The sequence below is a fragment of the Pantherophis guttatus genome, chromosome 16 (genome assembly GCF_059756535.1).
Source record: "Pantherophis guttatus breed Tessera chromosome 16, ASM5975653v1, whole genome shotgun sequence".
Classification (NCBI taxonomy): Eukaryota; Metazoa; Chordata; class Lepidosauria; order Squamata; family Colubridae; genus Pantherophis; species Pantherophis guttatus.
In genome coordinates this window covers 10657688-10727566 of record NC_142078.1, presented here as the reverse complement: position 1 = coordinate 10727566, position 69879 = coordinate 10657688, and the positions used below count along the sequence as shown (strand labels likewise).

The window sequence follows — 69879 nt, the reverse complement described above, 5'->3', positions numbered from 1 at the left end:
TTAGGGCAGAGAATTGGTTGTTAAATTATTTGAATCCCACCACTGGTGTTCTCTTGTCCGGGGTGAAGAATAGGTTGGCTTGATGGAGATAACTTTTTTAAAAAATGGAGGATACATGCAGGAAACCGATTCACCGAGAACAGTTCGTCCTTCTCGGGTGGACGCTGCGTTATCTTTTTTCTTTCTAAAAAAAAATACGATTCTTTAAAAAATGCAACAAAATAAAACTAGGGCTATGCAACGATAGCGGTACTTTTTTTTCATAACTCCAGTCGAAGAATGGGAGCGAAATCCATCAAGCCATACAAGACCATCATGTTATTTTACAACTTAACCAAGTTGACGTTTTCCTTTCCTTCTTCCAAGCAAAAGCATGACTGTGACCAAATCTTTTCTACCTTTTACCAATAGGAAGGCACAAATACTTTCTTGGGGAAAACCATTTAAAAAAAACACACAAAATAAGAATAATAAAAAAGGAAGGGGAGTTGTTTTAGAAAAAAAAAAATCCAAGATACGGAGAACAAACTCGCCGGGAAAAATCTGTTTTCTCCCAATTTTGTGCATGGGGTTGGTTGGTTGGTTTTATTCTGTAACCGCTGTCCTGCGTTCCCGTTTTTCTTATTAAACCAGTATGATGCAACCACCCTGTCCAATTGTAAGTGGCATTCGCAGCTGCTAAATTACAAGTTTGGATAATTGATTGACGATATTTGGGAGGTGATGTCTCTGGGAGATGTTGGGGTGGGGGGAAGGATGATCACAAATATTGCCACTGTTGAAATGCGTGTAGTAGTGGCTTTTGGTAACTGGCTTTCCACTGGTTTGGAGAATCCACCCAGCTCTCTTTTCGAGGCACATGTTGTCTCAAATCGAGCTCATCGCAAATGAGGTTCCCTTCTAGAGATGGTGGTGACCCTGAAGGGAGGACTTTCAAAGACTTGGGACCACTTGAGACCAAACGAGCAGGCACTTCCCCCAAAGTGGGTTTATCAAGTGTTGAAGGAAGGCACAGACTACAGTCACCAAGGGAGAGTGGAGATTGCTGAGAATTCACATGCTAAGTGGGAGAATTGCATCATTGAGCAAAGTTGGGTCATCAACCTGCCTTTCACCAGGCAATTTTTACTTGAGGTAGTCTTCAGTCTTTCCTTTAGGTTACCCTTGAGATCGTCTTTGGTCTTTCCTTGAAGGTTGACCTTGAGATTGTCTTTGGTCTTTCCTTGAAGGTTGACCTTGAGATCGTCTTTGGTCCTTCCTTGAAGGTTGACCTTGAGATCGTCTTTGGTCTTTCCTTGAAGGTTGACCTTGAGATAATCTTCAGACTTTCCTTGAGGTTGCCCTTGAGATAGTCTTCACCCTTACATAGAGGTCATTCTTAAGCAAATGGCAATACTTAGCCAACCTTAGAGGATGTCGGGAAAAAAAAATTGTAATCCAAGTGGGAGCTGGTTAGTATTTGCACAAGCGAGCACCAGAAAAATCCAGGGTTGTGCAAGCCACACAAAAAAAATTGAAGGCCAGCTCAAAAGAAGTCAACAGTAAACCCCTTCTGAACTGTTCAGATAATACCACAGGCAGGTCAACGAAGACACCAGAAGTTCAGGGCTCAGAGGTTTCCCTAAATTCTTCTAGCGAGTTGCCAAAACATAAAATGCACCCATCATTTTTCTTTTTTGCATCCAAAATCAGTCTAGTGGTGGCTATACTTTGAATAAGTAACGTTTGCATGTAAAATATATACATAAAATATAAATATATACCAACCTCTATATATATATAGCACAGACTATATATATATATAAGGTGCATGGAGGAAAATGTTTATCTTCGTACTTTTTTGATACAATGTATTCACCTGTTGTTAATTTTTAATTATATTTGATATCAATCGGGGGTTTGTTGCAAAAAGTTTATATTAAAAAAAAAGCAGTGTTAAAAAAAAAAACCCACAGAAAAGTTCCAAAATGCAACATAAATGGAACTTTTAAGAAGGGGGCTGGGAAAATTAAAAAAAAAAAATCTGTGATTGAATGACTTGCTGCCTGAATCATATTTATCAGCCAAACTTTGGATTCTGCCATTGTTTCTACAATTACATTTTGTATGAAGCAAAGTCCTTGAATTTAAATAAACCCTTAGGAAAAAAAAAAAAGAAAGAGAGAGAGAGATTTAATTAATCGGGTGTGAACTCAACAGCAAATTTATTGTGTGGCACGCAAGGTTTAAGAATGAGAGGTAAGTAAATGAAGAATATGTGAAAATTATTGTCAGCGTTCCAAGTAATACACTCATTGAAAGGAGAACTCCGAAGCAGGTAGATTCCTCAAAGAACAAATTACTGGATACATCATATTGGCACAACTGGTGAAAACCGATTCTGAAAGTTCCTGCGATTTTCACCTAATTAAAAAGCAAAAGTTCCCACTTCCTCCCAGGTCATCGGTCACATTGTCCAACAGTGGTGCTGGTAGGTTGCCTGGTTACTCCACTCCTCCTCTTCTCAGTCACCTGTTGGAATGACCTTGGTTCCCACAAGAAAAACTGTGTATTTTGACGGCAAAGCCGAGCAATCTAATTTTTCCCCTCCCTTTCTCCACAGTCTGCCTTGTGGCAACCATGAAGCCTCAAAGATGTTTGCTCCAGGGTTGACAATTATTATATTGGTGGAAGAAATGTACTTGAAGTTCAGATTTATTCATAACAGAATTACAAACAAAATTAGAGGCTACATTTTTTTTTGTGTTCAATATGGCCTTTATTAGACGGGGGAGAGGGGAATAGCACAGTGAAATTATAATGACCGCAGGAAGAGAAACTATAAATCCTAAAAAAAGAAAGGTATTAGAAGATAGATTCACCTTCCAAGCTGATGAATGGAAAACAGATAAAAGAAAACAGAATAACACAGCTGGAAGGGATCTTAGAGGTCTTCTAGTCCAACCCCCTGCTCAGGCAGGAAACCCTATATCATTCCAAACTGTTGTTTAATCTCTTCTTAAAAATTTCCAGTATTGGAGCATTCACAACTTCTGCAGACAAGTTGTTGCACTGATTAATTGTTCTAACTGTCAGGAAATTTCTCCTTAGTTCTAAGTTGCTTCTCTCCTTGGTTAGTTTCCACCCGTTGCTTCTTGTCCTGCCTTCAGGTGCTTTGGAGAATAGCTTGACCCCCTTCCCTCTTTGTGGCAGCCTCTCAAATATTGGAAGACTGCTGTCGTGTCACCCCTGGTCCTTCATTTCACTAAACAAGGCAGTGGTGAAATCCAAATTTTTTTACTACCGGTTCTGTGGGCGTGGCTTGGTGGGCATGGCAGGGGAAGGATACTGCAAAATCCCCATTCTCTCCCCACTCCAGGGGAAGGATATTGCAAAATCCCCATTCCCACCCCACTCTGGGGCCAGCCAGAGGTGGTATTTGCCAGTTCTCCGAACTACTCAAAATTTCCGCTACCGGTTCTCCAGAACCTGTCAGAACCTGCTGGATTTCACTCCCAATTCCTTCAATCATTCTTCATATATTTTAGTTTCTAAGCTCCTGATCAACCAACCAACATCATGAGGGTAAGTTTCCATGGTGAAGGCCTCTGTGAAGAACACTTTCAGGCTGGTCACTCCACAGGTGCAGTTCACGGCCCTTGCACAGATGCCAAATCCATAGCTTAGTGAAGCTATAGCTAAGTATGCAGGATTGTTAAATTTACTTTATTGTCATTGCACCTCGTCCAACGAAATTAGATGCCATCTTCAGTGTACGTTATAACTATCAAAATAAAACACAAGCACACATCCTTCACATTCTATACGATTGACTGGAAAACCCGATATTGCATTATTGCAACGAAAAGCGTGCAAGAGATGGCGATGAGCAAAATCTGGGAAGTGTAGCATGGCTGGCTGGGCGTGCGCAGAGCAGTGTTTTACTGGTTCACAAGTAACCAACATGTGAGAATATTTATTGTACATTCTTTGCTGGAGTGAGTGAGTCCACCTGAATGATGAAACAATTAAGTAGGGATGTGAATGGGATAAGAACAATCTGAGAATGCACTGATGGTGTTACCTACTTGGGTCATGAAACGTCTGGAAGAAACAACCCAAGTTCAGAGAGCACCAAGGACCCCACAGTTCAGCCCTGAGCTACAAACATGCTCTTATCGGAAGTAAGTCTATAATTTAGCATATTGCATCAACAGCCCAATCAATTGTGGCTTATTCCATCAACCATCGTGGGAAGAACACAATGCTTGCTCCATAGTCCTGCGAAACTGATCACATCTAGCATCCCCAGTTGATCCTAAAAATGGATCACATCTATCGTCGGTTGATCCTGATACATTGATCACAATTGCATCCAACATCACCTTGGTTAAAACCTAGTGTGACTTCATCTATGGTATTCCCAGTGTCTGCTGAGTCCACCCATTGTGGTTTATTTAAACCAGGATTAAGCAGCAACTGAGCCTGATTTCTCCCCCCATTCCCTTCTTCTCGTCCCAGACATTGGGGGAGCTAGCTGCCTTTCTGTCAACCAGAGGCGCAGCTCCTTGTCTCACGTTCACCTTAAGCACATGGTCGGTGCCCACTCCCCAATAAGAAGGCGGGGGGAGCAGCCCCCATTAACCTTTTCTGCGCCTGCCCGAGCTCATACTGCAAGGCGCGCAACAGCTGCCTGCAGCAGGCGCCAGACCTACTCCCACTTCAGTCCGCGCAAAGCCGGCAATGTTGCTGGCACTCCTGTCCCCTCTCCTCCTTTTGGGGTCCCGGGACATGTGGATGCAGCTGGATGGAGAGAACCGGGACGCAAATTCCCCGCTGCCCGCAGGTGAGGTGGTGGGCGTGGGGGTGCATGAACATCAGAATAACAGAGTTGGAAGGGACTTTGGAGGTCTTCTAGTCCAACCCTCTGCTTAGGCGAGAGACCTTATATCCCATTTCAGACAAATGGCTGTCCAATCTCTTCTTATAAATCTCCCATGTTTTTAACAGAATAACAGAGTTGGAAGAGACCTTGGAGGTCTCCTAGTCCAACCCTCTGCTCAAACATGGTTCGATTCTTGAAGGGCAAAGCATGGGGTTTTTTTTCCCCCTATGACTTCTTGCCCTGCAATTCTCTTGAGAGATTCAACCTGGAAATAATTTTCTGACAGTGAGAGAGCAATCAACCCATGGAACAGAAGTTGCCTTCGGAAGTTGTGGGAGCTTCATCCCTGGAAGCTTTCAAGAAGAGACTGGACTGCCATCCATCAGAAATGGTGTAGGGTCTCCTGCTTGGGTGGGGATTGGACCAGGGGTGAAATCCAGCAGGTTCTGACAGGTTCTGGAGAACCGGTAGCAGAAATTTTGAGTAATTCGGAGAACTGGCAAATGCCACCTCTGGCTGGCCCCAGAGTGGGGAGAGAGTGAAGATTTTGCAATATCCTTCCCCCAGGAATGGGGAGGGAATGGGAAGTTTGCAATATCCTTCCCCTGGAGTGCAGTGGGAATGGAGATTTTGCAGTATCCTTCCCCTGCCATACCACGCCCACCAAGCCACGCCCACAGAACCAGTAGTAAAAAAAAATTGGATTTTACCACTGGGGGGCTTTTTATCAGGTCCGCCTGATACGCCAGTTGCGCCCCTTTCTAGATCGGGACTCCCTACGCACAGTCACTCAGGCACTCGTCACTTCCCGCCTGGACTACTGCAACGCTCTCTACATGGGGCTCCCCCTGGGGTGCACCCGGAGGCTCCAGCTGGTCCAGAATGCGGCCGCGCGGGGGATTTTGGGGGCGACGAGGCGCTCCCACGTGACACCTCTCCTGCGCGAGCTGCACTGGCTCCCGGTGGTCTTCCGGGTGCGCTTCAAGGTGTTGGTGACCACCTTTAAAGCGCTCCATGGCTTAGGGCCGGGGTACTTACGAGACCGCCTTCTGCCACCAATAGCCTCCCACCGGCCAGTACGCTCCCACAGAGTGGGCCTCCTCAGGGTGCCGTCCGCCAGACAATGTCGGCTGGCGACCCCCAGGGGGAGAGCCTTCTCTGTGGCGGCGCCCACCCTCTGGAACAACCTCCCCCCAGAGCTACGTACAATAACAGACCTCCGGATTTTTCGTCGGGCCCTAAAAACCCATTTATTTCAACTAGCTGGGCTGGCTTGAGTCAAATTTTAAACGGATTTTAAATTGGAATGTTTTAATTACGGCCAAAATTATTTAATTATTTTAAACAGATTTTAGATTTTGTATGTTTTGTATGTATGTCTTGTTTTTACTTTGGCTGTTCACCGCCCTGAGTCCTACATTGGAGAAGGGCGGTATAGAAATTTAAACAAATAAATAAATAAATAAATAAATGCCCTACGATGTCCCTTCCAACTCTGTTAATCTGTTAAACTCTCCTTTCTTTTCTTTTCTTTTCTTTTCTTTTCTTTTCTTTCTTTCTTTCTTTCTTTCTTTCTTTCTTTCTTTCTTTCTTTCTTTCTTTCTTTCTTCCTTCCTTCCTTCCTTTCTTTCTTTCTTTCTTTCTTTCTTTCTTTCTTCCCATCCCTTCCACCTTTCTAGATAAACTAGCTTTATCCTATCGGGATTCTGGTGGACTTTCTTTTGGCCAGGATGGAGTCAACTGCAGCCTTTTGAAAGTTGGCTGCTTGGCCACCAAGGGACTATTCCTTGCCAACTTTGACGTCATCTTGCGCCTCGTGATTTCAGTAAGCACATATTTTTTTTAAAAAAAAAGTATGTATATTTTTAGATACTTTCTGTTGGTTTTTGCAGAGTAAGACATGAACTGTGGATGCCCCTGTTTTTCCCTGCCTCCTTAGGCTCCTGTTCTTCCCTATTCTGCTTTTAATTTGGAGCTTCTTGAAAATGATACTACGGTTTCTTCCTTCCTTCCTTTCTTCCTCCTTTCTTTCTTTCTTTTTTTTTTTTTAAATAGCCACAGTGGTAAGAAATTTGTTCCGAATCAGAGGGGAGGTTACTGTCTCTGGACTTGTGGAATTAACGAGAAGCGGCTTTTCATGCCCAGCAGGCTCCCGATCTGGTTTTTAAAACTTATTATTTTATTTCTGGTTTGGTTTGGTAAGGTTCGTCATTTCAATTTCCATGCAGAAAAGCAAAAGAAATAAAAAATAAAATAGGTTTTAGGTTAGTCTGTGTTCCTAATGAAATTCATCTCCCTTTGTATGATAAAGGGGAGGGGATTAGGATTAGGGTTTCAAAATTGCAGAAGGATAAGAGTTGGAAGGGATCTTGGAGGTCTTCTAGCCCACCCCACCCCCCGATGCCCCCACCCCGCTCAGGTTGGATCGCTTTGCAGTCCAAGGGACTCGCAGGAGTTTTCTCCAGCACCAGAGTTCAAAGGCCTCCATTCTTTGGCGCTCAACCTTCCTTATGGTCCAACTTTCAGAGCCATCCATTGCAACTGGGAACACCATAGCCTTGACTATATGCACTTTTGTTGGCAGGGTGATGTCTCTGCATTTTAGTATGCTGTCTAGATTTGCCATAGCTTTCCTCCCCAGGAGCAAGCGTCTTTTAATTTCTTGGCTGCAGTTCCCATCTGCAGTGATTTGGAGCCCAGGGAAATAAAATCTGTCACTCCCTCCATTTCTTCCCCATCTATTTGCCAGGAATTGAGAGGGCCGGATGCCATGATCTTAGTTGTACTGGAATACTTGAATACATGACAACATGTCAATCTCTTTATCCCTGCCTCACTCATCAGCAGGTCCTAGAAAAGAGAGTATGCCTATTGTGGTCCGACAGCAGCCTGCGGAGCTGGCAGCGGAATCAGACAGTGAGGAGGCTGGGGAGGACAACGGGCCAGTCCTAGAGTCAGGGGAAGGCCTGGACGAGGGCTCTGCATCGGAGGCAAAGATGGGGCCAGGGCCATCTGGGAGTGATGCGCGGACTCCGGAGCCCCCAGAGTCGGACAGCAGAGAGGCAGAGGAACAGGAGGAGCCTGTTCCTAGTGCAGGCATGCGCAGAGCTGCCAGAAGGCAAGGGCAGCTAAAGCAAAAGGGACAACTCGGTACTAAGGCCAGGAGATGATTGGTCCCTCCCATAAGGCTTAAAAGAGAAACAGAGGCATTTGGGCCTTTTTGCAGGAAAGCAACGTTGTTAACTCTGTTTCCAGTCGGCATCTCTTGTTTGTTTCTGAACTTCATGGGGCTTTGCCAAGTAAGGCCTTTGGCAAAGTGTCAAAGAAGATAAAGGTTGGTGATTATCCCGAAGGACTTCTTCCGAAGGACTTGTTTTTGGCAACTAATTGGGACTCAGCTGGGAATGAACCTAATTCTCAGCAGTTACAATAAAATAGGTTTGTTTGGGACTAATTGTGTCTTGTAATGACTCCGTAAGCCTAGGACACAACAATGCCTTCAATTGGACATTGATGACCTAAGTGCCACATCATTTTTGTAAGGTGCGATGCAACAATTCCTACTTTAGTTGAGTTGTTGGTACATGAGGCAAACAGGAAATCCCTTTTTTGGAAAAGGAGGGGGGATACTTTGTAAACCACTGGCTTTTCATGGAGAACCATGATAAAGGATGGAGAACCAGACCGTGTCAGAACTTCCTTCTCAGCTATTTATAGGCGGCTGGGTGTTCCCTTGGCAAGACGCTCGTTGTCCAACGTCTCCAAAGAGAAGGCTTCTCTCTAATTACCTCTAAATGAAACTTTGGGAAGGAGTTTGCCAAGTGCCAGCTGGGGAAGGAAAGCACCCACTGTCTGCCAAGGTTCAGCAAAGTTCTGAGAACACAAAGCCCTCTCGGAGGTAATGTAAGACAATTTGTGTGAAGGAAGCGCCCACAAATTCATTACTAAGAATCTATGGCGCTGGGGAAGTGACTTATTTTTCCCTCCAATTCTCACATGTTTGGAGGCTACGTTCCTTCATCATCCTTAGTTAGATCAAGTCAACCGGGTTCTGCTTTACCTCAGTAAAATTTGCGGGGGGTGGGGTGGGGCTCAACATATGGAAATTCAGCTTCTTGGGTTATTCTAGGCTCCATTCTATGGGCCAGCTTCTGTCGGCCTTCTTGTGAATAGTTTTGAGATGTTCTTTGAAAGAGCAAATCTTCTTACCATCTTGGTGTCTGTTATTTTGACATGGCAGTGATCAGATATACTCATTTTGTGTAAATAAGGTGGCAGAACCTTTTGGGCTCAAGAGCACTTATGAGGCAGGGAGGCAAAATTCTCACACGAAGAAAAGAAAAAGATGGAAGGAATGAGCCCTGATCTCATGATGGCTCCTTCTTCTCCTTCCCCTTCTCCTTCCCCTTTTTCTTGTCCTCCTTATCTATCTTCTCCTCCTCCTCCTCCTCTTCCTCCTCCTCCTCCTTCCCCTTCCCGTCGTCCTTATCTATCTTCTCCTTCTCCTCCTTATCTATCTCCTCCTCCTCTTCCTCCTCCTTCTCCTTCCCATCCTCCTTATTTATCTTCTCCTTCTCCCCTCCTCCTCTTCCTTCTCCTCCTCCTTTCCATTCCCCTTCTTGTCCTCCTTATCTATCTTCTCCTTCTCCTCCTCCTTCCCCTTCCTCTTCTTGTCCTTCTTATCTCTCTTCTCCTTCTACTCCTTCTCCTCCTCCTCCTCCTTCCCCTTCCCCTTGCTCTTCTTGTCCTTCTTATCTCTCTTCTCTTTCTCCTTCTCCTCCTCCTTCCCCTTCTCCTCCTTCCCCTTCTTGTTCTTCTTATCTCTCTCCTCTTTCTCCTCCTCCTCCTCCTTCCCCTCCTCCTTCTCCTCCTTCCCCTTCCCCTTCTTGTCCTTATTTATCTTCTCCTTCTCACTTTCCCCTTCTTGTCCTCCTTATCTATCTCCTCCTCCTCCTTCTCCTCCTCTTTCCCCTTCCCCTCCTTCCTTCTTATCTATCTTCTCCTCCTTCACCTCCTTCCCCTTCTCCTTCCCCTTCTCCTTCTTGTCTTCCTTATCTATCTTCTCCTCCTCCTTGTTCCCTTTCCCCACACCGCTTTTTTTTTCCTTTGCTAACTGAGATCTTCTGAGGGTGGGAGATAAATCCCAAGGTTGCCTTTTGCAGTTTAGTTGGAAAAAAAAAAATCTAGTCTCCTGATCAAAGAATCCACAGTTCTTCCCTGACTTCCATTTTTTTTTTAAATCAAGTGTCACCTCCTTGCGAATGGAAGGCCCCTTGTACTTTTTCTGCAGCAACCTGTTTGGCACAGCACCAAGCTTGTTGCCGTGGCTCATTTAAAATAAAGCACTCCACGAGGTGTGCCATTCCGTTGCCAAAAAGGGGCCAAGCCAAGCCAGATGCCAGTCAAAAACGGGGGAGAAAAAAAAATGATCCTTCTCCTCCATTCTTCCTCCTTGGACTGATGTGACGTCTTGGGAACTGGGCAGTCCTTGTGGTTTTTCTTGCTCAGCGGTGACCAAATGGGCAGGACCTCTATATATCTTCACCACTCTCACACCAAAAAAACCCTGAGACTCTGAATGTTCTGTCTATTGCCAGTCTTGATCCCTGGATCCTGAACTCCACCTAGATCAGAATACCATGAGATCTCTCTTCTTCAGATTGCTTTTCGTGGGATTATGGGTTGTTAGACCAGCTGTTGCCAACCTCCTTAAGGTAGGTTTCCATATTAACCAGCTCCATCACTCCATTGTTGATACTGCTCTTTCTTTCTGAAATATTCTTCATTATTCCCCTTCTTTATTGCACCCAGAATGAATGTTTGATAGAGTTTGGAAGGGACCTTGGAGGTCTTCTAGTCCAACCCCCTGCTTAGGCAGGAAACCCTACACCACTTCAGACAAATGGTTATCCAACATCATCTTAAAAATTTTCCAGTGTTGGAGCATTCACAACTTCTGGAGGCAGTTTGTTCCCCGGATTAATTGTTCTAACTATCAGGAAATTTCTCCTTAGTTATAAATTGTTTCTCTCCTTGATTAGTTTCCATCCGTTGCTTCTGGTGCTTTGAAAAATAGGTTGACCCCTCTTCATTGTAGCAGTTCCTTAGATATTGGACGACTGCTATCATGTCACCCCTAGTCCTTCTTTTCGTCAAATTAAAGTAAAGGTAAAGGTTCCCCTCACACATAGGTGCTAGTCGTTCCCGACTCTAGGGGGCGGTGCTCATCTCTGTTTCAAAGCCGAAGAGCCAGCGCTGTCTGAAGACGTCTCCATGGTCATGTGGCCGGCATGACTCAACGCCAAAGGCGCACAGAATGCTGTGACATTCCCACCAAAGGTGGTCCCTATTTTTCTTGCATTTTTACGTGCTTTCGAACTGCTACGTTGGCAGAAGCTGGGACAAGTAATGGGAGCTCACCCCGTTACACGGCACTAGGGATTTGAACCGCCGAACTGACGACCTTTCGATTGATAAACTCAGCATCTTAGCCACTGAGCTACCGCGTCCCTCTTTCATCAAATTAGACATATCCAATTACTTCAACCGTTCTTCATATGTTTTATCCTCCAGTCCCCTAATCATCTTTGTTGCTCTTCTCTGCACTCTTTCTAGACTCTCAACATCTTTTTTTATATTGTGGTGACCAAAACTGGACGCAGGATTCCAAGTGTGGCATTATAAAGGAATACCAACACTTCTCATGATCTTGATTCTGTCCCTCTGTTAATGCAGCCTACCTACAAGGGCTGCCTTGCTTTGTCCTCCTTACACAAATACCTACTTCTACTTGTTAGATGATACCTCACTAGATGATTCAGTAGAGTAGAGTATCATCTACTTGTTAGATGATACCTGCCACCAGATCTGTCGCAACATCACAATGCATTACACTATTGAGCTGAGGTCACAAACTGAGGCTTGATTTGGGTTCTGCCTGCTGCTTGTAATCCTTCCTGTTAATCTATAAACCTTGCAGGGTCAAAATAAATGTAAAAAAAGTCCCTCGTCATAACCTTCCAGAGTTAGAATTCTTAGATTCCTAGTAATTGCTAGATGGACTAAGGATGTTAGGCACTTTTAATTGAAATCATGAGGAATTGGAAATTATGATTATTTTTTCTCTAAACAAAGAGGCAAATTTGGGAATGCTTAAGGATGTGGGACAGTATTCCTCCACTCGTTTTAAAATATAAAGTAAGACTCTCATTCTTATAGTGAATATGAGGCATGCATGTATCACCCAGTCCGTTAAGCTCAGAATGTAATCTGTTTGCCTTGTGTTGTGTCCTACGAACCCCACTTGAGTTAATAAAAAAAATGAAGTTAGCTTAAACACATTATGACAAGCCAGCTACAGTTTGCTGAGTGAGCCATGCTTAGACAAAGCCATGATTGTGATGTTGTGTGAACTCAAAAACTGGGACACAGCCAGCTTTTAAACTGTTTTTTTTTTCCTAGGGCTTGGAGTCAGATGCAGTTTTGACATATCCCCGAGAGTGGGAAGATTCTCTGAAAAATCTCAGCAGGTTCTCCAGGAGAAGGCTTCTTCGTTCAGGGATGGTTTCGGATTTGCAGCTCCTCAGCCTCTCCGACACTCAATCATCCAGAAATGGAAGTCTGGTTACAGAGAAGCGAGAAAAAACAGACAGCTCCCTTACGAATGTTACCCACGTATTTAATAAGAACAATATTCATTCAAGAACTCTGTTCAGAGTCATTTCTCCGAGTCCCAAGAAAGGGGACCTCTCCAGATCTCTAGATGAGAACTTTATTGAGAAGAAGCTCAAGGGTGACATTGGTGCCTACTTCCACAATCCTATCGTGGATTTTAACCGTTCCGCTCTGCCAAAAGTTGTCCCTGAGCAGAGTGAATTTCCAGAAAACATACCTGAGATTTTAATCCTTCAGTCCAGGCTGAAGGCATCTCTAGATCAAGACACTGGACAAAACTCTACCAGAGCTTCAGCAGAACTTGACAATGCTGTGAAGGAACTACAAGGTGGGCCTGTCTCTAAGACGTTCAAGGGAGATGCTTATTGGCATAAGTTGAGTGAAGTTCCTCTTCAGAACCATGATCCAGACTCCTTATGGAAGTTAAGGAATATTCAAGGGAGCCGTCTTAAACCAGGAGCACGTGGGCTACCAGGGCCACCAGGTTTGCCTGTAAGTAGAGGGCCTCTTGTGTGTCTTCTCTGCTCCTTTTATGATTGGGCAAAGCAGGAATTTAACAGAACAATTAACCAGTGGAACAGCTTGCCTTCAGAAGCTGTGGGTGCTCCATCACTGGAGGACAACCCTTAGTCTGGAATTGTATGGGGTCTCCTGCTTGAGCAGTGAGCTGGACTAGAAGACCTCCAAGGTCCCTTCCAACTCTGTTATTCTCTCCTGTTAAAAACTGTGTGAGCTGGTGAAAGTCCTATTATGGAGTAGGCGGAAAAATTATGTCTTAATTTAGATAGCAGACCAATATTCCCTATTGTAGGTAAACCAGGATCCCACACATTTTAGAATTTTGTGATGTGGTTCCATCCTGTAAATATGGATGGAAACACCTGATAGATTCATAGTGAAGAGGTGAACTATAAGAATGGATGGATGATTAGTTACCATAAATAAATAACTCTATATTGTCTTTGGATTTTCTAGGGTTGTCGTGGAACACCTGGATTAATGGGACCTAAAGGAGACAAGGTGAGTTGAACGGAAAAGATTGGAATTTGTTGTTGTTGTTAGTTGTGAAGTTGTGTCCGACCCATCGTGACCCCATGGACAACGTTCCTCCAGGCCTTCCTGTCCCCTACCATCCTCTGGAGTCCATTGAAGCTCACGCCGAGTGCTTCAGTGACTCCATCCGGCCACCTCATTCTCTGTCGTCCCCTTTTTCTTTTGCCCTCAATCTTTCCCAGCATTAGGTTCTTCTCCAGGAAGTCCTTCCTTCTCATTAGGTGGCCAAAGCATTTGAGTTTCCTCTTCAGGATCTGGCCTTCTCAAGAGCACCCAGGGTTGATCTCTTCTAGGACTGACCGGTTGAATGGCCTTGCAGTCCAAGGGACTCACAGGAGTCTTCTCCAGCACCAGAGTTCAAAGGCCTCCTTCTTTGGTGCTCAGCCTTCCTTGTGGTCCAACTTTCACAGCTATCCATTGCAACTGGGAAAACCATCGCCTTGACTATACACTCTTTTGTTGACAGGGTGATGTCTCTGCTTTTTAGTAGGCTGTCTAGATTTGCCATAGCTTTCCTCCCCAGGAGCAAGCGTCTTTTAATTTTCTTGGCAGCATCAAGGTGTAGTTTTTTGTTTAAAGATTTCCCATTTATTTGAAGGCCTCGTTTCTTTTTCATGTGGTTTAGGTCCATAGAACAAATGATTTTGAATTAATTCACCAGGAACTGGCCATACATAGACAATTTTTATTTAGGGTGTGTGGAGAGGAGGAGGAGCAGCAGGAGAAGGAGAAGGAGGAGGAGGAGGATTGTAGGGTTCTTGAAGCTCTCTAATGTTGGTGGTTTTCTTGGAGATGTTTCATTACCCAAACTAGCTAACATCATCAGTGCTACTGTGGTACTGCTCTGTACTATACTAGCATTGATGATGTTACCTAGTTTGGGTAATGAAATGTCTGCAAGAAAACCACCAAGCTCAGAGAACACCAAGGAGCCCACAGTTCTCTTCCTCCCTCCCTCCCTCCCTCCCTCCCTCCCTCCTCCTCCTCCTCCTCCTCCTCCTCCTCCTCCTCTTCCTCTTTACACCCCACTCCCTTCTAGCACTGATGATGTCACCTTGTTGGGTAATGAAACATCTGCAAGAAAACCACCAAGCTCAGAGGGCACCAAGGTAACATCTCAACCAGGTTTGGCTGAGCCATTGACTGTGTTGTCTCAAATTGCTGAAAAATGACATCCAACAATGGTTGGGCAGTGGAGCATTCGTCAGTTCCTCAGTCCTGTCTTAGCTCTTATACGAAACAACGGTTAATATCTATATGTTTTAATTCTTTTAGGGTTATCCTGGTGCGATTGGCCAACCAGGACACAGAGGCAATCCAGGAGACGTCGGTGCTCCCGGTCTTCCTATTATCTTTCTTGGTAGAAACTCCAAGGAGGACTGGCTAGCCTTCACGGTAAGTCTTCATTCCCATAGCGGTATTCGCCTCCGATCTTTTGGCGCTCCGCCTGAACATTTTAATCAAAAGATAATGAAACACGATAGAAACTCGGAGCTGGAAACGGGAGCCGGAGATTAAAACTGTCGAGGAGATAGGAACGCTAATCCACATGAATGGCTTGGCCAGATTTCAAGAACGTCTGTCTACTGATTTCAACACTTCTTTGCTTTATTACTCAAATCCCTTTGCGGGCAACTTAACTCTGAAAACCAAATTGCTTTCCTCAAAGACAGATGTCTGCAATTTTTGAGCCGCTGCAGTAATTTGAACAAATATTCAATATGTAGGGTTAGTTGCGTTCCAAGCTGTTTCCCAGACAGGGAAATGCAGATTCGCACGGCTTGTTTAAAGCATGAATTAAATGAATTTCTCCTCCGTTCCACGTCTCAAATTCATTCAGAAATGGGTCTAGATGTGCAGCATTGCTTGAGGTCAATGTTGCATGTTAAGGCGCATTTAACTGTTAGGTTGCACCGGTTATGACCACGATAGAGCCGAAAATTGACGCTGCTAAGTGAAACATTTGTTAAATGAGTTGCTAGGTGATACGGTAGCAATAGCAATAGTGCTTAGACTTATATACCACTTCACAGTGCTTTTACAGCTCTCTCTAAGTGGTTTACAGAGCCTCTTGCCCCCAACAATCTGGCTCCTCATTTTACCCACCTCGGAAGGATGGAAGGCTGAGTCAACCTTGAGCTGGTCAGGATCAAACTCCTGGCAGTGAGCAGAATCAGCTGGCAGTACTGCATTCTAACCACTGCACTACCATGGGAAGGAAGGAAGGAAGGCAGGAAGGCAGGCAGGAAGGAAGGAAGGAAGGAAGGAAGGAAGGAAGGAAGGAAGGAAGGAAGGAATAGCAGTAGCATTTAGACTTATATACCGCTTCACAGTACTTTTACACCCCTCTCTAAGCGGTTTACAGAGTCAGCCTCTTGCCCCTCAACAATCTGGGTCCTCATTTTACCCACCTCGGAAGGATGGAAGGCTGAGTCAACCTTGATCCTGGTGAGATTCGAACTGGCAAATTGCAGGCAGCCAGCAGTCAGCAGAAGTAGCCTGCAGTACTGCACTCTAACTACTGCGCCACCGCGGCTCATGCCAATAACCATCAGATGCCAATGGGCTTATTTCTTGATTTAAGCCCCCAGATCAACAGAACACAGGTGTGAAGTTTAAAATGCAGAAATCCAAACCCTGAAACTATGAAAAATGAAAAAAGGGGTCTTAATTGACTTCTGCAAACTGTATCCATTGCTGGAAATCTGATAACTCACCCAGGGGTTTAATACTTGCCCCGACCTAGACTGGCTGACTGCCATTCGAGAGGATTAAAACAGCAGTTTTCTAATATTACTTACCGCCGTTTATCTCGTCTTTTCTTTCTTATTTTACAACTTGGATTTACGTAGGTGCCTTATCCAGCTCGTGTGTCTTCCTTTGATTGCTTTTTTTAAATCACTTTTTTTTTTAATGGTTCCACCGGTAAACAAATATTTGAAATTGCAGCATCGAGGGATGCTATTCAGAATAGCAACTTGCTCGTTTCATGTTTCAGCTCTGTGTCCCCTTTAATTTTTTTCTCCCCCTCCTTAATTCTTAGTCTTTATTGGTGGTGTGGGTTTGGCTCCATCAATAGCCGCTGGATGCCGAACTTTAGTTATTTATATCTATTACTATTTTCGACGCAGTAAAAAAAAAAAAAAATCAACAGAAAGTAGGAGAAAGAGAATAAAGAAATTTAAATAAAACATACAATTATGCTTTCCAGCCTTCTCTCATTCGAGCAATTAACATCTTAATCTTTCTTCCATCCTTTGTATGCCTTTTTAGTCCCCAAGTTATTATTTTCAATATTTGTACTGCTCTGGTCTTGTTGCTTGTACAAAAGATAATGGTTGCTGATTGCTCTTTAGAGTGATTGCACATTTTGTGTTTGAAATGCTAAATTATAGTTGCTTATTGGTTCACTCATATCTTAGTTTTTATGTACACTGAGACCATATGCCCCAAAGACACTTGACCAGTAAAGAATTCTATTCTATTCTATTCTATTCTATTCTATTCTATTCTATTCTAGTCTAGTCTAGTCTAGTCTACTCTAGTCTAGTCTAGTCTAGTCTACTCTACTCTACTCTACTCTACTCTACTCTACTCTACTCTACTTCTGTTCTGTTCTGTTCTGTTTCTACTCTACTCTACTCTACTCCTACTCTACTCTACTCTACTTCTATTCTATTCTATTCTATTCTATTCTATTCTATTCTATTCTATTCTATTCTATTCTATCCTATCCTATCCTACTCTACTCTACTCTATACTCTATACTCTAATTCTATTCTATTCTATTCTATTCTATTCTATTCTATTCTATTCTATTCTATTCTATATGTGCACCTGTTTGTCCATTCTCTTTGATAACGCCAAATTTATTTCTTTTCTTCCCCTGTTTAGCAGTCTTCATTCTATCAACTTCTTCAAGCAGGATGGCCAGTAAGTAGAAACATTTTTTTTTTAAAAAAAATGATTATTCCATAATAAGGGTTTTTTTTAATCAGTTCAAGGGCAAAACGTGAAATATTAGACCCAATCAAACTAGAAACAGACATTCAGTGCGAAAGAATTTTAGCAGGGTAAACATTTCAATTGCAAGCTATCTCATGGATAGAGAATAATAGAATTGGAAAGGACCTTGGAGGTCTTCTAGTTCAACCCCCTGTTTGAGCAGGAGACCCTATACTAGTTCATATAAATGGTTGTCCAGTCTCTTTTGAAAGCACTCACAACTTCTGAAGGCAAGCTATTCCATTGGTTGATTCTCATTGGGTTGACTCATTGCGTTGAGTCAACTCAATCTCGTTGCCTTGACTTTTTGACTTCACCCAATTGCCAAAGTTAAAAGATCTTGGCTGGTGAATCAGTACAGTTAGGTGTTTTCTAAGCTACCAAAATCTGCCAACGTTTAAACAGCTAAATATACATTTTAAAACATTAAATGACAATTTAATGTTGGGTATTTTCTAGCCACCAGATGGCGCGTGGATTTTCTGTCTGAGCCAAGAGCCCTGCGTTCAAATTTTCAGCTAATGAAACACAATTTCTGTTTTAAAAAATCTCAGTATTTTTCAATTTCTGTGCCTTCCTGAGGATAGCACTTCTTCCTGCTGGGACCAAGGGATGGAAAAAAAGAGAAAACAAATATTTGAAGGTCATGAATTGACCTTGACTTTTCACTAAGATCATTGATATCAATGATCATTGATATTCTTTAAATCAATAATCAATAATTATGGTTTTTTCCCTTCTCAAACAGAGTCAGAGAGGGCCTCCAGGATCGATTGGCCACATAGGAAAACCTGGATTACCTGTAAGCAGGAAAAAAAACGTGGAATGATGAACTTGTCCATACCATAGTATAATTTTGGTTGACTTGATTTAGTTGACCTTTGTTAAGGGGAAAATTAGGCTGTTTTGGTCCCGCTTTGACGAACTGAATGTTTGATGAACATCTTAATTAGACCCCCGTTTCATGAACTCGTCTTGGCAGTCACTTTTCTCATGAATTAAATCAAAGCAAATTTTATGCCATTTTACAGGGGATCAAATGTTCAGAATTTTGTGACTGTTGACCATCTCATGCAACAATTTAGGACTTTTATGAATATCATTTACGATGCAGCCTGATTTTTTTTTTTCTTCCTCCTATACGGGAAGATTCCTCCTAAAAATATTTTTCTGGTTTTCTTATATGGGGGAAAGAACTCAACTTGCATTGCCTGTATGTAAATTGAACTTATATTTCTAGGGTCCTCCCGGATACCCAGGGCAGCCAGGTGAGAAAGGATTACCTGGTTACCAGGTAAGATTGCTACCCTCTTCTTGTGAAATTCAAAAATTTTCCCTACCAGTTCCGTGGGGGTGGCTTGGTGGGGGTGGCTTGATGGGGGTGGTCATGTGACTGGGTGGGCGTGGCCAACTTTTTAAAACTTTTTTTAGCATTTTTTAACTAAAAAAAGTTTTAAAAAAGTTCTGACGATCAGCTGTGACAATTAGCTGTACCGCGCAATCGTCGGAACCTTTTTAAAAACTTTTTTAAAGCATTTTTTTACTACCGGTTCAGGTGAACCGGCCCGAACCAGTAGCATTTCACCTCTGATCAAAGCTAAATTGGCATTAGATAAGGGTCAATGGAATCCATGGAAGGCTGGACTTGGCTCTCATGCGGCTACTCAATGATTCCAAACTAATGACACATTTAACCCTGCCTTCCAGCTCTGCCTGCTCTTCTTTTACAGCACCCATACTAGATTCCAAAGACCTTTCCTTCTTCGGATCAAAAAATTCACAGATCCACATTGTCCTTCTAGTTCATCCCAGTTGTTGTGATTTCACCAAGTTGCATTCTTATTAGTAAAAAACTGAGTCGCTAGAAGCGCTTTCAAAATAGCTTGTTGGATGCGCTCTTCGAGAGTAGACTTTTCCTGAGATGCTTTTTCTTCCGTAAGGGTGAAACTGGGCCACCTGGTCTCCCAGGACATGCTGGATTTCCTGGATCAGATGGTCTTCCGGGAGTGGATCAAAACCCTGGACCACCTGGAATGGAAGGGGACCAGGTAGGAACTGTCCTCTTTGCAGGATCGTATGTAATTGTAGAGCAGTGGCTCAGTGGCGAAGACGCTGAGCTTGTCGATTGAAAGGTCGGCAGTTCAGCAGTTTGAATCCCTAGTGCTGTGTAACGGGGTGAGCTCCTGTGACTTGTCCCAGCTTCTGCCAACCTAGCAATTCGAAAGCACATAAAAAATGCAAGTAGAAAAAATAGGGACCACCTTTGGTGGGAAGGGAACAGCATTCCATGCGCCTTTGGCGTTGAGGCACACCGGCCACAGGACCACGAAGACGTCTTCGGACAGCACTGGCTCTTCAGCTTTGAAACGGAGATAAGAACTGCCCCCTAGAGTCGGGAACAACTAGCACATATGTGTGAGGGGAACCTTTACCTTTTAAATCCACATCCGTTGTCCTGAGAAAGAAGTGAAAAAAATTATATAAACGTACTTCCTCCATGGAAATGGTTATGTTTACTCTGAGTAGCAGGCCAGTTCAGAGATTGATTTACTCACAGTTGGCATGTCTGGGAGGCAACTGCACCAATGACCATCCAATCATTGAAAAGCTAGGTTGCAGGGAAACTCCTCTCTCTTTTTTTAAAAAAATACAACGCTAATTTCTGATCTCTTATTTTTCAATGGCCGTTCACCTTTCCTCTTTCTTTCCAGGGCCCCCAAGGGATTAAAGGAGACCACGGACCCCCTGGAGAAAGAGGAGAAGAGGTGAGTTGAGATAAGGGGAGGTTTAGAAGACTGGGAGGTTGGCGTGTGGCCCTGATGGCCATCAGTGTTGGGTATCTCAGCTTTAGGGTGAACTAAGTTTCTTAATCATTTTTAATGCTTCGTTTCATATAACTTTGGATGACTTCATAGAGCAAGGGTGTCAAACTCAAGGCCGCAGGGGCCAGATCCGGCCTGCAGGGTGCTTAGAACTGGCCTGTGGGATGGGCCTGGAAACAGTGAAGGACTGGCCCGTGGTACCTCTGCCAGTGAAAACAGAGTTTGGGAAGGCTGCAGGAGGCTGTCGCAGCCAGAAACGGAGTTCATGAGGGCCACGCGCAGTCCTCCTGAGCTCTGTTTTCACTGGCACAGGATTGCAGGAGGCTATCGCAGCCGGAAACGGAGCTTGTGAGGGCAACGCACAGTCCTCCAGAGCTCCGTTTTTACTGGCACAGGGTTGCAGGAGGCTATCACAGCCGGAAATGGAGCTCGTCAGGGCCACGCACAGTCCTCCCGAGCTCCGTTTTCACTGGCACAGGGTTGCAGGAGGCTATCGCAGCCGGAAACGGAGCTCGTGAGGGCAACACACAGTCCTCCAGAGCTCCGTTTTCACTGGCACAGGATTGCAGGAGGCTATCACAGCCGGAAATGGAGCTCGTGAGGGCCACGCACAGTCCTCCCGAGCTCCGTTTTCACTGGCACAGGGTTGCAGGAGGCTATCACAGCCGGAAATGGAGCTTGTCAGGGCCACGCACAGTCCTCCCGAGCTCCGTTTTCACTGGCACAGGGTTGCAGGAGGCTATCGCAGCCGGAAACGGAGCTCGTGAGGGCAACGCACAGTCCTCCAGAGCTCCGTTTTCACTGGCACAGGATTGCAGGAGGCTATCACAGCCGGAAATGGAGCTCGTGAGGGCCACGCACAGTCCTCCCGAGCTCCGTTTTCACTGGCACAGGGTTGCAGGAGGCTATCACAGCCGGAAATGGAGCTTGTCAGGGCCACGCACAGTCCTCCCGAGCTCCGTTTTCACTGGCACAGGGTTGCAGGAGGCTATCGCAGCCGGAAACGGAGCTCGTGAGGGCAACGCACAGTCCTCCAGAGCTCCATTTTCACTGGCACAGGATTGCAGAGGCTATTGCAGCCGGAAATGGAGCTCGTGAGGGCCACGCGCAGTCCTCTCGAGCTCCGTTTTCACTGGCACAGGGTTGCAGGGAGCCATCGCAGGCAAAAACGGAGCTCGGGAGTTTGTTTTCATTGGCAGAGTGCTCGGGCCACCACAAGCACTTCTGACATGAGTGACGTCGAGCTGGCCATGCCCCCCCTGGCTGTGCCCCCCCTGCCCCCCTGAGGTCAAACACAACCCTGATGCAATCCTCAATGAAATCGAGTTTGACACCCCTGTCCTAGAGCATTGTCATGGGCTCTACCAGAAGTCATCCATGGAATTGATAATCCAAGTAGGAACACAGATTGGTTGCTCCATTCATGCTCTCTCTAAGACCAACAACTTAAAATTCAATCTCATTGATGAAGTGGTGCCTCCCTCCATTGCTAGGAAGGTTCTACCATTTTATTCTTCACCGTGGCTAATTCAAAAGCAAGTAAGGAATGAGGAGCTCTTCAAAGAACACACCAGCCAGGCTCAAAAGGGTCATTTCTTAGTGTGTTTTATCCGTCATACGTGTACCTTGTATGGAGAATCAGAGATCAGAGTAGGCAAGTGAAACGCAGCCAAACTTTTTTTTTCCTTTTAGGGGTTTCCTGGAGATCCTGGCCCACCTGGAGAGAAAGGAAAGAAAGGAGCCAAGGTGACTGTAGTTATAAAGGCTTATTTTGCCGGATCCTAAAGTCAGAAAGGATTGAGTTCAACCCCCAGATCAAAAGGACTGAGATTATTTCACAATAGTATTGGGAGTTTTAAGCTGCCTTTGAGGATCCAGTTCTCATAAAGTGGATTATGGACATTTGAGGGTGGGCAGACGATTTTAGTACTATGCCCTTTCTTTCTTTCTTTCTTTCTTTCTTTCTTTCTTTCTTTCTTTCTTTCTTTCTTTCTTTCCTTCTTTCCTTCCTTCCTTCCTTCCTTTCTTCTCCTCTCCTCCTCTCCCCTCCTCTCTCCTTCCTTCCTTCCTTCCTTCCTTCCTTCCTTCCTTCCTTCTCCTCTCCCCTCCCCTTCCGTCCCTCCCCTTCTGTCCCTCCCTCCCTCCCTCCCTCCCTCCCTCCCTCCCTCCCTCTCTCTCTCTCTCTCTTTCTTTCTTTCTTTCTTTCTTTCTTTCTTTCTTTCTTTCTTTCTTTCTTTCTTTCTTTCTCTGCCCAACTCAACCAAGTGACTCTTGGTGAAGGGCAAAACAAGACATCCCCAGAAGGGTGATGGGCTTCAAAATAGCTCTCACTTGAAACCAACAACACTTCCAAAATGATCCCAAAGGGTTTCTCTCTGTGTGTGTGTTTGTGTGTTTGATGACTCTGTGCCATAGGGTCAATGTCAACTCTTATCAGTCACATCAATCCAATTTCTTCATGGGGAATGAATGAATGAACGATACTAACATTCAAATACATTTCAGTGAATGATCTACCTCTACATCCAATCCCAGAAAGGCAGAAATCAGTCAATGATAAGCAAGAGTTGAAGATGTTCTACAAACGACCCATTTGTAAAACCAGTGCAGTGGGGGCGGGGGGTGAATTATCCTCACATCGGGTGTCACCATTGAGAAGGCTGTATTCCAGGATCTACCAACAGGGCTCTAGATGAAACTCCATAGGGAAAGAGAATCTCAGCAGGCTTCTCTCCCTGTAGGAGAGAAGGTTGGTGGAATGACATACGCATCACTTATGATGGTTTATTGTTCTCCAGGGTGTGAAAGGAGAAACTGGACTTCCTGGACCTCTTGGCATTCCAGTAAGTTAGTTAACCTCATCGCTTTTTAGTCACCTAAACCATTTTGCAAAGAGCTTAGGTGGTGGCGTGTCATCCGACGACTGAATTGGGAAGAGTATATATTAATACTTGAAACAGGTTGTCATTATTACGGTCCTCGTCTTCTACAAAAATATACCATTTTGTTGCCAACGCGTTGTGCGTGATTAATGCAGCCGTTGGGTGGCATTTGAATCTTTCTCTCATGTCAACTGTTATAATCTGTGGAAGTTGTTGTTGTTAGTTGCGAAGTCGTGTCTGACCCATCGCGACCCCATGGACAATGTTCCTCCAGGCCTTCCTGTCCTCTACCATATCCCGGAGTCCATTTAAGCTCATGCCGATTGCTTCAGTGACTCCATCCAGCCACTTCGTTCTCTGCTGTTCCCTTCTTCTTTTGCCCTCCATCGTTCCCAGCATTAGGCTCTTCTACAGTGAGTCTTTCCTTCCTTCTCATTAGATGGCCAAAGTATTTGAGTTTCCTCTTCAGGATCTGGCCTTCTAAAGAGCAGTCAGGGTTGATCTCCTCTAGGACTGACCAGTTGGATCGCCTTGCAGTCTCCTTGCAGCCTCGCAGTCTCCTTGCAGCCTCGCAGGAGTCTTCTCCAGCACCAGAGTTCAAAGGCCTCAATTCTTTGATGCTCAGCCTTCCTTATGGTCCAACTTTCACAGCCATCCATTGCAACTGGGAACACCATAGCCTTGACTATACGCACTTTTGTTGGCAGGGTGATGTCTCTTGTTGCCATGGCTCTACATTAACCCTGAATGCTTTCATAAATCTGGTTGTGTCAGACCTGCCACAACTTGAACCTCCAAATAAAAGTGGAGGCTCCATTTGTTGAGAAAGGTATAGTTTTATTAGGGATCAAGTGTATTGCAGTATTGCATAGCCAGAAATGAGAATTGCACGCCAAAATCCCTACTTTTCCACCCCTCTAACTGTCCCTTAGTGCCCACCCTACTGTAACCGATCAAGTTGATGCAAGATGTTTTCAAAACAGTCAGTCCCAGCGCAGATTGGTAGGCAGCTCCCTTCTTCTTCCAGCTGGATGATCTTGAGGCATGGTCTTGAGGTGGTACAGTCTATATTTTCGATTTCCCAAGCCTCACCTTCCTCATCCCCCCTCCCCACAGTTCATAGCAGTCTGTCCCTGCATAATAGCGATGCACAGCAAGTAATAAAGTGACAACTGACAGGGTGATTGCTGAATGTTAATTGCTATTTATGAGCCATCATAGCTACTGGTAGCACCATCTCCTAAAGTAATAATTACTATCATCACTTCTAAGAGAAACGTTTCAGGTTGCTTCTAGCAGGAAATCTCACGGCGGTGCTGGTTGTTTTATTAGGGAGTCATGGGTGCCAAAGGCCTCCTTGGTGTTCCAGGTTCTCCAGGGCGCATGGTAAGTAGTTCCTCATTCATCTCCATACTTCAGGAAGGACAACAGTTGGGATTATCTTGATAACTGCCTCTGCCACTTTCAGTTGGCCCTTGAGTATCTTACAACAGGGTTCCTGGAAAGAGCAAAATATGTGCTTTACATTCAGGTCAAGTTGGGCAAGGGTTTTCATGGTGCCAGTCCATTCCCAGGGACCAAAGGATCGAAAAGTACTGATAGAAGAGAATATTTGTAGGTTGAACTTTGTGGTCCTTGATGCTCTCTGAACTTGGTGGTTTTCTTGCAGATATTGATCTGTCCCCGTCTACACACACACACACAAACACAGCCAGCCGAGGGTTAAGAAAGTACTTGGCATGCACACAGGTCGTTATCTCAAACTTGGCAACAATATAAGCACCGTCTGCCAAGAGCTTTACTGCAACAGATAACATAAAATTACATACGCATTGCAAATAGTCCAGCAAAACAATATCCCTTCGGCAGCTTCAGACGTTGTTCAAGTGACTAGCCAAAGTTCGTTTTTGTTCGTCACGGGGTTTTACCAGCCACCACCCTCTCTTATATAGTCTCTGGGGTGTGGTCCAGTGACTCAGTTCTAATCCCTAGCACGCCTCCTTAACTGCTGCAACCGTTTATCACGCCTTCGTTGGTGTGCATCCAGGAATGACGGCTCTCCTTTGCTCTCATCCGAGACACCTGGCTCCTGACTAATCTCCTCTCCCTCAGCCGGCACCTGAGACAGTGTCAGAGGGGAGGGGCCTGGAGAGGGAGGCCTGGCTGACTCCTCTTCCTCATGTTCGGAGCTTTCTTCCTCCGATGAGATAGGCTCAGAGGGCGGGGCCACAACAAGTACTGATAGAAGAGAATATTTGTAGCTCAAGGTTGAACTTTGTGGTCCTTGATGCTCTCTGAACTTGGTGGTTTTCTTGCAGATATTTCATTACCCAACTAGGTAACATCATCAGTTCTGATGGTGTTACCTAGCTTGGGTAATGGGACATCTGTAAGAAAACCACCAAGCTGAGAAAACACCAACTACCCCACAATCCTCCTCCTCCTCCTCTTCCTCCTCCTCCCTTTTAGCACTGATGATGTTACCTAGATGAAGAACAAAATGTCTGCAAGAAAACCACCAAGCTTAGAGGGCACCAAGGACCCCTACAATCCTCCTCCTCTTCTTCCTCCTCCTCCTCCTCCTCCTCCTCCTCCTCCTCCTCCTCCTCCTCCTCCTCCCTGCAAATGCCACTCCCTTCTAGCACTGGTGAGGTTACCTAGTTGGGTCATGAAACATCTCCAGGAAAACCATCAAGCTCAGAGAGCACTACGGACCCCACAGTCCTCCATCTCCTCTTCCTCCTCCTCCCTTCCAGCACTGATGAGTTGGGTAATGAATTATCTGCAAGGAAACCGCCAAGCTCAGAGGCCACCAAGGTTTCCACAGGATAGAAAAGTCAGTGTGCCAATTCAATATTGCTGTCTCTCCTGTAGGGAGAACATGGATTCCGTGGGCATCCGGGACCTGCTGGATCTTTGGTAAGAATGTTATAATTTCTTCAGTCCCTCTCTCTCCAAATCGCACCTGCTCCTTCTCCAAGCAGCGATTTACACAAACCTATGAACTCTGGAATCGGATCAACTCAGACCATCCACTGTGGCTATTTTGAAATGGCAAGCAGCCATACAACGAATCGTGCAATCATTGAAGATTGATTTCCCAACTGTCTCGTCTGGGAATTTCAGCTGGACAGGATGTAATATACCAATAAAATCCCTCTTTGCTCCGAATCCTAGAAACTGCAAAAATTGGAACTGGAATTGAGAGGACCTTAGTACGTTGCTAAACGTAATATTTCAAAAGCAGAAACAAATGGAGGGGCATAAAAAAATCCTTCCGTCGGGACTTAAAGACTTGGCTTTTCAAACAAATAGGCTGAGACTGATTCCGGGCTTTATTATTTACTACTAATTAATTATTTGGGTTAAATTATGATTTTATTGTACTTGTTTCTTAACTTGTGTTCGCCGCCCTGAGTCCTTTGGGAGAATGGTGGCATATTTATTTATTTATTTATTTATTTATTAGATTTCTATACCGCCCTACTCCCGAAGGACTCAGGGCGGTGCACAGCCAAACAATAAAAACACATACAATACAAAATTTAAAAAATAGAATAAAATCAAATTAAATAATTTTGGCCCCGACAAATTTAAAACCCCAAACTTTTAAAACCAATTTAAAATTGAATATATAAATACTAAAAAATTTAAAATTTTAAAAATCTTTTATAAAAGAGGGGGAAAAATTAGGCCAGGCCGGCCTGGTGAAATAGTAAGGTCTTTAAGGCGCGGCGGAAGGTGCGCAGATCCGGGATCCTCCGTATCTCTGGGGGGAGCTCGTTCCAGATAGTAGGTGCCCCCACAGAGAAGGCTCTCCCCCTGGGGGCCGCCAGTCGGCATTGTTTGGCTGACGGCACCCGGAGGAGCCCCTCTCTATGGGAGCGTACCGGCCGGTGGGAGGCTATTGGTGGTAGTAGGCGGTCCCGCAAGTACCCGGGTCCTAAGCCATATAAATACACGTAATAAATAAATAAATAAATAAAAGTGCATTCATCACGTTTTTCTTAGAACGTTTAGCTGAACCCTGCCTTGTTCACCGTTATTTCAGATAGTAAAACCTCAGTATTCAGGTTAAATTGCCACGTTGGCCCTTTTGCGATCAATAAGTGAGTCTTGGGTTGCAGTCGTTTGGGAAACTCAGTCTCTAAAAGGTTCGCCCATCACTGATATAAGCTGTAATAACGACTCTATATGACTGTATTATTTTTATGTGCTTCAGGGCAAGCAAGGACCACGCGGTGAGGCTGGGTTGCAAGGACCCAAAGGGACGCAGGTGAGATGTCTTCAGCAAAAGGTACAAAGCTACGGAGTGGGCTTCTTCTAAATTCCTCAGGGATTGTGGTGGCAGGGTGGAGACAGGCCCCATGTTGCTAAACCGCCAGGGAGGTGCGTGAGTGACGCCCAACTTAAGTCAAATTTATGGACCGGCTGTTCTTCAGGGCTACAGAGCGTTCTCAACTTACAACAGTCCGTTTTAGTGACCGTTCGAAGTTACAACAGCCTATTTATGACGGTCGCAGTGACCTTCTGACAAGCCAAGTCCACCGAGAAGAAGCCAGATTTGCTTAACAACCGTGTGACTCACTTAACAGCTGCTGGGATGGACTTAAGAAGAGTGGCACAAAAGGTCGTAAAATGGGACAAAATTCACTTAGCAAATGCCTCGCTTAGCAACAGAAATGTTGGGCTCAGTGGTGTACTTGTATTACAGAAATAATTTGCTATTGCCGCCTTTCTTTCCCCATTCAGCCTACAGCCTAGTTTCTCAAAATGCTGAAAATAAGTCAAAATTAGCTTAGCTTTTGGAAGTTGGCTTGTGCCTAGTTCAGGCAGGTAGTACTGTGTTTCCCCGAAAATAAGACCCTGTCTTATATTTTTTTGAACCCTGAAATAAGCGCTTGGCCTTATTGCCATGCGCTCAAAAGCCCGATTGGGCTTATTATCAGGGGAGGTCTTATTCTGGGGGGAAACAGGGTAACATATACAGTATGTGGCACCAAATAGCTCTTGAGATACTAAATTAGGATTGCTAATTTCAGATATCCTTTTTTAATTTGTTTAGGGTGACAAGGGCCCGCCAGGCCTTCTAGGGATCCCAGGGCCTCAGGTATGTCATCCTCCTCCCCCTCCTCCTCCTCCTCTTCCTCCTCCTCCATCATCATCATCATCTCCATCTCCATCACCAGAAGAATCTTGACTGTGGGTTTTCCATTGATGCTGATTAGTACGAAGGAATGGCGCTTGCCATCTTTTTTCCAACTGGTTATGTCAACACAAGAGGTTGAATCTAAAAATGACAAAGAAGCAAACAACTGAAGGATTTCTGCAGCAACAGCATTTCTTCCATGTCTTTACTAAGAGACCTCCTTCCTTCCTTCCTTCCTTCCTTCCATCCATCCATCCATCTGAACTTGGTTGCTTGCCTTCAGATGTTTTATTATCCAACTAGGTAGCATCATCAGTGATCCATCCTTCCTTCCTTCCTTCCTTCCTTCCTTCCTTCCTTCCTTCCATCCATCCATCCATCCATCCATCCATCCATCCATCTGAACTTGGTTGCTTGCCTTCAGATGTTTTATTATCCAACTAGGTAGCATCATCAGTGATCCTTCCTTCCTTCCTTCCTTCCTTCCTTCCTTCCTTCCTTCCTTCCTTCTTTCCTTCTTTCTTTCTTTCCTTCCATCCTTCCATCCATCCATCCATCCATCCATCCATCCATCCATCCATCTGAACTTGGCTGCTTGCCTTCAGATGTTTCATTATCCAACTAGGTAGTATCATCAGAGATTCTCCCTCCCTCCCTCCCTCCCTCCCTCCTTCCTTCCTTCCTTCCTTCCTTCCTTCCTTCCTTCCCGTCTTTGCTCTCTTATGTGACATTTCTCCCCCTTAGGGACCACAAGGCTTGGAAGGAAGCTATGGATTCCCAGGTCTTCCAGGTTTACAGGTGAGTTTCTCAAAGATGTTCATGACAACACAGAGTTTAATCCACCAGAACTGTTTGTCACCCTGTAGCTCTTTGAAACCAGTATCTTATCCATCTAGGGCCCAACTGGGAAGGAAGGATCCCCTGGAGCCAAAGGAGAACCAGTAAGAATTATTTTTTCCCCCTTCTTTTCTAGAGCAAACGATTGTGACTTTCAGATGGGATGGTGTTGGGTCTTCCATGAAGTTGACTTTGATGTTTTGATGCTAGAAATATGTGACTCATGTTTTGGAAACCTAATTTGAATTTAATGAAATATTCCAGTGCTCCGTTGTCTTTTGTATGCTTGTACGGTGGCTCAGTGGTCAAGACGCTGAGCTTGTCGATCGAAAGATCGGCAGTTCAGCGGTTCGAATCCCTAGTGCCATGTAATGGGATGAGCTCCTGTTACTTGTCCCAGCTTCTGCCAACTTAGCAGTTCGAAAGCACGTAAAAAAAATGCAAGTAGAAAAATAGGGACTCCCTTTGGTGGGAAGGGAACAGCGTTCCGTGCACCTTTGGCGTTGAGTCATGCCGGCCACATGACCATGGAGATGTCTTCGGACAGTGCTGGCTCTTCAGCTTTGAAACAGAGATGAGCACCACCCCCTAGAGTCGGGAACGACTAGCACATATGTGCAAGGAAAACCTTTACACTGTACCTGCAAAGGGATTTAACTCATTGTGATTATTTCAGGGAACCTGTTGGTTCATGCAAGACAAAACTATACTCAACTGCAAATGTGTGTAAATTTTCCAGCCTTATTTATTTAGGTTACTTGTCTCCTTTATTGATTTGACACAGTTTGACCTTGTCCAATGCAGTTGTGGCTTTTGTGTGATGCTTTTTATTCCTCTTCCCCCCCACAACCCCCAGGGAGCAAGTGGATCTCTTGGTTTAAGAGGGGCACATGGACAGGAAGGCCCAAAGGTATGTATTGAAATCTACAGAGAAAAACAGAAATAATTTCAAGACGGAAACATTCTAGACTCCAAGTGTTCCATTCCAACTTTGTTGGAAGCACCACAAAAGGAGAATAAGTTATTCCCGTAGTCTGGGCAGGGGCTCTTACTAATCCTTTTCTCTTTCTCCAATCCAAGGGGGTGACTGGAATTCCAGGATCTCAAGGACTTCTTGGGAACCAAGTAAGTTACCGGGTTTCTACAGATGGTCAGTTGGATGAATCACCTTTCCCAGAAAGTAAGAAAAACAGTTGGTTGTTTCTTCCTTCCTTCCTTCCTTCCTTCCTTCCTTCCTTCCTTCCTTCCTTCCTTCCTTCTTTCTTTCTTTCTTTCTTTCTTTTCTACCTTTTTTAGGGGGACCGAGGCTTAAAAGGTGCCAAAGGAGATGCTGGAAGGAAAGGTGAACAGGTAAGAGTATCATGCCATGTATCAGAAATGATAGCAGACATCCCAGCGTTAGTTTTCACTCTTAAAATCTATTTCAAGCAGCAAGAAATTCCAGGTACAGGGTGGAATTGAAAAATTTCAGCAAACAGTTCACTGCCCAGTTGCTGGGTGGGCATGGCCATGGGGGCATGGCCTACTCGGCTTCCTGCACCATGGCAGTGGGGGCATTTTTGCCCTCTCCAGGCTCCAGAGGCTTTCCTGGAGCCTCTAGGAGGGAAAAAACTGCCTTCCCCGGGCACTGGAGGCCCTCTGGAGGCCAGAAACAGGCCTGTTTCCAGACTTCCGGTACTTCCAGTAGGCCCGTTTTTCACTCTCCCAGAGCCTCTGCACATGCCCTGCACTTACCTGGCATCCAAAATGGGCCGCGTGGAGACTCCTGGGAGGGGAGAGGTGGGGTGGGTGGGGTCAGGCAGTCCTTGGAACAACCGGTTTGGTGAACCAGATTAAAATTAACATCCAGTTTTCCCGAACCAGCTGAATCCCACCCCTGATGTCAGCACTTCAGTACTGACATAAAGAGGAGAAGAAGACGCTTGACTTTTCACCTACTTATTTTCTCTGTAGATAATATCCCCTAGGAGATGGGATGGGAGGGGGGACATTCCTGTGAGTTGAAGTAGTAGAGATGGGGGAGAGTGACTTGGAAGATGGCCAATGAGACGCTGAGAATTGGGGAACGGAAAGGGAAGGTTTGGGGTCGGAGGGTCAGTGTCGGCTACGATGGAGTCGGGGACAGGTTGTTGTACTCAGTAAAAGGAAGATTTCATCAAAGACTTTTTGTTTGGAAATGCAATTTATTTGAGACGACATCGTAACCTGACACCTGGATCTACAAGACCTATTTTCTTCTTTAGAGAACATGAGGTCTGCAGGTATCAAAGATCACAGTCAAGAGATCAGCTGGTTCCATTTTCTTTTTACAGGGTGCTCTCGGTCTCCAGGGGATAAGAGGACCTCCAGGTTTTCATGGACCTTCTGGCTTCCAAGGATTTCCAGGCCATAAAGGACTACCAGGTTTTCCAGGATCTGCGGTAAGGCTGGTTTGTTTGTTTTTCCAAATTTAAGAATTAGTTGAGTCTTAATTCTGAAGTTTCAAGAGGGGAGTTTAGTGTTAGTAAATTGTGGCCACTTGAGAAGACATCATACAGTAGAAAGGAGACCTTGGATGGTCCTTTATTAGAGTTTACAAATCGCATTTACAAATTTATAGTTTTGCAAATTTGCAAGGATTTTCTGTTTGGAAACATTTAAACATTTAAATCTTATATCTTTTCAGGGAGAAGAAGGTCCAATCGGTTTCTCTGGTCAAAATGGCACCAAAGGATTTAAGGTTGTCTTGTTGTTTTAATCTCATTTGGGGACCCCAAAAATGCTGGTGAATCCTTAATGGCATCTCCCCTGAAAGCACCCTTTGGAAGTGGCCACCGATTCAAATATATTGAGGAGGCCAGAAGAACATCTTCTCTTTGAATGATGGTCAGGCCCATGACACAAGGGTGGGGGGGGGAAACGGCTGTTAAGAATGCAATACAAAACTGATTTTTTTTCTCTCTCTCTCTCTAAACTGCAGGGCAATAAAGGGCCGGATGGCATCCGTGGAAGGTCAGGACCACAAGGTAGCAAAGTAAGGATGACGTGATACTTAGGACCCTGAATTTGGTTCGGGAGTCTTGGGTTCAAATCTGCTTGTCAGCCATGGTAGAACAGACTAGGAAACCAACACCTTATAAGTAGGGGTGGGCTTCAAAAGTTTTAGCAAGGGTTGCTGGGTGGGTGTGGCCATGGTGGGCGTGGCCTAGTCAGCCTCCTGAACCCTGAGGGAGGCATTTTTGCCCTCCCCGGGCTCCAGAAGCTTTCTTTGAGCCTCCGGAAGGGTGAAAACAGCCTCCCCAGGCTCCGGAGGCCCTCTGAATGGGGCCTGCCAGGAGTTGGATTTGGGGGTTCTCCAAGCTGCACAGAATCTTACCTAGAGGTTTTCCCAAACCCCTGCAAACCCCCAGCAGCCCATCCCTGCATGTAAATCAGTGTTACTTTTATGGCAAAGCTGTAGTAATAGAACCTCTCTTCTCCCTTCCTTCATCTTCGTGTGAAACTAGGGAAGCGCTTGCCTGAGACGTTTCTTCACGTTAAGTTTTGCCCTGAACTCAAGTTCCTTTTATCTAACCCAGGGGTGGACAAATGTGGCTCTTTTACAACCTGTGGACTTCAACTCCCAAGCTGTCTCAGGAATTCTGGGAGTTGAAGTCCACAGGTTGTAAAAGAGCCACATTTGCCCACCCCTGATCTAACCAATACTTTGGTCATGACTTTTCCTCTTGTCCCTCAAGGTCATTCTGGCTATGGTTGTGGGACTGCCTTGAAGCTTTGTTTGACCATCTCTCAACCTGACCTACGTGTCAGTCTCCATTAAGTACATCAGATCAGGAAATCAACTCAATACTTTCAATGGTCTCCTGCTTGAACAAGGGGCTGGACTAGACCTTCAAGGCCCCTTCCAGCTTCTATTCTATTCTATTCTATTCTATTCTATTCTATTCTATTCTATTCTATTCTATTCTATTCTATTCTATTCTATTCTATTCCATTCCATTCCACTCCACTCCACTCCACTCCACCCCATCCCACCCCACCCCACCCCACCCCACCCGACCCTATCCTCACCAGCTTCTGAATGTTACCTCATTTGTCAAAATTTAAAAAATATTTCAGCCCTTGTACCTAGATAACGGTTCTTGTCCACCGCTCATGACCAGCAACTGAACTATTCCCAAAGGCTAGGATGCTATGGGATAATTACAGCAGCTAAGCTCCTAGCAGAGAAGGAAAGATTGATAACCAAAATACTAACACTAGTTTCCTACCCTGTTTAGGCTAGCTAGTTACCCACAAAGGGAACAAGTATGGCTTGTAGAAAGGGAGAAATGAGAGCCAACACTCATAGTAACTGCTAAACTGTTTTCTCTTTAGGGCAGGATGGGTCAGCGTGGGCTTGTTGGACTTCCCGGATCTCCAGTAAGTCTGAAGATTCCCTCCTCTTTCTAATGTACTGTATAGACTAGCTTATATTTTCTTAGCTACTGGATTTCTTGGTTGTCCCCTTTTCCACAAGGTAGCCAGAATTTGACAATTCTCCATGCTGTAAAAGAGAGTTGTGAGAAGGAGACGTTAGCTGACGTTGTACTCCATGCTCTAGAAGGTCTTCAAGCCAACTTCAGATGTGTGTGGGCTGGCTTGGTGGGTTGAGGGAATGACACACGGGGTGTGTTTTTCAAGGCATCATTGGCTCTTAAACAGAATGTTCCAGAGGTCAAACTTGGCACTGGACACTGGTCTCAAGAGCTGGGTAGATGCCTAGACATGAACAGGGGAAGAGAAAAAATAGATTTTGTTTTAATGAAATCCATAAGTTTTACCATCTGATTCATCCCACGTTTAACCAAATCATTCCTTATCCTCCATCATCTTTTAAAAGTGGTTGCCCAAAAATTGGTTTTAAGTTTTGCTTTGGCGATAGTTTAAGGGGATGTCGCCCATTTCTCTAACTGGACACACAATTGAACTAAATTACATCTCCTAATTAGGGACATGCGGATTAATCTTTGGCAAAAATGAGCAAAAAAAAAAAAAGAGTGCCTTGGATTATTGGCTACCACATTGGCTGCAGTGTTGCTCACATCATTTATTTTTTTCGTAATGTAAGTTCAAAGTATGCATTAAGGGAAGAGAAATATGTATTTAATAGCAGCTTTTAAAGGTGGCTGAGTCATTGCTTAAAAAGTTTATTTAAAGACATTCATATGAGCCAGTCCTGTGAAAATACCACGAAAATATTGTGCTGTTGTACCTATTATAACTTATTCTGTTACTTCCTCATCTTCCTGTGGGAGATCTTGAGCTACTGTGTTTTCCTGAAAATAAGACCGGGTCTTATATTAATTTTTGCTCCAAAAGTCGCATTAGGGCTTATTTTCCGGTTGGGTCTTATTTTGGGAAAAATACGGTACTAAATGCATCCATCTGGCTGACAATCTTAACTGGGGCTTATTTTGGGGGGTAGGGCTTATATTACGAGCATCCTGAAAAATCATGTTAGGACTTATTTTCGGAGAACAGGGTACTTTTAATCAAACTATAAACAATAATATAATTAAGTGAAAAAAAACTGAACAGGAACATAAAGCTTTTAATACTCTGAAACAGATTTAGTTGGAAAGACTCTGAAAGGACCTGGGTGGTCTCTAAATTTGAGAAATAAATACAAATGTCTTTAAAAGGACAACATTTCCGAGTTTTTGGGTGCAGAAGAGGAGTGAAATCCCTGGCACACCACTCCAAATCTTTGTAATATTGTCCACTTCTACTTCAAGTACAGGGAGTCTTTGACTTGCAATGATTTGTTTAGTGACCGTTCAAAGTTTACAATGAAAAACCGCTTTTCACACTTACGACCATTGTAGAATCCCCACCCCATGGTCACGCAATCAAAAATTCAGACGCTTGGGCAACTGGTTCGTTTTTATGACCGTCGCAGTGTCCTGGGGTCATGAAATTCCACTTTGGTGACTTTCTTACAAGCAAAGTCAACGGGGGAACCAGATTCACTTAACAACCATGTGACTAATTTAACAATTGCAGTGATTCCCAACCAAGAAAGGTTGTAATATAGGGCCAAACTCATTTATCTGTCTCTCTTAGCAAGGGAAATGTCCACTGCTCAATTGTGATCGTAAGTCGAGGACCATCTGTATTTGGATCCTGAGCCCTATGGAATATTGAAGGAGACCCTGAAGAATTCCTAACAGTTCTTTGTTCTTCTTTTTCTTCTTCCCTACTCTCCAACTTCCTGCTAGGGTTTACGAGGTGCTCCAGGAATCGTCGGTGCAGAAGGAAAAGCTGGTAGACAGGTTTCCATTCTATGTTATTTCTCTCCTTCTTGGGTTTCGGAAGGCCAGTTCTTCTTCCGCATTGGAACACCGAGACAGCCAAGACTTGAATCTAGTTATGGATGCTAAATGACACGGCATCAGGGGTGGGCTGTTGGGGGTCCGCAGGGGTTCGGGAGAACCTCTAGCTAAGATTCTGTGCAGTTTGGAGAACTCCAAAATCCTACTCTGGCTGGCCCCAGCCACCCCTCCCCTCCCCTCCCAGGAGTCCCCACACGGACCGTTTTGGATGCAGGTAAGTGCAGGGCACGCATGGAGGCTCAGGTAGGGCAAAAAACAGGCCTACCAGAAGTTCAGGAAGGCTGGAAACAGGCCCGTTTCTGGCTTCCAGAGGGCCTCCAGAGCCTGGGGAGGCCATTTTCACCCTCCGGAGGCTCGAAGAAAGCCTTTGAAGCCCAGAGAGGGCAAAATTGCTCCCCCTGCCAATGTGCAGGAGGCCAACTAGGCCACGCCTACCCAGCAACCGGGCAAAGAACCCCTTGCTAAAAATTTTTGATGCCCACCCCTGCGCGACATCCGTGTTCCTCTGTCCGTTTTAATCAGCAAGCTCGCCTGATCTCCCATCTTACAATATGTGGTGAGATATATCACCCATAATTAAGAAAAAGAAGACCCGGTCCTTAATATTATTTGAATCATTCATTTCCGCAGGGTCTCGCTGGGAACGTGGGAAGTCCTGGTCCAGTTGGTTTGGCGGTGAGTGGAAGCATTTTTTTTTAAAAAAAAATACTTTGTAAAGAGGCATGCATGAATCTAAACACTCGGTTTCTCAGCACTGATGGGCATTAAAGATGCAGCAAGGAAAACCTGTCTATGGAGATTCTCAATCATCCAGCTCATGGTTGTCCCAAAAGTGCTTTTTTCTGAAAGGCAACTGGACTTTCTACTTTTTCTTTTGAAGACATTTCGCTTCTCATCTGAGAAGTTCTTCAGCTCTGACTGGATGGTGCTCAATGGAAGGATTTGTACTCCTTGCAAGTCATCTGGTCATTTGCATTCTTTAATTAGAGTCGTTGAGGCCACTTGGAAGTTTACCTGTGTCCTCAGGGTCACAGGACTACAGGAACCAGGAGAACCCCTCAGGGGATCCTGAGGACACTGACAAACCTCCGAGTGGCCTCAACGACCCTCTAAAAGGATGCAAATGACCAGCTGTCTGCAAGGAATATCAATCCTTCCATTCCCCACCATCCCGTCAGAGCTGAAGAAGCTTCTTGGACAAGAAGCGAAATGTCTTCAAGGAGAAACAAAAGACACAGATAAACCTCCAAGTGGCCTCAATGACCCTCTAAAAGGATGCAAATGACCAGCTGTCTGCAAGGAATATCAATCCTTCCATTCCCCACCATCATCCACTCAGAGCTGAAGAAGCTTCTTGGATAAGAAGTGAAACGTCTTCAGAGAAAAACCAGAAAGTTCAGTTGCTTCTTGGGGGAAAAAAAAGCACCTTTGTGGACTTTCTTGATTTTTTTTTTCTCTTTCGCTTCTCATCCAAGAAGTTTCTTTGCTTGGAGTTGCAACCTTGTTTTGCTTCTTTTTTGCAGGGTCCTCTGGGTTTGCAAGGAGCCCAAGGACATAATGGTCCTCCAGGATCAATTGTAAGTGGAATCTGATGGCTTTCACTCATGTCAATGAGTAAGGGCTGGGATTTAAGTACTGGGAACTAGATATATCCAGTCTAACGAAAAGAAGGAGTGGCATGTTAAGTACTGGGAACTAGATATATCCAGAAGGATATATCGAAAAGAAGGAGTGGCATGATAGCAGTCTTCCAATATTTGAGGGGCTATCAGAGAGAAAGAGGGAGATTGACCTCTTCTCCAAAGCACCTGAAGGCAGCCCAAATGGCTGTCCAGTGGAAGATCATGAAAGAGAGATCCAACCTAGAATTAAGGAGAAACTTCCTGACAGTGAGAACAATTAACCAGCGGAACGACTTACCTCCAGAAGCTGCGGGTGCTCCATCAATGGAGGTTGTTAAAAAGAGATTGGATTGTCATTTATCCAGAATGAGATAGGAAGATTGGATTAGAAGACTAGAAGATTAGAAGACCTCCAAGATCCCTTCCCTAATATTGTATGTTCTATTATTCTATGTTCTGGAAACTGGCTGTTCGTTCATTCTCCAACCTAATGTTACGCTTTGCGGAATCTCCTTGTAAATGGCTTCTTTTTTCCCTGAAAGGGTTCCCCGGGAAAACCAGGAGAAAATGGCAATCCAGGTTTCCCAGGACTGATGGTAAGAAGCCACGTTTGAGATCTTATTTATTCCATGGACGGTTACTAGAGAATGGGTGGATACCTTCACCGTTGGCTTAGAAACTCAATTTGGTCTATGTTGCATATGCAAAAAAAAAAAAAAATAGTCCACCGAGTTAAGCTAATTTATGGTCGCCATCATCATCATCATCATCATCATCATCATCATCATCATCATCATCTTTTAATGACCCCATAATCCCTTGCGGGGTGGAGTCTGGGCAACTGAATGGAGCTAGCAGAGTGTTTTACTGGCCCGATGCCCTTCCTGTCGCCGATGCGGAGTTTTGTTCAGCAGATATATTCTCAGCATGCCCAGAAAGAGAAATATCTGCCTCTACCTAGGATCGAACTCACGTTTTAACTCACAATTAGAGTTATGGTGCAAACATGAAAATGGTTCATTAGGTCCATAAGTGTGCGGTGTATAAACCAAACCATTGTTTATCTGTGCGTTTTGTCGGCAGGGCTTTCCTGGAAAACCTGGCCCAGCCGGGCCACAAGGAGCTGTTGGCATCAACGTAAGTGAGGAATTTGCTGCCATGTGGAAGGAACTTGAGGAACACCTGATTTGGGAAGAGCTGGGTGGTCCCACAAGATCTCACCATTTCCCTCGGCAGTTCTTCTCGAGGGCGTAGTGCAGAAGTGGGATTCAGCAGGTTCTGACCAGTTCTGGAGAACCGGTAGCAGAAATTTTGAGTAGTTTGGAGAACTGGTAAATACCACCTCTGACTGGCCCCGCCCCCATCTATTCTCTGTCTCCCGAGTCCCAGCTGATCGGGAGGAAATGGGGATTTTTCAGTAACCTTCCCCTGGAGTGGGGAGGGAATGGAAATTTTACAGTATCCTTCCCCTGCCACGCCCACCAAGCCATGCCACACCCACCAAGCCACACCCACAGAACCGGTAGTAAAAAAAAATGAAACCCACCACTGGTGTAGTGATGATATGAAGATTAGGCATAGATAACCTGGCATCTTCCAGATGTTCTCCTCCATATTTCTTTGATCAGAACTTGTGGAGACATTAGGTTGTAGAAGCAGAGAACATCTCAAGCTACTTCCCTTGACACTGATAAAACCCTCCATTCCAGGGCTCTCCAGGATTAATTGGAGACAGAGGCCAACCAGGACTTGAGGGCAGAAAGGTAAGGAGTCTCAGTTAGTTCTGGCAGTTCCTTCTGTGAGAGGGATCTTGGAGTCTTAGTGAACAACCATTAAATATGAGCCAACAGTGTGCAGCAGCAGCCAAAAAAAGCCAATGTACTTCTAAATTGCATTAACAGAGAGATTCAGTCAAGATCATGGGAGGTAGTAATACCACACCTAGTGGTAGTGAGAGCACACCTAAAATACTACATCCAGTTTTGGGCACCGCACTATAAAAAAGTTGTTGAGACTCTAGAAAGAGTGCAGAGAACAGCAACCAAGATGATTAGGGGACTGGAGCAGGGGTGAAATCCAGCAGGTTCTGGAGAACCGGTAGCGGAAATTTAGAGTAGTTCGGAGAACCGGCAAATACCATCTCTGCAGTCTAAAGAGGGTTTGGTAGGTTCTAAATTAACCCTCTCTTCCCTTCCTCCTGACTTTCCATTTTGTATAGGGAGAACTTGGAATCCAAGGCCCTCCAGGCTGTCCAGGGACACAGGGGTCCAAAGTAAGTCCCTTTTTCCTCTGCTGTGCAAATCTTGGGTTTCTAACGAATCGCCGTTGACTAGAATATTCTGAATCTGTAGCCTGCCGGGAAACACTGCTCCATGCAGAGAACGTAACAAGGCGCCAAACGCACCTGTGTTTTCTGGAGAAACCTGGTTGCAATGATGGATGAGGTCAACGGGAATGCCATTTTTATTTTTTCCTGGTTTTCCTCTCTGCGTAGGGTCCAACTGGATTTCCTGGCCTGAAAGGTCTTGCTGGCCCCCAGGTATGTTCTCCTTTTCCATTTTGTTTGGGTTTTGGGAGGAAAGGGAGAAGGATTTTCTCAACCAGATCTCCTGGACATATCCATGCAGGTGTGGGGCTCCCGTATGGACATAATGTCTTCCCCTCGCTCATTTCATGTGATATTTTTCACAAATCATCTTCTTTTAATGACCCCATAATCCCTTGTGTGGTGGAGGCTGGGCCACTGAATTGAGCTGAGTGTTTACTGGCTAGATGCCTTTCCTGTCGCCAATGCGGAGGTTTTTTTCGGCAATTTTTTTTCACAAACGGATTTAAATATTTAAGTGGAGATCTATCTCACTCTCTTCCAGGGCTGGATGGGTGAATTGGGTCCCAGAGGATTCCCTGGGCCGTTGGTAAGTGTACAGATATCTGAGTGGGTCATTGAATGTTTGGGTAGATCGAGGGATTTCCTATTCTTTTTCTGAACCAAAGTTGACTGTCAACCGTCCGACCAATGGACCCAATAAAAACAGGCATCTTCAGGAACCTTAAAATCCCTCCCTTTATTGAGTACATCAAAAACCTTTATTGAATACATCATTTTGGCACTGAAGCAAAGCAAAACCAACTCTAAATTTTCCTGTGCGGCGGGAAAGATTAATTTCATCCCCTCCTCCCATGGAACAGGTCATATTGCCCAATTGGGAATAAGCCTTTTGTTTTGAGAACAGTCTACGTTCTTGGCAGACACCTGCAGAAGTGTCCCTGGCTCTCACGGTTGAAGATTGTAGCCTCCCACATTCCATCTCACCCTTCCCTCTCCCCCTGTTCGTTGGCAAGCTGAAAAGCAATAATAGCCACGGGAAGCTTAAAGCATTTTTCAGTCTTGACATGGCCATAGGTATCCATGCTCCCATCATGCAACGGCCAAACTTTCTCAATCAAACTCGCAAATCTGGAACTGATGGAGCCCGGTAGCTCGCACGGTTAGGACGCTGGGCTGGAGATTAGCAAGCTCGTGTTCGAGACCCAAACGCTGCTGTTGGGTGGGATGAGCACTCGTCCCTTGCTCCAGCTCCAGCTGGGGACATGAAAGGAGCCCCAATTGGGTGTCCTCCCAGGCAACGGTGATGTCACCATTCAATCCATTCAACCTTGGTGCTTCTGACATGAGTGTTAGGTAATCTACAGATGCTTTGTTGTGTTTTAGGATACTAGTTTGCATACTTCGGACCTTATTTTTATCTTTTACTTCTCAGGGGCCTCCAGGAAGAAAAGGGCCCAACGGGGTCCCAGGAAAACTGGGACAAGGAGGGGAACCAGGTTCTACTGGCCCAAAGGGCATGACTGGTCCACCTGGAAACCAGGTAAATAATACACTTTGAATACACCTTACCTTAGAGCCTGGCTACACAATCAGCAAATATTTTATTAACCGAGCTGGGTGGGAGTGGCAGAAAACTCATTCTTTGACTTCCCAAGATGGCCTGTAGGAACAACCAAGCTCTGTGTTAAGCTGACCCTGAAATATCGTATGGGAATAACAGAATAGAATAATAGAATAACAGAGTTGGAAGGGACCTTGGAGGTCTTCTAGTCCAACTCCCTGTTCAAGCAGGAGACCCTATACCAAATCGTTGTCCAATCTCTTCCTAAAAGCCTCCAGGGATGGAGCAACCACAACGTCCGAAGGCAACTTCTGTTCCATGGGTTGATTGTTCTCCCGGTCAGAAAATTTCTCCTTATTTCCAGGTTGAATCTCTTCCTTGATCAGTTTCCATCCATTGTTCCTTGTCTGGCTTTCAGGTGCTTTGGAAAATAGCTTGACCCCCACCCTCCTCTCTGTGACAGCCTCTCTGTGACTCCCCCCTCCTCTCTGTAACAGTTTGCTTGCAGATGTTATATTACCTAACTGTTCGTCCTAAAGTCTATTCTTTTTTCTCAAATACATTTATTGTATTCACACAGGGAACAGGTGGACCGGTTGGTGTTGATGGGACACCGGGGGACAAAGGAGAGAAGGTAAGGGAGGAAAGCAAGAGAAAGGGAAGCCATGGTGTATGGCAGGGGTCAGCAACCTGCAGCTCTGTAGCTGCATGTGGCTCTTTCACCCCTCTGCTGTGGCTCCCTGTCACTGAAAATATGCATCACAACCATCAATGTGCAACACCCACTGGCACATGATTTATTGAGCTTTTCAATTCCCAGTAGGCCAACCATGGATAAATCCAAGAAAAGAAAAGTTTCAGAAGAAAACAGAACGTTTAATTCAACTACATATGCTAGTTTTGTGGCCGCTCAAGAAATAGTCAGGCATCGGAAGGGTTTTGTGGCTCCCGGTGTTTTCTTTTCTGTGGGAAATGGGTCCAGATGGCTCTTTGAGTGTTTAAGGTTGCAGACTCCTGGTGTATAGTTCAGTGTCATTTCTGGACCATATTAGTGTTAATTACTCAACAAAAGCTGGTTTGTCTAACCCAGGGGTCTGCAACCTTAAATACTCAAAGAGCCATTTGGACCTGTTTCCCACTGAAAAGAAAACACCGGGAGCCACAAAACCTGGGTGGGTGTGGCCAACTCAACGTCACTCACTCCCACCCAGTCACATGACCCCCCCCCCCCCAGCCATGCCTACCCAACTGATCATTAGGGCAGACAACCAGTTGTTAAAAAACACCAGGAACCACAAAATCCTTTTAACATTGCTCTCTCTCCCCTCCCTCCCTCCCTCTCCCCCTCCCTCTCTCTCTGTATCTCTCTCTGTCTCTCTCTCTCCCCCTCTCTCTGTATCTCTCTGTCTCTCTCTCTCCCCCTCTCTCTGTATCTCTCTCTGTCTCTCTCTTTCTCCCCCTCTCTCTGTATCTCTCTGTCTCTCTCTCTCCCCCTCTCTCTGTATCTCTCTCTGTCTCTCTCTCTACCCCTCTCTCTGTATCTCTCTCTGTCTCTCTCTCTCCCCCTCTCTCTGTATCTCTCTATGTCTCTCTCTCTCCCCCTCTCTCTGTATCTCTCTATGTCTCTCTCTCTTCCCCTCTCTCTGTATCTCTCTCTCCCCCTCTCTCTGTATCTCTCTATGTCTCTCTCTCTCCCCCTCTCTCTGTATCTCTCTATGTCTCTCTCTCTCCCCCTCTCTCTGTATCTCTCTGTCTCTGCCCTGGCCGCTTCTCCATCCCCCGCTGTCACCCTTACCTTCTCAGGCCAGGCGAGGAGTGACTGGGAGGGGAGGGCAAGGGGCGGGGCCAGCCAGTGGTGGGATCACCTGACAGGGAGCCACAGCAGAGGGCCCAAAGAGCTGCTTGCGTCTCCGGAGCCGCAGGTTGCTGACCCCTGGCCTAACTCTAGACAAGGCAAATCTGAGCCATGTGAAACTATGGTGCAAAACCCAGCCATTGCTTAAGAAGAGGTGTGAATTGCACTATGCTAGAACATGGCTTATTTTATAAACATGCATCGTTGTTTTGGGGAAGTCGGGTTTAGGACATGGCATGGATGTGTCTTTTGAGAAGAACTACCCTCTTCAAAATCTATCTGGTGTTAGATAGGACTTTGCCCTTTCAGTGACTGCTCTCTTCATCTCTTTAGGGCAAAGATGGAGATCCTGGTGACATTGGCATCCGTGGTCTGGACGGAGAACAGGTGACATGTTTTCTTCTCGATGTCTATGGAGATTCTCAATCATGCAGGTCATGGCTGACCCAAAAGTGTTTTTTTTTTCCCAAAAGGCAACTGGCGGCTTACAATGTGCTCAGCAATAGCCTTCATCCTTTTTGTATATTTATACAAAGTCAGCTTATTGCCCACACAACTGGGTCCTCAATTTACCTACCTTAGAAAGGATGGAAGGCTGAGTCAACCTTGAGCCTTGGAGAGATTCGAATCTGCAGTAATTGCAGGCAGCTGGTCTTAATAACAGGGTGCTTTAGACCACTGTACTACCAAGGCTCCTTTATTTAAATTAAATACCTAGTAGATGCAAGAGGTGTTAAAAGCTTCTATTTTTTTTTCTCCTCTAGGGTCCCTTAGGATTGCCTGGAAGGCAAGGTCAGCCTGGAATGAAAGAGGAACAGGTCAGTAACCCCCAAAATGCTTTGAAGAATCCATCTTCCTGCTTCTTTCTTAGTTTGCAAGCAAAGTTGCACAATCTCTTTCATTTGGGCTGGTGATTCTGAGTGTCAATGAATACCTTTTGACTATTTTTGCCCGTAAGCAAAAATATGATCAGTTCTCTTCTGCCCTCAAGGAAATCCCACTGTTTATTAATTTTCCCTGATTGCAAGAGTCTCTTTCTGTGAGTTAAACTCATGTCAAGAAATGATGGAGATGTATATCTTTCAGGCCAAAAACTCACTCACTCACTCACTCATTCATTCATTCATCCATGCATCCATCATTCATTCATCATTCCTTTATTCATCATTCATTCATTCATTCATTCATCCATGCATGCATGCATCCATCATTCATTCATTCATTATTCATCATTCATCATTCATCATTCATCATTCATTCATTCATTCATTCATCATTCATCATTCATTCATTCATTCATTCATTCATTCATTCATTCATCCATGCATCATCCATCATCCATCCATCCATCCATCCATCCATCATTCATTCATTCATTCATTCATTCAGGCAATCAATTTATTGAAGCAATTTTCTATCTCATTTTGAAGCATCATCCATCCACCCACCCATCCATCCATCATCCATTCATCCATTCATCCATCTATCATTCATTCATTCATTCATTCAGGCAATCAATTTATTGAAGCAATTTCATATCATCTCATTTTGAAGCATCATTCATCCATCCATCATCCATCCATCATTCATTCATTCATTCATTCATTCATTCATTCATGCAATCAATTTATTTGCCACCCATCTCATTTTGAAGCAATTTACAACAGCACCCCCAAACTAGGTAGTGAAGCTAGTCTTGGCTGTGGGATGGCCCAGAATAATGGGATACCCCGTCCCCATCATTCAGACATATCAGAGAAAAATAAAACATCAAGAATGTTTCTAATTTTTGTCCCCCTTTGGTAAGTCTGTCTTCACTACTATTGCTGTTGGGAATGATAAGCTGATTTAGTTGTTGTTCCTTCCCAGGGTGACAGAGGAACCCCAGGAGATCCTGGCCTCAAGGGAAGTCTTGGAGAACCTGGAGACAGGGGCTTCCAAGGGCCACCAGGAGAAATGGGAGAACGTGGGAAAGAGGTAGTTACACAACCTTATTTGGGGGTTTCCCAGGCCAGTTTAGAAGAAGATGGTTTGGCTGCATCTCTAGAAAAAGAAGAGCAAAATCTAAGTCACCCAGAATGTATCATCTGGATACATTTTTGAATCCTGCTTGGCATCTCTTGAAGACCTCCGTGTCTTAGCATGTCCTTCCCTCCACAGGGTGATGGTGGTGATCCTGGAATCCCAGGCGAGCCAGGGACCAGGGGAGAAAAGGTATAATAGAAAGAGTTCTTCTTGAAGACTTTTTTTTTTCTTTTCAAAATTGAACCTAAGTTGGGAAGGAGGAAAGTGTGAATCAATAACTGTAAAACTAAGGGAATAGAATGTGATATCAGGATTGAGTGGATTTGGCTTCAGTAATGTTTTATATTTAATGGGACGTGGTGGCTCAGTGGCTAAGATGCTGAGCTTGTCAATCGAAAGGTCGGCAGTTCAGCGGTTCAAATCTCTAGTGCTGCGTAACAGTACTTGTCCCAGCTTCTGCCAACTTAGCAGTTCGAAAGCAGGTAAAAAATGCAAGTAGAAAAAAAAGGACCGCCTTTGGTGGGAAGGGAACAGCGTTCCATGCGCCTTTGGCATTGAGTCATGCCGGCCACATGACCACGGAGACGTCTTCAGACAGCGCTGGCTCTTCGGCTTTGAAACAGAGATGAGCACCACACCCCTAGAGTTGGGAACGACTAGCATATATGTGAGGGGAACCTATACCTTTACCTTTAATGTTTTACATTTTTTTAAAAAACATTTGATTTATATGCCGCCCTTCTCCGGAGACTCAGGGCGGCTTACAATGTGCTCAGCAATAGCCTTCATCCTTTTGTATATTTTATACAAAGTCAGCTTATTGCCCCCACAAACTGGGTCCTCAATTTACCTACCTTAGAAAGGATGGAAGGCTGAGTCAACCTTGAGCCTTGGCGAGATTCGAACCTGCAGTAATTGCAGGCAGCTGGTCTTAATAACCAGCTTAATAACAGGGTGCCTTAGACCACTGTACTACCAAGGCTCTTACATTGCAGTTTTCTGCTGCTGGTTCAGGTGAATGTCAATCTTTAAGAGTAACATATGGACATTTGACTAGATTGGATGATACAAGAACATCTGAATCAACCTTTCCAGATCTTTTGCTGTTCTTTCCCATCTTCTGAAGCGATTCTTCTCCTCACATTCTTCCTGGAACAGGGCAGCACTGGCACCAGAGGACTCTTCGGTTGGCCTGGGCCAGCTGGGATCCCAGGCAACGTTGGCCAAAAGGGCCTCAAAGGAGAGAAAGGTCAAGAAGGCTTTCTGGCAAGTACAAATCTGACTTACCTGCTCCTGACTTTTGAGGGGGTCTCTAACCAGCCTCTCATTTTTACACCTGAGAACATGATGTAGAACATCATGAGAAGAACCTCACCAAGAAGAACAGGAGAAAGAAACTTTGTGCTGGGATTGAGAACCTAGACTTGGGATGAGGAAGACCTCACCACCTTTGCAAAGTTGTGGGGAAGACAGAAGAGGACTCTCCGTCATTCCTATAAATAGCTTGGAGGTCCAAGGTTATCTTCAGTAGTGGGTTTCACTTACCTTCGCTACCAGTTCAGAACTGTGCGCATGTTCCCAAATGAAGCCAACTCTGACCCCACGTAATTTACGGCCCCAATCATGACCCTGTTTCCCCCCTCCCCCCAGGGTGTGTCATCAATCACATTCTCCAATGGAGCAATTTCGCGGGTTGTAGAGATTAATCCACTCCGGCTGCTGTGGGTAACCCTGGGAGACAGCCTTGAGAAAGATATGTTTGGAATGTGCTCCTGTCTTTGGCTGCTGTGTTGCTTCGTCGATTTCCCATCCCCCTTGCCTATGGCAACTCGAGAGCAGGCCAGGGATGCTTTGCAAGTTCACAGCTTCTTACTTGGCCCTAGAACAGTCTTTCTCAACCGTGGCAATTTTAAGTTGTGTGAATTCTGGGAGTTGAAGTTTACACATCTACAAGTTGCCAAAGTTGAGAAACACAGCCCTAGAGCTTCTGATGATGATGATCATGATGATGATGGACCTTTCTTTAAGAGGAAAGAGAACAGGTCAAATAGGATCTCCTCCAGAGAGTTTGTTGAAAGGACTAATTCTCTCTCTCTTTTTTCTCTATAGGGACAAGTTGGTGTGATTGGGATGCCTGGCCCAGAAGGAATCCGAGGATATCAGGTGGTATCTAGTGGGCCTTTTGGTTTCTTATAAAATTCCTTTCATTCTGCATGAATCCCTTAATGTTCTCCTGAACTTCGATGGACCATACCATAACATCGTCTTTTTCTGCCTTTTACTTATTCACTTTTGAGTTGTAAGAAAACCTGAGCATTATTTCATCATTTGGATACTGTATTTTGTGTTACAGGGAGAACCAGGAAGCTGGGGATTTCCTGGACCAGAAGGCGTTGAAGGATTAAAGGTATAGAACAGGGGTCAGCAACCTTCAGCTCTGGAGCCGCATGTGGCTCTTTCACCCCTCTGCTCCAGCTCCCTGTCACTCAAAATATGCGTCACAACCGCCAATGTGCGACACCTGCCGGCACATGATTTATTGAGCTGTTCAACCCCTGGTAGGCCAACCATGGATAAGTCCAAGAAAAGAAAAGTTTCAGAAGAAAACAGAACATTTAATTCAACTACATATGCTAGTTTTGTGGCTGCTTACAGAGTCAACCTATGACCCCCAACAATCTGGGTCCTCATTTTACCAACCTTGGAAGGATGGAAGGCTCAGTCAACCTTGAGCCTGGTGAGATTCGATCTGCCATACTGCCGGCAGCCGGTGATCAGCAGAAGTAGCCTGCAGTACTGCACATTCTACCCACTGAGCCACCGCAGCTCTTGCATGTTGAAGGTGATGCATGTTGAAAGGTGCAGATCCTGAACAGCTGGAGAGAAGACAGAGGAGGTTGGCTTGGACTAGAATTTTTGTGGAGTGTACAACATGTATGATACTCTCACCTTAGTGCCTTCTTCACTCAAAACTTGCAAGATGGTGTTGTTGTTAGTTGCGAAGTCATGTCCAACCCATCGCGAGCCCATGGACAATGTTCCTCCAGGCCTTCCTGTCCTCTATTATCCTCTGGAGTCCATTTAAGCTCCCACCTACTGCTTCAGTGACTCCATCCAGCCACCTCATTCTCTGTCATCCCCTTCTTCTTTTGTCCTCCATCGTTCCCAGCATTAGGCTCTTCTCCAGGGAGTCCTTCCTTCTCATTAGGTGGCCAAAGGATTTGAGTTTCCTCTTCAGCATCTGGCCTTCTAAAGAGCAGTCAGGGTTGATCTCCTCTAGGACTGACCGGTTGGATCGCCTTGCAGTCCAAGGGACTCGCAGGAGTCTTCTCCAGCAACATAGTTCAAAGTGCAAGATAGTAAAGTAATCTAAAGCCACTGTTGAGTATCTACCATGCTTTTCTTTTTAGGGGAATCCAGGTCCTCTGGGTCAGAAGGGGTCAAAGGGAATAGCTGGCATGATGGTAAGTTGTGTCAAATGGAGCATTTGAAGTTCTTGATTGGAATATTGTGAGTGTCACCCACAAGTCCTGCTCAAAGTTGACAAGCTGAAGACAACCTGATCCAACCAGTAAATTCCTTTTTAAAAAAAAAAAAATAGTTCCAGTTGCACTTGTCCAGTAGGAGATAAAGAATTCTCATCCATCGCCATCTTCATGCTTTTCCAGAACTAAAGGATCATTGGGTAGAATCTGAGAATCTGACATGTCTATGTGGCCAAACGTGGCTTGAAGAGATCCAAACAGAAAACGTACAGTATTCCCCTTGATCTTTTGCAGGGATCTCCAGGAGAAAATGGGAAGAAGGGGGATCAGGGATCACCTGGATCTTTGGTAAGGAAGGGCTAACAAACCGATTTGTAATTTAGAGGATTTTAAGGTTAAGGGCAGAGATTGTTGGGAAAATGGTCTTTGTTACCAAGCTGAGTTCCTAGAAGAGAAGAGAAGAGAAGAGAAGAGAAGAGAAGAGAAGAGAAGAGAACAGAACAGAACAGAACAGAACAGAACAGAACAGAACAGAACAGAATAGAATAGAATTCTTTATTGGCCAAGTGTGATTGGACACACAAGGAATTTGTCTTGGTGCATATGCTCTCAGTGTACATAACAGGAAAGATACGTTCATCAAGAATCATAAGGTACAACGCTTAATGATAGTCATAGGGTACAAATAAGCAATCAGGAAACAATATCAATATAAATCGTAAGGATACAAGCAACAAGGTTACAGTCATGCAGTCATAAGTGGGAGGAGATGGGTGATAGGAACGATGAGAAGATTAATAGTAATGCAGACTTAGTGAATAGTTTGACAGTGTTGAGGGAATTATTTGTTTAGCAGAGTGATGGCGTTCGGGAAAAAACTGTCCTTGTGTCTAGTTGTTCTAATAGAGAAGGAAGTGATGGGGTGTCTCCTTTATGAGCTTGGTTCATTCTTTTGTGGAGGGTGTTACCATTTGGTGGGTTGTTTTTTTGTGTGTGTTGCAGGGGTCATCAGGTCCTGTAGGCCTCAAGGGAATTCAGGGTCCTCAAGGTCTTGATGGCCAGAAAGGAGACCAAGGAATGACGGGAGAGAAAGGAACTGGTGGGCTGCAGGTATCTACCATCTCTGTTGGTTGAACATGATTGGATTTGTCCACCTTCATAACATTTGAATAGAATAGGATAGAATTCTTTATTGGCCAAGTGTGATTGGACACCCAAGGAATTTGTCTTTGGTATGTATTCTCTCAGTGTACATACAGAGAATAAAATACATTCATCAAGAATAGAAAGATACAACACGTAGTGATAGTCAAGGTTACTAATAAGCTATCAAATCATACTAGGAAACAAGTAAAAACAATATAATTGAAAGAAACAAGCAACATGGTTATAGTAATAAGTGGGAAGAGATAGATACTAGTAAGGAAGAGAAGAATAATAGTAATACAGTCTTAGTAAATTATTTGTCAGGAGTCTGACATCAGAGAGGCAGAAGAACAGCGTGAGCCTGTTCCCAGTGTGCGCATGCGCAGAGCTGCCAGGAGCCAGGAACAATTAAGGAAACAGGGTCGACTTGGGAGTAAGGCTTGGAGATGATTGGCCCCTCCCATAAGACATAAAAGAGAAGCGAACGGGATGTGAGCTTTTACAGGAAGCGATTAGTTCATCTGGTCAGTAAAAGCTCTGGAAACGCTCTGTTTGACTCTGTGCTAAGTTTGGCTTTGCCCTGCGTGTGGCAATTAGTTCTCTGGCAGCATTCCAAGGGAGATAAGGTGAGTGTTTGTAAACACTACTCTGAAAGACTGTTTGAGAAGCCTTTCAGACTGGGAATGACAATAATTCACAGCCGTATGAATTAAAGAGGTTTGCTGGGACTAAGACTGTGCTGTATACTTTCTTACATCAGAACACATCCCACTTTGTTGACTTCAAAGCATAGAATGCCTGGCGTGGGTTGCAATTGTCCCCAACGTTTTGCAAAATCTCACACGAGTCTATTTACTCTTCTTCTGGTTTTAGGGCCACGCTGGGCCACCAGGTCAAAGAGGAATGCCTGGAGAAAGGGGAGTGGGTGTAAGTGTCAGACTTCGATGCTATCTCAAAATAAATGAATTTCCAAACTGTCAATCTTTAAGGAAATCTTTTCTTTAATTGAGCACAGCCACCGGATCATGACTCGATGCGGACAAGACTGACCTTTTGCCCCCCAATCCCTCCCTTTCCGATCCCCAAATCTCTGCTTCTCATTGGCTATCTTCCAAGTCATTCTTCAGACTTCTTGTCTCGTCATTTCCCAGGAATGTCCCCCCCTCCTCATTTCCACGACAACCCGACTTCAAAGGGATTTAGCAGGCAAAAGTTCAGAGCTTATCTCTCTCTCCTCTGCTCTCTATGCCAGCGTTGAAGCGCTGACAGCAAGTAGATTTTACCTACAGGATTTCCCCCCCCTCTGGTGTGAAGAACTTCTAAATGGAGATGCATCTGAGTCCGTCAAAATGCTTTAAATAAATTGCTGGGCCCCTGTCTTGCTTCTCTGTGGCAGCTCAGTAGTATAATACCCTGTTTCCCCAAAAATAAGCCCTCCCCGAAAATATTTAACTGCATGCGCAGCCAGTCCCCACCATTTTCTCTGGTTAGAGTTAGGGAAACAAAGCTGTAAATCAGGTAAGACAGCAAAAGGATCCCCGTCTTGCTCCATGCACCCCAAAATAATACCTCCCTGAAAATAAGGCCAAGCGCTTATTTGGGGGTTCAAAAAAATATAAGGCAGGGTCTTATTTTCGGGGAAACACGGTACTTCAGATAGCTCTTAAACTCCAGGTTCTCATTTTAGGGTCCTCCAGGTGGAAAAGGAGAACCCGGATCAGCAGGGAATTTTGGTCCTCAGGTAAAGTACCTAGATTAGACATCGTAACACCTTTTAAAGCTTTTTTTATATCTGGGTTCCCCCCCACTTTCTCAGCACACTGAAAAGCCATCTTCTCTTCCCCAAGAAAGGTTTGCAATCATTGTCAGACTTCTCAAATATCACAAATATCTCAAATGATATCTCAAATATCATTGTAATTCCAAAATGCAAATTTTCTTCATTGCCAAAGTTAGTATCAGGGTTCCAAGAAACACCCTCAATGAAAGAAGACTCCGAGGCTTGAAGTTCCTCAAAGGTTCCATTTAATAAAATGTCATATTGGCACATCTGGGAAAACCCGAATCTGAAAGCTTCCAGGTTTTCCCCACCCAAAGGAAAGTCCAAGTCCCTGCCCAGCACCCACAGGTCCATCACATGGTTCAATCCAAGCACCATCCCAACTGGAGATGCCTCCCAGTTCCAGCCCTCCAGGTGCAGGGCAGGATGTCCTTGACTCTCTGAGAAAGGAATGTTATTTTGACTACATATCTCCCCAGCTCCATACAATCCTCCCTCCCAGTTTCCCACAGCACTAAATATTGCAGGCCTGGAAGTCCAATGCAAAAGATGGCTTCCAGGCCTGACAGGTAGGTTTCTCGTGCTGACAGTCCAGGAAGGTATTCTCTGAAATGAGCTGTTCTTGATGTGATTCTCAGTATTTCTGGAAAAACGAAAAAGAAAATCCAGCTTTTCAGAAGAATCGTTGGGCTGCAGTAGTTTGCAAGAGTGAATGAAGAGTTGAGATTTGTTAGTAGACTTCAACTCCCAGAATTCCCCAGCCAGCCCAGAGGCTTTCCCAAAACATCTTCTTGGCCAATGATGGAACTCTGGTTGTTTGGCTGCTGAAGGCCAGACTCTACCGGCTGGGGAATTCTGGGAGTTGAAGTCCACAAGTCTTCAAGTTGCCAAGGTTGGACACCTGTGTCTTAGACCTTCTTGCTTCATCTCTGTCTTTCAGGGGGTTCCAGGATCACCAGGTGTAGCTGGCGAGAAAGGAAGCAAAGGGACAAAGGTATGAATGGACCAGCTTTTGAAATTGTTCTGGAGTTTTTCTTAAAATGGGAGGAAAAATCCCTCCGTAGCCAGATCTTATTTCCTGAACAGAATCCTTGAAAAATGTAGAAGGATGCTTTCAGCCTGTCCCAAAAAAGGGATGCATCTTTTCGAACAGTGATACACAAAAATATAAATATATATATTTCCATTTTCATTTGTCCTTCTCCTTCTTAGGGTGAACAGGGGCATGAGGGGAGAATCGGAAAGACGGGTAAAGCTGGCAGAAAGGTAAGAATTGGTCTCTTTTCTCCCCCAAGGAGCCATCTTGCTCTGTGACGGTTTGAAGAGTTGAGGTTGAGATGTTCCTTCTCTTTCTCCATCTGCTGAAGCTAATGGAATTGTGTGTTTGTGTGTGTCCCCCAGGGCAAGCGTGGTAAAGCCGGTTCTCGATCTCCAAGAGGTTCCAGAGGCCACAAGGTAGGTAGACTTACTTACCGCCTCTTTCTCCTCTCTTCCCTTCCTGTTCTTTATCAGGGAGGCAAGAATAGGTACAGGGGAGTTTCCATCCCCTTCCATTGCTTCTCCTAACAAGCGTTTGGCTTATGGCTGCTGGGATTGGTTGGTGGCTAACTGTCCTGGGTGGCGAAAAACCCAGGACGAACCCTCCTTCTGCAAATTGACCGCACTGAAGTGCATGGGACGGAGGGGCCGTGGCCCATTGCCCAAGGCGAATGAGTGAGGTCATGCCAGCCAAGGAGAAAAGTCAGAGGAGAATCGCCCGAGTAAGAATGCTGGTGAAGAAGGAGATGTGGCCAAGGGTAGGAGACGAAAAGTCGCCATTCCGTCTTCTTCCACTGGCCTGCAAGACTTTAAGATAGTAAGGTAAGGTCCTAGCTGAAAAACTGGTCGGAGTCTATGATACGAGTGACGGGTGTTTTTCTCTCTTCCAGGGTTCTCCGGGTGAAAAGGGTCTCCCAGGTGTCCGTGGACCCCAGGGCATATCTGTGAGTCTGGCATGAATGCAAGGGGGGCGGGGTAGACCCTTGCTTGTTCTCCTTCCTAGGCTCCTGCCCAGCCTTCCAACAAACTCCAGATTTGTAGAGCCCTAATACTGAAAGTGATTTTTTCCCTTTCAATGTTTTTCCAGATGGTGTTTGTTTCAGCAATTATTATTTTTCTGAACCTGCTGGCACTCTCCCCTTATTTTTTTTAGTATCTGTAGCCAAATCCTGGCAACCTTACTCTCTTAGCACCAGAGTCCCTTCCCCTCCTCCTTTCCTTTTCTTTCCTTCTTCTATCCTTCCTTCCCTCCTCTTCCCTCCTCTCCTTCCTTTCCTTTCCTTCCCATCTTCCTTTCCTTCCTTCCCTCCTTCCTTTCCTTCCTTCCCTCCTTCCTTTCCTTCACTCCTTCTCTTCCTTTCCTTTCCTTTCCTTCCCTCCTCCCTTTCCTTTACTCCTTCTCTTCCTTTCCTTTCCTTCCCTCCTTCCTTTCCTTCCCTTCCCTCCTTTCCTTTCCTTTCCTTCACTCCCCTTCCCTCCTTCTTCCTTCCCTCCCCTCCTTCTCTCCTTCCCTTCCTTTCTTTTCCTTTCCTCCTTCCCTTTCCTTCCTTCCTTCCTTCCTTCCTTCCTTCCTTCCTTCCTTCCTTCCCTTGCCTCCCTCAGATCAGTCAACCTTCCTAGCCTCAAGAACTTACACCTTTTTTCCTCCTCCCTTCCCCAATTTTAGGGGGCTTCTGGATTTCGGGGCACGAAGGGCACAAAAGGGCCCAGGGGGCATAAGGTGAGTGCTGATGGCTAGTGAATATACATATTAGTTACCCCTCTTTACCCACGTAATGATCTGATGGTCATAATTCTTCTTCAAGCTAATCCACCTTTTTACATGCCACAAAGTCTTCCCGATGTCTTGCTTCTTTTTTCTAGGGTGACAGGGGCAGCAGAGGGCTTCTTGGACCCCAAGGTGATCCTGGCTTTAAGGTGAGGATGACATCGGGGTGCTGATATTCATCCTAGAATTTGAACACCCTAAGTTTGTGATCAAGAGGTCTCTGTAGGAGTATCTAATGCCTTCAGACAGAATCTTGCCAGAATGAAGCAAGGATCTGCATAACTATAGATATTGTCACGGCCGACATCCTGCTACCATCGCTTCGCATCTGGCCGCCTGACATTTTTGCAATGGGGAGAAGGGGGGGAGAATGAAATGTGGGAAGACAAGGGGGGTCTGGGAGCCAGGTAGTGCCACCCCAACAAAGGGGGATGCACCACTCCAGCATAAGATCACTTAAAAGAATGTGGAGATGAAGCAATTGCACACAGAGATCCGTTTCCCAAACAGCCTGAAACTTTTCAATTGGTCAAAGACTGATAACAGGGAAATCTCGGGGAAAAAAGAAACTTAACTATATTGTTTGCGCTCCAATTCAGCAGATTCAGCTTTGCTACTTCTATAAACCATTTTTTGCATCGGTAAAATATACTCTTGGCCAAAAGAATGGTCCACAGCATCTGTCGGAGCTGCCTCCGTTCAATCCCTAGGAAAGAGAAACCCTTGACTCCCGAGCCTTATCCCGAAGGACTCTTTACAACTATTTGGGACTCATCTGTGAATGAACAGAATTCACAGCTGTTGCCATAAAAGAGTTTTTTTGGGGGACTACTCGTGTGTTTTACTGACTCAGGAAGCCTCGGTCACAGCGACCTCCAAAGTCCCCTTCGCCTCTGTTATTCTATTGTTAAGCAAGAGAGCAGTCCTCATGGAATTCCGTTGGCCTCTTTCAGGGAGAGGATGGCCTCGTGGGTCTACCTGGGAGGCTAGGACCGAAGGGGAAACAGGTAAGCTGCTTTCAAGCTAACTTGAACGGATGCTGACATAGCACTGGTTGAAATCCCTCCTTTTTTTTTTATTTGATTTATATGCCGCCCTTCTCCGGAGACTCAGGGCGGCTTACAATGCGTTAAGCAATAGCCTTCATACTTTTGTATATTTATGCAAAGCCAGCTTATTGCCCCCACAAACTGGAAGGCTGAGTCAACCTTGAGCCTTGGAGAGATTCGAACCAGCAGTAATTGCAGGCAGCTGTGTTAATAACAGGGTGCTTAGGCCACTGTGCTACAAAGGCTCCTTTTACACACCTAGGCACCATAATATCGTACCGTTGCATCTTATGCCTGTAGGAAAGTGCAAAGAAGGAAGAACAAATGCCTGATGATACACTTTTGAGGGAGGAGTGTATGAAAGCCATTTCTGAATTATTTTTTACTTTTTTTCCCCCAGGGTGCTGTTGGCCTTCTCGGGGCCCAAGGTTATGCTGGATTTCCTGGTGTTCCAGTAAGTGCCTTTATTTTCCTGTGTAGATTTTTTTTTGGTTAAGGAAAAAGGAGAGATGAAAGTCGTCATCTTTGTCAGGGTTCCGACAATGCCCTAATTAAATCACGAGTCTCGAGCCAAGCTTCAAAAATAATCCAGTTATTTATTAGGAGCTACATGTCGGCAGGTTCCCAAGTGAAGCCAGCTCTGACCCTACGTAATTTACACTCCAATATGATCCTGTCCCCCCCCCCCCGCCTCCCCACAGGGTGTGTCATTAATCATATTCACCAACAGAGCAATTTCACAGGTTGTAAGGGTCACTCCCCTTGGCTGCTGTATGCTGTAGGTAACCCTGGGATACAGCCTTGAGAGAGATAAGCGTGGGATGTGCATCTGTTTTGGGCTGCGGTGCCATTTCGCCGGTTTCCCATCCGCCCTGGCCTATGGCAACTTGAGAGCAGTCCAGGGATGCTTTGCGAGTTGACAATCTTCTTTTAACAACCCCATAATCCCTTGTGGGGGGGGGAGCCTGGGCAACTGAATGGAGCTAGCAGAGTGCTTGAATGGCCAGATGCCTTCCCTGTCGCCAGTGCGGAGTTTTGTTCAGCAGATATATTCTCATTGTGCCCAGAGAGAGAGAGAAATATCTGCCTCTACCTAGGATCGAACTCACAGCCTCCTGACTGTGAGGCCAGAGCTCCATCTCTCTAGGCCACCGCACCTCTCCTAAAAAGGAGAGATGAAAAGAAGAGAAGGAAAACATTGAACTGACTGCATGTTAAATTCCTCATCTGGATGTGCCAGTTCTCCTCTAATGCTTTGTAAACACACCTCTACTTTATGGGTCAAGCTGGACTTATCTTTCTCCCCCCTCCACACTTCGCTTTCCACAAATATGTATTTTCCTAATTTTCCTAGGGCTACCTTGGATCAAAAGTAAGTATTTTCCCCCCTCTACCTTGCTTAGATTCCGCCCACCCTCCTTGCATTTCTCTGGAGTTTCCCTAAGCTGGCCTCCACCCCAATCCACCCCATAGATCCGTGATGGTGAACCTATAGCATGCGTGCTCCCTCTCTGTGGGCATGTGAGCCGTCGCCCCAGTTCAGTTCTGTCGCGCATGCGCGAACGCCAGCTGGTTCTTGGATCTCTGCTGTGCATGTGCAGGGGCGGGGCACATGCAGGGGGGCCGGGGGTGGATGCACGAGGGGTGGGGGCCCATGCACGCATGCGCAGGGCATGGGGCACATGCAGGGGGCATGTACGCATTGCATTTTGGGGGTTCGGGCGCGCGCATGCACGCATTTGCACACGTGTGTGCTTTGGGCACTCGGTCCGGAAAAGGTTAACCATCACTGCCATAGATCTTCCTTCAAATAAATAAATAAATAATAAATACATGTAATAAATGCATGCCAAATTTTGCAGCTTGGTGTCTTTGCAATTTGCCAGAGGGACCGTGGACTTCTGTTGACTGGGTGGTACGTGGTTTTTCAACAGTGGATGCTGGGCAGCATGTAAACATTTCTCTACATTATCCAAATATGGATAACTCTCTTCCCCACTTTTTTTCTTTTAAATAGGGCCTGAAAGGATTAGAAGGCAACCAAGGACCAAAAGGGAAAGTAGGCTTACCTGTGAGTTAAGTCCCCTCTTCACTTTTCTTAGCCCCGTTCTTCCCCTCTTTCCTCCAGGAGGACTAGAAACACTTCATGTCTTCATGTGACAACTACTGTATATTTTCTTCAAGGTGCCTTCTTCTCTACAAAACCAAGGCAAGCCTGAAACAGTATAGTACCAGATATAGATAGATAGACAGAGACAGATAGAAGATAGATGAGAGAGGGATGGATGGATGGATGGATGGATGGATGGATGGATAGAAAGGTAGACAGACAGACATAGATAGATGATAGCTAGATAGATTAGATAGATAGATAGATTATAGATAGATAGATAGATAGATTATAGATAGATAGATAGATAGATAGATAGATAGATAGATAGATAGATGATAGAGAGAGAAGATAGATGATAGAGGGATGGATAGATGGATAGAAAGGTAGACAGACAGACATAGATGATAGCTAGATAGATTAGATTAGATAGATAGATGATAGATAGATAGATAGATAGATAGATGATAGATAGATAGATAGATAGATAGATAGATAGATAGATAGATAGGTGATAGATAGATAGATGATTGATAGATAGATGAGAGAGAGGATAGATAGAGAGAGAGGGATGGATGGATGGAGGGACAGATGGGTGGATAGACAGACATAGATTAGATAGATAGATAGATAGATAGATAGATAGATAGATAGATAGGAGAGAGGAATAGATAGATAGATAGAGAGGGATGGATGGAGGGACAGGTGGATAGACAGACATAGATTAGATAGATAGATAGATAGATAGATAGATAGATAGATAGATAGATAGATAGATAGATGAGAGAGAGAGGATAGAGAGAGAGGGATGGATGGAGGGACAGATGGGTGGATAGACTGACATAGATTAGATAGATAGATAGATAGATAGATAGATAGATAGATATAGATAGATAGATAGATAGATAGATAGATAGATAGATAGATAGATAGATAGATAGATGAGAGAGAGGAATGGATAGATGGACGGATGGATGGATAGACAGATAAACATAATAGATAATAGACAGACAGACATAGATAGAATAACTGTACTGTCACTCTGAATGTACACTAATCGACATGCATTCAAATGAAATTTTGTTGCATGCAGCTCTCAAAGGGTTACCACCTCCGATGTAGACTACATAAACATTTCAAAATCCATCCTAAAACGGGTAGACTGTTTGTACTCCATGACGCATGGGTGGCATTATCAATATCTCCTGGTTTTTTAGGGCAAACCTGGTTCTCCTGGACCACCCGGAGCTTCTCGGATTGCCTCCAAAGAAGATCTGAGGGTAGGTTTAACTCTGGATTGATTTGTCAGCGATCTATTCGTTTGTTCTGTCCATGCCCTTCTCGGGAGCCTTCGCCGACAGCAGAGTTCCCAGAGCATCCATACTTCTCCTATCCTGTTTTAACTTCTATAGGTCTATTCTTCCCACAAGAATTTCAGCCTGGTGTGGGCACTTATGGAGAACTTACGGCAGGAGCTGAAACGCCTGACTGATGCTCCTGATGGCACCAAGGACCGCCCAGCTACTACCTGCAAAGAGCTTTTGGTGGTTCATTCCCACCTATCAGATGGTGAGAAAAACTAGGTCCTTCCTTCATTGGATGATCCTGAAAATGTTGAGGTCCTCCTAGATTTTTAAAGCTTTGTCTTGTGATGGAGGATGCAGAAGAATGGAAGATTGCATATTCTTTGCTCTCGTTTGAACTGGTTCTGATAAAGGTGCTACTTGGGAATGGATCGGGACTTTCCCTTAGTTGCCTAAGCCAGGGCTCTCCAAACTCGGCAACGTTAAAGACTTGTGGACTTCAACTCCCAGAACTCCCAATGGCCTGCTGAGGAATCCTGGGCGTTGGAAGTCCAGAAGTCTTAAAGTTGCCAAGAAAGACGAGAAGACTTGCAAGGGAAAAGGAAGGAAGAAAGAAGGTGGTATGGAGAAGACACGTCCTTCCATCGATTCAGCTCGTTGTTAAAAGCCACTACTGTGACTCATGACTGCACAGTACAATTTTCCATACTTCCTTCTGATGGATGAAGAATATTATGTTCACAAGGATGTTATATCTATATCTCTATATATCTATCTCTCTCTGTGTGTGTGTGTGTGTCTCTCTCTCTGTCTCTCTTTCTGTCTCTCTCTTTCTCTCTGCCTCTGTCTGTCTCTTTCTCCTGTCTCTCTGTCTCTGTCTGTCTATCTCTCTCTCTGTCTCTCTCTCTGTCTCTTTCTCTCTCTGTGTGTGCTTCTCTCTCTTTCTCAGTCTGTCTATCTGTCTGTCTCTCTCTCTCTTTCTCTGTCTCTCTCTCTCTGTGTCTCTCTGTCTCTCTCTCTGTCTCTTCTGTGTGTGTCTCTCTCTCTTTCTCAGTCTGTATCTGTCTGTCTGTCTCTCTGTCTCTCTCTGTCTCTCTCTCTGTCTCTTCTGTGTGTGTCTCTCTCTCTTTCTCAGTCTGTATCTGTCTGTCTGTCTCTCTGTCTCTCTCTCTCTGTCTCTTTCTCTGTGTGTGTGTCTCTCTCTCTCTCAGTCTGTATCTGTCTGTCTGTCTCTCTCTCTGTCTCTCTCTCTCTCTGTGTCTCTCTGTCTCTGTCTCTCTCTCTCTCTCTCTGTCTCTTTCTCTCTCTGTGTGTCTCTCTCTCTCTTTCTCAGTCTGTTTATCTGTCTGTCTGTCTCTTTTTCTCTCTCTCTCTCTCTCTCTGTGTGTCTGTGTGTGTGTGTGTGTGTGTGTGTGTGTGTGTGTGTGTCTGCCTCTCTCTCTCCTCTCTGTACAAAAGAGATTAATTTAAGTAACTAGGAAGAGATGATTGAGTTACCTTCAAGAAGACTATATTCTACAGAAAGGGGAATCAGCTCCTAAACTGGGATTTGGGATATAGAAGAAGCAGATGGAATCACAACTCACAACATCTCCCAATTCCAGTTGGGATGTTCCGATTGGGTGTGCCTTTGAAATAATGCACCTCTTCTCTGCATTTTGCATGGGCTAAAAAAAAAAAAGATTAATTTTCTCTCTTTCATTCCAAGGATATTATTACATCGATCCCAATCAAGGCAGCCCCCGAGACTCTTTGATGGCGTTTTGCAACTTCACAGCGGGAGGAGAGACCTGTATTTCTCCCGTGCAAAATCAGGTAAGGTGTGGGGGGGGTCGTCCTGCAAACTTTTCTATAAAGTTTCAAGCAATCTCTCTCTTTTTGGACCCCACACTTTCTTTTCTAGGGTGGAATCGGAAAACGAGGAACATAGGAAGCAGCTCCATAATGTATATATTTTTTCGGTGGAGATGAGAGTCTGAAAGCAGACTAATCCCCTGCGGTTTATATAATTCTACATACCGTATTTTTCAGAGTATAAAATGCACTTTCTCCCCCCCTAAAAGAGGCTGAAAATTTGGGTGCGTCTTAAACTCTGAATGTAGCTTTCTTGAAGCTTTTTTTCAGCCCTAATGAGGCGTTAGCGAGTGAAGCGATCTTCCGCGCTTCGCCTGCTTTTCTCATTGCTTCTCTCTCCAAAGATCAGCTTTGCTTTAGAAGCTGTTTTTTATCCCGACGTAGGGGATAAAAACCAGCAAACTAATGTGCTGAAGCTGACCAGACTAAGACATCTGGCTAGGACGCTAGCCAGATGAATGGCTGGTAGACAGATCCCTCCCCACTATTTTTCTCCCCAAAAACTAAGTTGCATCTTATACTCTGGTGCATCTTCTACTCCGATAAATACGGTAAAATCGAGGTTTTAGAAGAGAACTCTGCACTTTCTTTAAATTTGCAGGTCCCGCTCAAGGCTTGGTTGAGATCGTATACATCGGAAGGCAAGTTTGAGTGGTTGAGTTCCCTTCCAGAGGGTTTCCCGGTAAGTTTGTCTGTAGTGGTGGGGTGTCAGGCTAAGCCCAAGAACAACAAAACAATCCGGGCCAGAGATCAGTTCTTTTATTGCTTACACACAATAGACAGAATCTTGCCGGATTAAACCCTCACTATTCTTTCTTTGACGAATAAACCCTGGGAGAGTCTAAGGCAGTGATGGCGAACCTTTTCGGCACCAAGTGCTCAAACCGGAATGTGTACGTGTTGGAGCACGTGACCAACTGGCCAATGCTCATGCGCTGGTCTTCCAGTTTCCAGCTGTTCTTCGGGTTTCCGGTGCGCAAATGCAGCTCAGCCAGCTGATCTTCGGTTTTCCAGTGCTTCAGTGTGTGCAAAGACCAGCTGGGCGGTGCACATGCACTCACCAGAAACTGTAGAGCAGCTGGCGATTACGCCTATGCCCACAGAGAGGGCTCTGCGTGCCACCTCTGCCACACGTGTGCCATAGGTTTGCCATCATGGGTCTAGGGAGTGGCTATACTAACTCGCTTCCTCTATGCTCCAACACTGGAAGTTTTTAAGAAGATGTTGTATAGCCATTTGTCTGAAGTGGTGTAGGGTTTCCTGCCTAAGCAGGGGGTTGGCCTAGAAGACTTCCAAGGTCCCTTCCAACTCTGTTACTCTACTCTACTCTACTCTACTCTACTCTACTCTACTCTACTCTACTCTACTCTACTTCCTATCTAACTCTGGACTCTGCTGCCTCTGGTCTTCCCTCCCCTTTTTGGAATGTGTTCCCTTCTTCCTGGGAAATTATCACTTCATTGTAGTCCATCATAACAGCTCCCTCTCTATCAGGATCTATCACCACCTATCCATCAGGATACCGTGATCCTCTTGATGTATTTAGAATGTCTTTTACCCTGGCCATGTTGACTGTGACCGTTGAGTGGTCTTGTTCAGCGACATCCAGTGACCATGTTCTCCATCTCTTGGATGGAAGACCATAGAACTTCCATCCTAAAGATGTCTTCTGTCTGGAACTCATCCAGGACAAGGAGCTTCCCAAGAGAGGTCCAAAAATTGTAATCACTGGGTTATTATTCATGGTGGGAAGACTGTTAAGGAGAACTTTTCTACCTAGGCTTTGAAAATGTTGGAGAAATTGTGGTCCACTGAGCCTGGAGCTGGCCAACCTGGTTTTCTAAAAGAGAAGGGTTTGCACCAGGAGCACTCAAATTTTAAGAGACCCACTGCTTTCTAGATCAGTTGGGATGCTAATTTAGAAATAACCAGAATCTCAGGGTTGCCCATGGGTTAGGAGCCTTCTTTGCTGGTTTTCTAAAAGCCGAGATGAGAATCATTTCAAAAATGGGAATATCTCAGCCAGCTTGATGCAGTCTGACATTCTGCTTTTTTGGGGGGGCTGTTCCAGCTCGAGTATCGGGGCCTGAACACCGTCCAGCTCCGTTTTTTGAAACTTCACAGCAGTCTGGCCACCCAGAAAGTGTCCTATTCCTGCAGACCCCGCTCAGATGGAAGCACAAAGCACCTGGAAAAGGAAGTCAAGTTTCTTACGGATTCCCGGGATCAAAGCTATTTGAGTACTCTCCAGGGATGTGAGGTAAGCAAGGAAAAAAGGGAGACGTAGTCTGTCTGTCTGTGTCTTTCTTTTTCTCTTTCTTTCTTTCTTTCCTTTCTTCCTTCCTTCCTTCCTTCCTTCCTTCCTTCCTTCCTTCCTGTCTTTCCTTTTCCTTTTTCTTTCTTTCCTTCCTTCCTTCCTTCCTTTTCTTCCTTTCTTTTCTTTTCCTTCCTTCCTTTTCTTCCTGCCTTCCTTCCTTCCTCTTTTTTTCTTCCTTCCTTTTTTCCTTCCCTTCCCTTCCTTTTTCTTTCCTTCCTTTCTGTTTTTCTTTCTTTCTTCATTTCCTTCTTTCCTTTCTTTCCTTCCTTCCTCTTTCCTCCCTTCCTCTTTCTTTCTCTCTTTCTCTCTCTCCTTCTTCCTTCCTTCCTTTCTTTCTCTCTCTCTCTCTCTCCTCCCTCCCTCTGTCTCTTTCTCTCTCTTTCTGCTTGGAGTTAGATAAGGGTCCATGGAATTCAAGAGAGGTTGGACTTAGTTCACTTGTGGCTACATAGGGATTTCAGGCTGATTCCTCTCTTAACTCTGCCCCCAGTTTCTGCCACTCCTTCTCCTACAGTAGATAAATTTTACCGAAAGAAATAAAAGAAGCCGATTCTTTTTCTCAGGATAGCACAGCATCTTCTAACCTCTTTGGGCTTCTTTCAGCTGGACAATGAATCTTCGGTCATGGATACCATCTTCTTTTTCTCCACCGGCGACCTCTCCCTGATGCCTTTGCGCGATCTCGCGGTGTTTCACAATGGTGACGTCTCCCATCAGTTCGGGTTTACCATCGGGGCAGTTTGCTTCAGCTAAACTCACCTTTGAATGGAGCACCCCCCCGCTGCTCCTAGAAAAGAAAGACGAGAAGACTTGCAAGGGGAAAGGAAGGAAGAAGATACGGGGAAGCTGCATCCCTCCTCCATCGATTCAGCCCGTTGTTAAAAGCCACTACTGTGACTCATGACTTGCACAGTACAATTTCCCACACTTCCTTCCGAAGGATGAAGAATATTGCATTTACAAGGATGTTATTTTAAGTCCTGTTTTGATATATATAATGGTAAAGGTTCCCCTCGCACATATGTGCTAGTCGTTCCCGACTCTAGGGGGCGGTGCTCATCTCCGTTTCAAATCCGAAGAGCCAGCGCTGTCCGAAGACATCTCCGTGGTCATGTGGCTGGCATGACTCAACGCCAAAGACGCATGGAACACCGTTCCCTTCCCACCAAAGGTGGTCCCTATTTTTCTACTTGCTTTTTTTTAACGTGCTTTCGAACTGCTAGATTGGTAGAAGCTGGGACAAGTAACAGTAGCTCAACCCATTACGCGGCACCAGGGATTCGAACCACTGAACTGCCGGCCTTTCGATCGACAAGCTCAGCATTTTAGCCACTGAGCCACCGCGTCCCTTGAAATATATATATATATATATATATATATGTATGTATGTATGTATGTATGTATGTATGTATGTATGTATCTGTACAAAAGAGGTTAATTTAAGTAACTAGGAAGAGATGGTTGAGTTACCCTCAGGAGGACTATATTCTGCAGAAAGGGGAATTTGGAAACTTTGGAAATCAGCAGTAGGATATTGTAAGAAAGAGCTAGGCTGAATTATTTAACCTACTGTCTTCAGGTGTGACATCTTTATTTTTCTTACCTTGGGCAATGAAGAACCGTACTGCCAATAATAGATAACCTCACCTCTCCATCTCCATGGATACACCAATAGGAAGAAGATGAGAACATAGAATAATAAGTGGGAGTGGGGCGGCTTAGAAATGCAACAAAATAAATAATAAATAAATAAAATTGGAAGGGACCTTAGAAGACCTCAAGCAGGAGACCCTATCCCATTTGGGACAGGAAGGATGGATGAACAGAAGGGAGGGAGGAAGGAGAGAGGAATAACAAAGTTGGAAGGGACCTTGGACCTCTTCTAGTCCAACCCCCTGCTCAAGCAGATCCTTTTAGACAGGAAGGATGTAAGGAAGGATGTAAGACATGAGGAAGGAAGGAAGGAAGGAAGGAAGGAAGGAAGGAAGGAAGGAAGGAAGGAATAACAGAGTTGGAAGGGACCTTGGAGATCTTCTAACTAGCCCAACCCCTATTCAAGCAGGAGACCCTGCACCACTTCAGACAAATGGCTGTCCAGTCTCTTAAAAATAACCTCCAGTGATGGAGCATCCACAACTTCTAGAGGCAAGCGTCCGAATGTTGACCATGTGTCTGTTGGATGCTGTGTCAGTCATGGGTGTGAGAACTGGTTGCCAGTCACTTTTTTCGGTGCTGGTTTGTAACTTCAAATAAATGAATGGTTGTTAAGTCGAGGAGTAACTGCAGGCTTGACTATCCTAAGAAGCTAATTCTCAGCACACCCAGTCCAAGGAAAGAGCTGAGTCAGCTGTGAGATTCCTGGGTTTTTTTAAAACAGCAATTTAATTCTTGGACACCAGAGAGCAATGCAGAGTCAACTACAAGATTTCCAGGCTGAGATACAGATTGCAATCAAGGATCAAAAGAAGGAATGCTATGAAGTCAAAAGACTACACTATCTATTGCAATATCTTTATCTATCTACCTAATCTCTCTCTCCTAATCCATCAAGCCCTCTACCTAAACCAACCACCCATCATCTATCTATCTATCTATCTATCTATCTATCTATCTATCTATCTATCTATCTATCTGCTTACCTACCTACCTAATCTCTCTGTCTCTCTCTCTACCTAGCTACCTAATCCATCCATCCATCCACCTAAACCAACCACCCATCATCCATCCATCTATCTATCTATCTATCTATCTATCTATCTATCTATCTATCTATCTATCTATCTATCTATCTATCTGTTTACCTACCTACCTAATCTCTCTGTCTCTCTCTACCTAGCTACCTAATCCATCCATCCATCCATCTACCTAAACCAACCATCCATCATCTATCTATCTAACTATCTATCTATCTATCTATCTATCTATCTATCTATCTATCTATCTATCTGCTTACCTACCTACCTAATCTCTCTGTCTCTCTCTCTACCTAGCTACCTAATCCATCCATCCATCCACCTAAACCAACCACCCATCATCCATCCATCTATCTATCTATCTATCTATCTATCTATCTATCTATCTATCTATCTATCTGTTTACCTACCTACCTAATCTCTCTGTCTCTCTCTACCTAGCTACCTAATCCATCCATCCATCCATCTACCTAAACCAACCATCCATCCTATCTATCTAACTATCTATCTATCTATCTATCTATCTATCTATCTATCTATCTATCTTTTTATCTATCTTCTCTATCTCTCTTTACCTACCTACCTAAACCATCCATCCACCCATCATCTATCTACCTACCTATCATCCATCCATCATCTATCTGTCTGGCAATTTGTTTGGAAGAAGAAATTGTGACAAATGGCATTTGAAAGGAAAAACATTGTTCTCTCCTCCTCCTAATCATTCATTGTTGGCAACAGGAAAAGAGAATGGCAAAGAACTGTTTGCTGATGGCGAGATAAGTTTTGCACGCCTCCCTCCCGCTTTCTCCCAGATCTTTGGCAAGAAAAGAATGTTAAAAAAGGAAAACCATTTTCAATTCAGAATAGAGCTGGAAGGGACCTTGGAGGCCTTCTAGTCCAACCCCCTGCTCAGGCAGGAAACCCTACATCACTTCAGACAAGTGCCTGTCCAATCTCTTCTTAAAAACCTCCAGTGATGGAGCACCCACAGCTTCTGAAAGTGCCATTGTAACTTCAAACGGTCACTAAATGAACTGTCGAGGTCTACCTGTATGGAAACCCCTGTCTTGGGGCATGTAAATACAGAAAGTCCTCGATTTACAACGTTCATTTAGCGACCAAAGTTACAACAGCACTGAAAAAAAAAAGACTGTTTTTTACTTATTGCAGCATCCCTATGGCCACCTGGTCAAAATTCAGACACTTGGCCACTGACTCATACTTATGACGGTTGCAGTATCCTCTCCCCTTTTGCGGCCTTCCAACAAGCACTGTCAGTGGCGGGAAGCCAGATTCCGTGTTACTGACTGAACAAACGTCAAATGATTCACTTAACAGCTGTAGCCAGGAAGGTCGTAGAACGGGGCAAACTCGCTTCACAAGTGTCTTCACTTAGCAACATCAATGTCGGGCTCAATTCTGGTCATAACTCTAGGACTACCTGGTAGTTTGCACACTAACATTTTCTGTCTCTTTCCCCGTCGCCGCCGATAGCAGCCGGTTGGGACCTCTGCAACGCTCACAACGTGCTCACACGCCTAGTGTGTAAGGAAGCAGCTACACCCATCGTGGCATAAATCTGGTTGCGTTCTCCACCCTTCTAATTCAGGGTTGCGAATATCTAATTTGCAAAGGGGAGCAGTTTATTGTCAATGAACGCGGTGTCCTGTCTCCTCCGCGGGTCTAAAAGTTGTGCTTGCTGGTTTTGTCGCAAGCTGTGGGAGCTTCATCCCTGGAAGCTTTCAAGGCAAACGAAATCATCTGAGCCAACCCGGAAGTGTTCTTTGGGGAGACGTGTTTCAACAGGAGGAGGAGGAGGAGGAGGAGGGAGGGAGGGAGGGAACAATCTCAGCCAAAAGCTGGCAAAAATCTGCAGCCTGTTTCTCCAGCCTTCGCTTGCCAAGCCAAACACGGATGAAGCGAATAAACAGGAGACCTTTGTGTACAAGACGGCTTGCATGGGCTACTACGCTTCTCGCCCAGGGAGTTGAGATGGGGGTAAATGTCTCGCCTGGGGAGTTGAGATGGGGGGGGGGGTAAACAAAGCACCGGAGCAAAAACAAACTGCCTTTAGATTAGTACTCAAAAGAGATCGTGGTTTAGCGGCTCCATGTCTGGGAAGGATGGTCTCTCTCTCTCTCACTCTGTCTCTGTCTCTCTGTCTAGCTCTCTGTCTCTGTCTAGCTGTCTCTCTCTCTCTCACTGTGTCTATCTCTCTTTCTGTCTCTGTTTCTCTCTCTATCTCTCTCTCTCACTCTGTCTCTGTCTCTGTCTGTCTCTGTCTATCTGTCTCTCTCTCTCTCTCTCTCTCTCTCTCTCTCTCTCACTGTGTCTCTGTCTCAGTCTCTCTCTCTCTCTGTCTCTCTCTCTCTCTCTCTCTCTGTTAAAACTATCTTCTCCCTATGTGCCAAATCAAACACTGGTGTTTCTCCTTGTTGGCAGTTGTGAACATCTGAGCAAAATGTGTGTAGTTTTTCCTTCTGATAAGCCATCTCTTCTCTTCTGTCCTCTTTCATCTCTCGGCGGTCATTCTTCTCTTCTCTTTTATTTCTTTTCTTCCTTTTCTTTTGTCCTTTCTTCTCGTCTTTCCTTCCCTCTTCTTTCTTCTTTTTTAATCTTATCTCTTCTTGCTTCTCTAGTCCTTTCTTTTCTCTTCTTTTTTCTCCCATCTACGTCCTTCTTTCCTTCTGCCCCATCTCTTCTTTTTCCCCTCTTCTCTTTCTTATTCTCTTCTTCCCCCACTCCCTTAGCCAAGAAGAGTGGGGAAAAAGTACCCAGTCACTGAAAGAGACCAAAAATCTTGTCCCCCACCCCCACCTCCCATTCCTCCATCCCAGGGGTGAAACGTTACTGGTTCGCACCAGTTCAGGCGAACTGGTAGTAAAAAAAAAAGCTATTGGTTCGTCCAAACTGGTATTTCCGACAATCAGCTGTGCTGCGCGATTTATATTCGCTAGAAACCAGGAAATCCTGCTGTCTAGCAGATCTAAATCGTGCGGCACAGCTGCTCCTCCCCCTCGCTGTTCTACTTACCTTCCCAAACCTTTTTCCACGTGAAGCGCGTGTTTGCTGCGCAATGCGCACGCATGCCACAGTGTGCATTTGGTGTGCATTGTGCATGCATGCACAGCGGGCATTTGCGCACAGCACACATTTAGCGGGCAGTAAGCCAAGTGGCAACCCGCAGAGGATTTCACCACTGCTCCATCCCGCTCCAAATCTTACCAGATTTAGCACATCCACTGTAAGGATTGCACAGGGCTAGATCCCTGGGAACGAACCAAGCTGGGGGCAGCGGAGGGTGGCGGGGAGACCCATTGCTTTGGAAATCGGTCCACCGGAGAAATTTTTCTGACCTTTGCAAGCTGACCTTTATTTAAAAGATGATTGGGCCAATGCAAACCCATTCTCTTCCCCGCTCCATCTCAAAACAAACACCATCCTCTGTAAAATGCTGAATCAAACCTGTTCCAACAGGCGGGGCTAAACATATGAATATGTGAATGATTTTTTTAAATGTGATCTAATTCTGGGTTTTATTTAATTGACCAAACTAAGTAATAATTTTAATTAGCAATTTTATGATGTTTGTGTGTCTGTATTTTTCTTGACTGTACACCGCCTTGAGTCCTACGGGAGAAAGGCGGTATAGAAATATAATAAATAAATAAATAAATAAATAAATAAATAAATAAATAAATAAATAAACCAACCACAGACCTTAATCAGAATTGTTTTCTGTTATTGAAGGTGGGGGGGTGGGGGGGTTCCTGAGCGGGGGAGGGAGGGAGGGAGGGAGTGCCAGAGGCAGCTATTTCTTTTATTATTATTATTTGTAACTTTATTATAACACATATATGACATTCACATAACATCCAGCATATAAATATCTTACCATTTTAAAGCATCGTTTCATTATGGTCTTCCTTCTGTTATTTTGTCTTTTCCCTCCTGTGACTTCATTTCATTCCTCTTCCCCCCCCCCATTGTCCTTTTTTTTCCCAACCTTTTCCTTCCCCCCCTATAAATAGCAGCTGCTATTTTCTAAATGCCTCTTTGGGATGCGCAGCAGTGGTGAAATGTAAAATTTGTTACTACCAGTTCTGTGGGCGTGGCTTGGTGTGTGTGTGTGGGGGGGTAATGTGATTGGGTGGGCGTGGCCATTTTTATTTATTTATTTATTTTTAAAAGTATTTTTTCTACAACGTCTTCAGCCGAAGAGGTTGGAAAAAAAATGCTTTTAAAAGCCTTGGACGATCAGGCAACTCAGCTGGGATCGTCAGAGGCTTTTAAAATCATTT

At 44.9% G+C, this 69879-nt stretch overlaps 3 protein-coding genes across 3 annotated transcripts; all 3 read left to right on the top strand.

The window, feature by feature from the left end:
* The first annotated feature begins 12279 nt into the window (after nt 1–12279).
* LOC117676306 (uncharacterized) lies at nt 12280–26480 on the top strand. The gene is made up of 12 exons (XM_087879712.1): nt 12280–13030; nt 13514–13558; nt 14867–14986; nt 17486–17524; nt 18345–18398; nt 18837–18890; nt 19537–19644; nt 20308–20361; nt 22111–22164; nt 23217–23261; nt 24633–24686; nt 26175–26480. The coding sequence occupies exons 1-12, from the start codon at nt 12425–12427 to the stop codon at nt 26232–26234; spliced, it is 1293 nt and encodes a 430-aa protein (XP_087735838.1). The 5' UTR covers nt 12280–12424; the 3' UTR covers nt 26235–26480.
* A 1889-nt stretch (nt 26481–28369) lies between these two features.
* Nucleotides 28370–46459, top strand: LOC117676305 (uncharacterized). Its single transcript, XM_087879711.1, has 26 exons — nt 28370–28410; nt 29194–29247; nt 29346–29390; nt 30143–30196; nt 30367–30411; nt 30583–30636; nt 31599–31706; nt 31952–32005; nt 32246–32299; nt 33643–33687; nt 35526–35579; nt 36270–36314; nt 37163–37216; nt 37804–37857; nt 38345–38398; nt 38971–39024; nt 39480–39533; nt 39756–39800; nt 40132–40176; nt 41023–41130; nt 41732–41785; nt 43340–43393; nt 43771–43824; nt 44876–44983; nt 45167–45220; nt 46190–46459. The coding sequence occupies exons 10-26, from the start codon at nt 33649–33651 to the stop codon at nt 46382–46384; spliced, it is 1125 nt and encodes a 374-aa protein (XP_087735837.1). The 5' UTR covers nt 28370–28410; nt 29194–29247; nt 29346–29390; nt 30143–30196; nt 30367–30411; nt 30583–30636; nt 31599–31706; nt 31952–32005; nt 32246–32299; nt 33643–33648; the 3' UTR covers nt 46385–46459.
* A 665-nt stretch (nt 46460–47124) lies between these two features.
* LOC117676308 (uncharacterized) lies at nt 47125–63848 on the top strand. Its single transcript, XM_034435693.3, has 23 exons — nt 47125–47194; nt 47385–47438; nt 48442–48495; nt 48811–48864; nt 49519–49626; nt 50536–50589; nt 51350–51403; nt 52383–52436; nt 52655–52708; nt 52844–52897; nt 53371–53424; nt 54147–54200; nt 54344–54397; nt 55202–55255; nt 55698–55751; nt 56652–56669; nt 57315–57368; nt 58625–58687; nt 58820–58976; nt 60420–60526; nt 61167–61247; nt 62637–62825; nt 63486–63848. Exons 1-23 carry the CDS (start codon nt 47162–47164, stop codon nt 63633–63635), a joined length of 1662 nt encoding a protein of 553 aa, XP_034291584.3. The 5' UTR covers nt 47125–47161; the 3' UTR covers nt 63636–63848.
* The last annotated feature ends 6031 nt before the right edge of the window (nt 63849–69879 follow it).

Coding starts and splice junctions, on each gene's coding strand:
- LOC117676306 (XM_087879712.1), top strand. CDS start 12,425: ATGGTTTCGGATTTGCAGCTCCTCAGCCTCTCCGACACTCAATCATCC. Junction 13,559..14,866: donor TGGGACCTAAAGGAGACAAG/GTGAGTTGAACG, acceptor TAATTCTTTTAG/GGTTATCCTGGTGCGATTGG. Junction 14,987..17,485: donor AGGACTGGCTAGCCTTCACG/GTAAGTCTTCAT, acceptor TCCCCTGTTTAG/CAGTCTTCATTCTATCAACT.
- LOC117676305 (XM_087879711.1), top strand. CDS start 33,649: ATGGGTCAGCGTGGGCTTGTTGGACTTCCCGGATCTCCA. Junction 37,858..38,344: donor CAGGTTTCCCAGGACTGATG/GTAAGAAGCCAC, acceptor TTTTGTCGGCAG/GGCTTTCCTGGAAAACCTGG. Junction 45,221..46,189: donor CAGGGACCAGGGGAGAAAAG/GTATAATAGAAA, acceptor TTCCTGGAACAG/GGCAGCACTGGCACCAGAGG.
- LOC117676308 (XM_034435693.3), top strand. CDS start 47,162: ATGCCTGGCCCAGAAGGAATCCGAGGATATCAG. Junction 47,195..47,384: donor AAGGAATCCGAGGATATCAG/GTGGTATCTAGT, acceptor TTTGTGTTACAG/GGAGAACCAGGAAGCTGGGG. Junction 54,201..54,343: donor AAGGGCCCAGGGGGCATAAG/GTGAGTGCTGAT, acceptor TCTTTTTTCTAG/GGTGACAGGGGCAGCAGAGG.